Source organism: Rhynchophorus ferrugineus, unplaced genomic scaffold, assembly GCF_030347505.1.
Source record: "Rhynchophorus ferrugineus isolate W39M unplaced genomic scaffold, kcgeb_rfMv2 rfM1, whole genome shotgun sequence".
In the NCBI taxonomy this organism is placed as follows: Eukaryota; Metazoa; Arthropoda; class Insecta; order Coleoptera; family Curculionidae; genus Rhynchophorus; species Rhynchophorus ferrugineus.
The window spans coordinates 41,902,694-41,974,782 of NW_027472580.1; the positions used below are offsets into that span (position 1 = coordinate 41,902,694).

General features: G+C 32.1%; 2 long non-coding RNA genes across 3 annotated transcripts; both read left to right on the forward strand.

The window, feature by feature from the left end:
- The first annotated feature begins 14,687 nt into the window (after positions 1 to 14,687).
- LOC143194795 (uncharacterized) lies at positions 14,688 to 15,127 on the forward strand. The gene is made up of 2 exons (XR_013005380.1): positions 14,688 to 14,766; positions 14,949 to 15,127. It is a non-coding gene; the product is annotated as an uncharacterized LOC143194795 (long non-coding RNA).
- A 25,633-nt stretch (positions 15,128 to 40,760) lies between these two features.
- LOC143197450 (uncharacterized) lies at positions 40,761 to 52,382 on the forward strand. 2 transcript variants are annotated; one of them, XR_013006007.1, is made up of 3 exons: positions 40,761 to 41,060; positions 51,928 to 51,990; positions 52,045 to 52,382. It is a non-coding gene; the product is annotated as an uncharacterized LOC143197450 (long non-coding RNA). The 2 variants fall into 2 exon arrangements; XR_013006005.1 differs by lacking the exon at positions 51,928 to 51,990.
- Positions 52,383 to 72,089: the final 19,707 nt, after the last annotated feature.

Genomic DNA, 72,089 nt, shown 5'->3' on the forward strand with positions numbered 1-72,089 from the left:
CAAAGTGAGAAACAAAATCATTAATCAACCATCAAGTCTCGTAACAATCGCATAAACAATTTAGACACGAGAACAAGTAAACGTTTATTATATTTTATACTAGATGACGCGGTGTAGTTCGTATCACCAACATCCATTTTGCAAATTTCGATTGTCGATGAAATAAAACTCCTCGTGTGCTCAATGGTAGGTGTTAATCAAGCCTGACGACCATATTATGGGTGTCAGGTGTTATTCGATCCAATGCTATTTTGAACATTTCACTGATTTGAACAATATTTTGTTCGCTTTACTTTTTGATTACTGGATTACGCATACAATATATTTGTAAGGATTGTTTCCTCTCACAAGAGATGTTCCCTCCTCACTGATTCTCGACACAGCATTGGATGGAAATATACGAGAAGTACTTGAAAAGAGACATTGTATCCAATATGATTCTTATTTGACTTTCTGACCTGATCCTCGTTCTATCATTGATTATGACCTTGACATGTGATTAGAATAGGTGCAGAAGTTCAATTTCTTGAGATCAACATCATCATCTAATCTGAATTTGACAAATACGAACATACATCATTCGAAGGCTTATTTTGTCAATTTTTCTAAATGGCTCCGAGACTTGTATGCGTTTTGATATATCTAATGCCTTTCATAGGTAAATTCCACATGTTTAAAGTCGTATTAAAAATAAAGCCATTAATTAATATGCGACAATCAGTTGACAATTAATGTACTAAAACATATGGTAGAATACAAAAGGTAGAATATCATTCTTCACGAACTTCTATAGTAAAGTCAATTTTCATATAAATTATATACCTTAGAGCTTCAAAATACATACATGAACATCGTAGGTAGCGCTTTGAAAAACAGAAAACTAATAACAGGTCAATTGTCCCCTGCCTAACATATAGATGGCCCTATTAGGATTAAATTCATATGTTTTTAATTAGCCTTTTAATTTCCTAACCCTCGAAGGATGCGTGTATTAATTTGACAGCCGTCGGATCATTAGTTTGCGAATTATAGAATTTTGAGGGAAGCACCTTTTGTTATTGCGAATAAAAAGGATAAAAAGGAATTTCGCGTGCTGATAAAATATTGCTTTTGAAGGGAAAAAATATAGTTGAAGCAAAAATTTGGCTTGATGCCGAGTTTCCGGATACTACCCAGGAAAATCAACCATCAAGGATAGGTATGCTAAGCTTAGACGTGGTGAAATGAGCACCGAAGACGGTGAACGCAGTGGATGCCCAAAACAGGTTATTACCGACGAAAACATTTAAAAAATCCACAAAATGATTTTGAATGACCGTAAATTGAAATTGAATGAAATAGCAGACACTCTAGATATATCAACTGAACGTGTACATCATATCACTCACTAATATTAGGGTATATGAAAGCCATGTGCAAAGTGGGTGCCGCGCGAGCTCACTTTTGACCAAATACAACGAGTTGATGATTTGGAGCAATATTTGAAGATGATTCTGCGTAATAAACCCGAGTTTTTGCGTCGATATGTGACAATGAATGAAACATTGCTCCATCATTTCACTCCGTAGACCAATCGACAGTCATCTGAGTGGAGTGCAGACGATGAACTGGCTCCAAAGTGTGGAAAAGCGCAACAGTCGGCTGGCAAGGTTATTGCGTCTCTATTTTGGGGTGCGTATGGAATAATTTTCATTGGCTACCTTGAGAAAGGAAAGACCATGAACAGTGACTATTTAATAGCATTATTGGACCGTTTGAAGGACGAAATCGTCGAAAAACGGCTGCATTTGAAGAAATAGGGAGTGCTGCTTCAACAAGACAATGCACCGTTTCACAAGTCATTGAAAACGATGGCAAGAATCTATGAATTGGACTTAGAATTGCTTCCTCAACCACCGTATTTTCCAGATCTCGCCCCCAGCGACTATTTCCTGTTCTCAGATCTCAAAAGAATGTTCGCCGGGAAGAAAATTTCGTCGAATGAAGAGGTGACCGTTGAAACTAAGACCTATTTTGAAGCAAAGGACACATCGTACTACAAGAATACTATCGAAAAGTTGGAGAGTCGCTATAATCAGTGTATCACCCTGAAGGGAATTATTGTGAATAAGAAAAACTTATTTTGCCAAAAATAGTTTTGTTTTACTCTGCTAGGCCGGGAACTTTTCAATTAACCTGTTACTAATACTGGCTAAAGCTATAAAAGTTGCGACTGATCGTTAAAAGTAGTAAAATTTGGTAAATTATGCCCGCCTCCAATAGCCGCGTATTGATTGATAAGTTGGCATTACCTCAGAGAGCTGCAAAAGTGCTGTTATATACCAACGTATAAGGCAGGCTCGAAGATATTGCACAAGAATACAAAGCCATATTAGGTGAACAAAGTTGAGAAATCGAAAAGGAAATTCAAGGAAGGGGAAAGTGGAACGCAACAATTGAAGTCTTAACAAACATTTCGTTATTTCGGCAAATTTTGTAATATATTATAGTTCGCACTACAGTTGGATTAAGTAGTAAAAACTTGTATTTATATTTAATGTACACAGTAGAGACACCTAAACCACTAAGAAGTTAAAATTGGCCTAAAAGAACTGACTTTGTTTGTGGTAAATGAAATGTTAAATATAAACTCCTTATTCTACAATAATATGTGATTATTTCACCCTTACACATAAAACTTGGTTTAATATAAATTTTGTCAAGGCCATGGACGTGGATAAAAATGATATTTTTGTATTTGAAAACTGTTTTCTCTAAATTAAGTGATGTTAAATTAAAAGGAGGTAATTTTGTTGGCGAACAAATAAGAAAACTTATAAAAACCAATTAATTAAAAAATAACTTTCCTTGCATTCCCATTTTAATACCCCCCCCCCCAAATCTTGCATTACAAGATTATCATTATGAGTGACGAACAAGGTGAACGCTTTAACCAGAATATAAAGAGGCTAGAAGAGCGTTATCAAATAAGATAAAATGCGGAAATGTCAGCAGATTACTGATGGTTTGTAATGAAAGAGTATTCTACTATTCAAAAGAGGAAAAGTTAATATTTCGTCATTTTCTTTCACAATATATGCCTCACTTTTCCATTGACTACTTAAAGCTGAGCTATTTTTATTCATTGTCTATTTCTAAATATATGTTACTATTTTTTAATAAGCTTAACAATACAAGGAAACAAATACGAAGAGACGATTTATAAAAAAATTCGGTTTAAAATTTTAATTTTGTCTTGTGTCCTAGTGTCTATCGTAACAGTAGTAGTATCGTAGCAGGACCTTCCTGTCGCCTTTACCACTGCGCCCACCTAGTCGGTTTGTGTATATTTATTTATAGTACTTTAATTTATCATAACTTTAAAATGTTACGCTTACAAAAATCCGTTTAAGTGTTTGTGTTCAGCAATTACAATTTGACAAAAAAAAATCGCTTTTATTTATTGTAGTAGAACAAAAATATTTTTTTTTATTAAACCTTAATCAAAACCACCAATTATATACAGGTTAACAAAATTAAGTCAAGAAATTGGTAATTTTTTCTGCCTGTTATAACAAACTTTTAATAACAAACACGTTATCGAGAAGAATTCCATTATTTTCATTCGAAAATATTACAAATCCATCATCGTCTTTTATTAAAAGGCCACTAATGAATATTTCCAGCTTCTTTGTGCGGTTATATTAACGGCGGATCTCTCGGGCAGATTTTCCGGCACCAACAATATAATTTGTTCATTTCAGATAACGGTCGTTTAAATGTCACTTGTTTATTTCCTGAGCCCCCCTTTTATATTTCGGACATCGTCGTTTTCGTCGGCCGGAAATGAGGGTGGATGGTACGCAGGTAATAAAGTGGCGGAATGTAGACAGCTCCGAATAGTCTTTATATTCTAAGGTTGTTAGTTGGATGAGAAGGGGGCGATAAATTATCAAAGATAAAAACGGGGATGAAAAGGAGGCACGAAACCGACCGTATAATCGTTATTCCTACTTTGGGGAAGAGCCTTTTAAAACAGCTTATTAAAACGAATTCAGAAAATCAGACCGAAAAAAAAATACGTCAGATTTTATTCTCAGACAAAATGCCGTAATGTTTCTACATGATGATCCGGTAAATAATACTAAGGAATATCTGCCAAGGCGAATGTAATTTGGTCGGAAGTAATTATTTTTCTTTTAGCACGAATATCTTATTAATCCCTTTACTATTTCATTTGTTATATTTGTAGAGATTTGTGAGGTTTACTAACTGCCGAATAATCAGCGTAGAGAATCATCTGTCTGATTACTGGGGTAACTAATATGGATAGTTTCTTTCATATTTTAGGGTTTTGTCTTTAAACAAATTGACTTTTCTCATCCTGTCCACTACGGCTAGTCGATATTTCTTCTGGACTTATGATTTGGTTTGCCATTTTACAAGATATCTTGGCATTTTTTTTCCTACTTTTAAACCGACTTTGAAACAGGACAACAGGAGGATTTTTGTTCGGCTGTATATATGTATTTTTTAATGTTTGTTCGCCGATTTGTCGGTCAATTGTGGACTGATTTTCAAAATTGTTTTTTTATTCAAAAGAGTGCACTTCCGAGGTGGTCCCATTGGAACTTAATCAGGATCTGTTGGGGGAAGGGGGGAAATCGGGGGAAATGCTCAAATTTCGAAGGCACGTACAATGTTTTCATATATTGTTTATCTATAATAATCCGATATTTGTATAAAACGTTATTGAGCTGATGTGGAGTAAAGTCGGAAGTCGTTCAGTGTAAATGCCGTTAGGTTTGCTTTATAAGCACAAACTATAGCATAGATGACGTCGTAAAAATATTGTATACAACTTCTTCTATGGGGTAATGGTTAAACTATTTAGCTCCCAAATGGAGGTCGCGCGTTCGATTCCCAGGGAGGATAATAACTTTTTCTTGTTGTTTAGTTAAAATATTTGTCAAACCACCTAGACTAGGCAGCAGGTCTGGGGGCCTGAAGCGCTTTTTAATTCAATCGGTGTTTCTTTATTACTATTTTTCCTCATTCGGGCTGCACTTTTACTTGGCCTATCTATTGTAATATTAAATAATATAACTGTGTAATTTATCAAGTAAATATCTAACATTGAAGAGAGAAAAAAAGCCCAAACTATGTAAAATTAATAATATAGTTTTGTGACATATACAAAAACTTTAATTACCAACAAAACGAATCTAAATTAATACAACTATATGTGGTCTGCACCGAATTCAAATCCAAAATTTCTGAAAGCTGTAGTGATAAGAGGTTATAACTCTAAGCTATAAATTGTTGTAGTTGTATAATTAATTAACTGTGGTTTTCAGATGTACTATAATCTTAAAATAAATTATATTTGATACCATTTTTCACTAATTATATTCAGATTAGAAATGTATTGTATGTCAAAACCGAACTGGACTAAAACTTGTAGTTGATCCGGCAACATTGCGACGTTTTAACCACACAAATTTAAATGACATATGTACAAAATAATTTTGAATAAGGAATCGAGTATTTAGACATGACACTCCCGATGTTTTTCGTGTTGTTTGGTTGTCTGTATGTATGAGACAATAGTCATGAACTTGCAAGAGTGAATATTAAATTCTTAAAAAATGAGTTTTGTTACGTCTGAGAAAACTTTATTTTAGTTTTCAAAATATATGATATGTTATTTTCACAAAATAATTTCTTATATAACACAAAATATATACGTTATATAAGTATACAATACTATAAAAACTATTTACCTACACTACTTATTATTTAAACTTATCATGCTGCAATCTTATATATAAAAATGAATCGCAAAATGTGTTGGTAAGCGCATAACTCAACAACGCCTGGACCAATTTGGCCAAATCATTTTTTAAAATGTTCGTTGAAGTTCAAGGATGGTTTTTACGGCGAGAAAAATTAGAATTATTGCTGGAAAAACCCTAAAAATAGCCCTTTTCTTTTTCCCATACAAATGATTTGTAACTAAAACGTAGTCAATTTGAGCTTTATTGCTATGGTATAAAGTTCATATTAAATTACAAGCACTCACTGTTGTCTAAGCAATGTAGGTGTGTTCCTAACGTCAAAGATCATATCTATCAAAACAATGTGCGTGTGTGCGTTGGAGCACAGAATACATAGTTGGAGGAGTTTAATGTCGCGTTCCGAAACTCGCGTTTCTTTTGTATTAGTTTCGGCACGCGAGATAAAATGCATCAGTTTCCACGTCATTACATCAGTCAAACAAAAATTGCGTTACCAACAGTGTTTTATTATTTTTAATATCCAAATTTTAAATAAATAAAACAATTCGTACGGCTTAAAAGGATTTGAGTTCAAGTCATATCAAATTTAAAAAAAAAGTTGTCTGTTACAGATGACTTTTGACAGATGACAGATGAATTGTCAACTGATACACGAAACAAATTCGTATATCGTGTTTTGTGCAGAGTGTTTAGTTAGCTAGTGTTTGTTTAGTTCTTGATTAGTGAAAAAATAATTTATATTTGATATGCCTCCTATAAGACGAAGCAATTTAGATAGAAGAACCAGAAATGCTATAAACCAAGCTAATTACCGATCTAATCGTACTGCACAAGAACGTGACGACGGAAATGAACGTGAAAGAATTCGGATATCACAAACGCGTGAAGCGCGAGCGCGACATTCAACTAATAATCGCGCAAGTTTGAATCGAGCTGCTTTCAGTTACGATGTGTCAATTGACTACAGTAACTACCAATGTGTTGTTATTGGTTCTATGAACTTGGTTTGCTCACACTGTAAGGCATTAAAATACAAAAACGAAGCCAATGGATTGTGTTGCGCAAATGGTAAAGTGAAATTGATACCATTGGATCCACCACCAGAACCATTGTACTCATTGGTTTCAGGAATAGGAACAGATTCTATACACTTTTTGACACATATCCAACAATATAACAATTGCTTTCAAATGACTTCATTTGGGGCAACAAATGTAGTTCGGGAAAATTTTATGCCAACTTTCAAGGTATGTATTATAGCAGTTACTCATAATTATTTTAGCGAACAAAATTTTCTGTCACCAAAGTTAAGATGTGTTACTAATCTTCAATTTCTTAATCATTACGAAATATATCACTTAGTCATCATATTATATGGTGATTCAGTTTCAGTGACACTTTTATTATATTTTATATTTGATAGATATTAATTAAAACTAAATATATACTTTTTAAGATCAAATATTATTTAAGTTTGATCACTGACAATCCATTAATTTATACAACACCATAATATTTTTTTTTATTTACAGATACAAGGGCAAATATATCACAGAGCAGGTTCACTGTTACCAGTGTCAGACAGCGACAACAAATTCCTGCAAACTAATTTTATGGGCAATTTACCACAAGAAATTGATCGGCGTTGTGCACATAACAATTTAGTAAAGAGGTCTATTGTAGAACAATTACAAACTTTATTTCATCAACACAATCAATTGATTATATTGTTTAAAACTGCCCTGGATCTGATGCCATCCGATAATCACAAAATTGTAATCAGAGCTGATAAAACACCTGCAGGTCAACATACAAGACGTTTTAATGCACCAACTATTGATGAAGTTGCTATCGTTGTAGTTGGAGAAAATTTGGAATCCCGTGATATTGTTTTACATCGTCGGAATGATCAATTACAACGTATAAAGGAAACACACTGCTCATATGATGCACTGCAATATCCCATTATATTTTGGCAAGGTGAAGATGGCTACGATTTATCAATAAAAATGATAAATCCCATTACAGGTAACTAAAATATTAGTTTAGCTATGGCGATAATATCTCAGTCACTATATTATGTATTTGAATGTTATTAAAACAAAATCTGTTTACAGGTTCTGAAACCAACAAAAAAGTCAGTTCAATGAACTATTATTCATACCGCCTAATGATTCGGGAAAATGAATATAATCACATATTGAAATGTCGGCGATTATATCATAAATATGTTGTTGACATGTATGTTAAAATTGAAACGGAGAGATTAACATTCATCAGGTTGAATCAAACCAAACTCCGATCTGAAGAGTATATTCACCTTCGAGATGCGATTAATACTGATGGAAATGCACAGAATGTCGGTCGGATGACTCTTCTTCCAGCAACATACATCGGAAGCCCTCGGCATATGCACGAATATGCTCAAGATGCCATGTCGTATGTTCGTCATTATGGTACAGCAGATTTGTTCATCACATTTACATGCAATCCGCAATGGATAGAAATTAGGCAGGAGTTATTCCCTGGGCAATCACCCATTGATCGTCATGATATTACAGCCAGAGTCTTTAGACAAAAGTTGAAATCTTTAATGAATTTCATCGTAAAACATAATGTGTTTGGTGAGACACGCTGCTGGATGTATTCTGTGGAGTGGCAGAAACGAGGATTGCCACATGCACACATTTTGATTTGGTTGGTTGAAAAGATAAGGCCAAATGAAGTTGATGCAGTGATATCAGCTGAAATCCCTAATGTACAAGTAGATCCTGGATTGCATGAGGTAGTTATCAAAAACATGATACATGGTCCCTGTGGAACTCTTAATCAAAATTCACCGTGTATGATGGATGGTAAATGTTCAAAACGATATCCACGGACATTAATATCGGAAACAATTACTGGTAATGACGGTTATCCATTGTATCGTCGCAGATCGACAGCAGACAATGGAAAATCAACAATTGTCAAATTAAATTAACAAGATATTGAAATAGATAATCGTTGAATTGTTCCATATTCACCCATTTTATCAAAGACATTCAAAGCACACATCAACGTTGAATCTTGACATTCAGTGAAATCGATTAAATACATTTGCAAATATGTAACCAAAGGAAGTGATATGGCTGTGATTGGAATTGGTGCAGAGAATTCTAATGATGAAGTTACCCAATACCAAATGGGCCGCTATGTCAGCAGTAATGAAACAGTTTGGCGAATATTTTCTTTTCCTATTCATGAGAGACACCCTTCTGTTGTTCACTTAGCTGTGCATTTAGAAAATGGACAAAGAGTGTATTTTACAGCACAGAACGCAGTACAAAGAGCTGCTCAGCCACCATCTACTACATTAACCAGTTTTTTGAGACATGCCAAAACGATGATTTCGCACAAACATTGCTATATTCTGAAATGCCAAAATATTATACCTGGAATCAATCCTCAAGGAGATTTATACGACGGAAACAAGGAAAACCAGTTCCAGGATATACAGATGTATATTCCACCGATGCGATTGGCCGGATTTATTCAGTACATCCAAGCAATGATGAATGTTTTTATTTACGACTGCTATTAGTCAATGTACGTGGCCCAACATCATTCCAACAGTTACGAACTGTTGATGGTGAATTGTGTGGATCCTACAGAGAAGCCTGTCAACGTTTGCAATTGCTTGAAAATGACGCTCATTGGGATCAAACTCTCAATGATGCTGTAATATCATCACACGCTCATCAAATACGAACATTGTTTTCTATAATCATATCTACATGCTTCCCATCAAACCCAATTGATTTGTGGATGAAGTACAAAGATTATATGTGTGATGATATTTTGTATCAAATACGGAATAGAATGGGAAATCCAAATATACAAATCAGTGAAGAAATTTATAATGAAGCATTGATTTCAATTGAGGACATGTGCTTGATAATGTCAAACAAACTATTAATTCAATTAGGCCTGACCGCGCCCAATCGTCCAATGCATGACGCTTTTAACCAAGAGTTGCATCGAGAAAGACTGTATGATCTCAACGCTTTGAACGAATTAATTCAAACAAATCTTCCACTGTTAAATGAACAACAGAAGTATGTATTTGAAACTCTTATGAAAGTAGCAAATGATGAAACTGGAGGGATTTACTTCTTAGATGCACCTGGTGGTACAGGAAAAACTTTTTTGATTTCATTAATATTAGCAACAATTCGCTCACAAAATAAAATTGCACTTGCACTCGCTTCGTCGGGAATCGCAGCAACTTTGCTTGAAGGTGGTCGAACAGTCCATTCAGCACTAAAATTGCCATTAAATATGCAAAGCAATGAAACTCCAACCTGCAACGTTTCGAAGAACTCTGCAATGGCAAAGGTTTTGCAGCAATGTAAATTGATTGTTTGGGATGAATGCACGATGGCACATAAAAAATCTTTGGAGGCTTTAGACAGAACCTTAAAAGATCTACGTAGCAATAATAACCGATTTGGTGGTGCAATGATTTTATTAGCAGGAGATTTTCGTCAAACATTGCCAGTGATTCCACAATCAACGCCAGCTGATGAACTCAATGCATGTCTAAAGTCCTCCAATTTGTGGAAACATGTCAAAGTACTTCATTTAAGCAAGAATATGCGTGTCGAGTTGCAAAATGACCAATCTGGAAACATATTCTCTAAACAACTCATTGACATTGGTAATGGCAAATTTCCTATAGACATGTTGACTGGCTGCATTAACTTTCCTCAAAGTTTTTGTCAACTAACTCGATCAAAAGATGAACTTATTCAGAAGGTGTTTCCAGATGTTTCTCAAAATTACAGAAACCATGATTGGTTGAGCGAACGAGCTATACTGGCTGCAAAAAACATAGATGTAAATGAATTAAATTTCAAAATTCAAGAACAAATTACAGGCGAATTGAGGATATATAAATCAGTTGATTTGGCTACTAATCAAGATGATGTAGTCAACTATCCACCGGAATTTTTAAACTCGCTGGATTTGCCAGGATTGCCATCTCACAATCTTCAATTAAAGGTTGGATCGGTGGTTATAATGTTGCGAAATATCAACCAACCGCGTCTTTGCAACGGTACACGGTTAGCGATAAAAAAATTACTAAACAATGTGATAGAAGCAACTATACTCAAAGGAAAGTATAAAGGAGAAGATGTTCTCATACCGCGCATCCCAATGATTCCGACTGATGTGCCATTTGAGTTTAAACGACTACAGTTTCCAGTGCGGCTTGCTTTTGCTATGACTATAAACAAGTCCCAGGGGCAATCATTAAGTGTTTGTGGTATTAATCTAGAAAACCCATGTTTCTCACATGGTCAATTGTATGTTGCCTGTTCCCGTGTTGGAAAACCATCATATTTGTTTATCTATGCGCCAGGTAATCAAACAAAAAACATCGTATACCACAAAGCACTACAATGATAATAATAATAATAATTATGATTCACATGATTAACAATAAAGCGATTACTTACTTTTCAATCCTTATATATGTTTTATTTAATTATTTTTTATTCACAACGCCCTATCACTAGGGTAATGGTTCTGTTCAGGAGAATTTTTTAAAATACGTAGGCACAAAAACTGCCACATTACAAATCTTTTTGACAGGACGAAGTCTGTCGGGTCAGCTAGTTAAGTATAAATATGTTCCCATTTATATTTACCACCATAACCGTAATCTATTAATAATAAACTGAATTACTATGATAATATTAAAAGCCTTATACCTAATAGTTCATATGCCGGCCATAATTTAATACCACTTATTTATGACCAACATAAATAATATAAATAGAGTTGACTTGATACTAAAATTAGATATAATAGAATTACGCTTAATTAAGTAATCATAATTATCCGAAATTACTCAAATATAGGTCCAATAATCGATTATAAATATAAAATATATTTATATTTTAATTGTTCTGAGATATAGTAGAAGATAGGGCAATAACTGTGACTGAGTTTAATATTCACTATCTTCTAGCCATGGAAAACAGTAACAATAAACCTGTAATATCCGCGAAAGCGTCAAAATTGCTTACCTAGACGCAAAAAAATGTCTCACCTCGTCAATGTCTGGATAGTTTAAAGTAAACATTATTTCTGTATACTGGGCAACTAATACAGTAAGTTTTATAATATCTGTCTCTAAAGATTTAAAAAGCTGTATTACAGAAATTTAAACTTCAAAGAAACGAAAGTGAACTGACTGTGGGGGAAACTTCTACTAAATGTGAAGCAGAAAATTTCTGAAGAACTCATGTGGAGTGATAATTCTGGTTTTTGAGAAGAGGAACACAATAGTCGTTAGGTACAATAAATCCACTGTACCAGATGGCGAGCAAAAGTTTTACATCAAAAGATGAACGAATTTATCGACTAGGTTATGAACTATTCGGAAAATTTTCCACATTTATCATGCAAGATATCATAATCTTAAAACTAGAAACGGTGGAAATACGCAGGATCCGGCAAGCTATCGCCAAATTATATGTCTTCCGACGCTCGTTTGTAGCATTCATTACAGAAAAGATATATAATCACTGTGAAGAATAAGAACATCACGATACAATAGATAGACTGCATTGGAATACTGCGGTGGGCAGCAGGTCGAATATGACAATTTGGGCTGTTATTGGTGGGCAGTCTCATAATAAACAACGTAACTTATAGATGGCCTATATCGATTATATGAAGTCGTTTGGGTCGATCTCTCGACTGGCTTACTCATGGCATACTTTTTTGTCATCTCGTTTTAAGCTGTTGTGGTAACCTATACAGACCACATGAAAAGACATCTATGGGTCATGGGTCTGTTTGACAGGGTTTTTCTTTTGCCCGGTATCCCAGACTTCGGGGTATACGAGATACTCTAAACAGTATTACTAAAGAGAGGGTTCAAGGAAAGATAAGGTTAAAAAAATGTATCTGTATTAACTTAAACCTGTACCTAATCTTAGACTAATAACTAACAATAATCAACTTAATATTGAATACTGATATCTAACACTAAAATAATCAACCGGTTAGACCGAAATAGACTGTCTATAAGAATCAATATTAACATAACCTCAATAACCACATAACTTTCAGTTTCTCCCTGACTCCAGTCTGGCCGCTACATCCTTACATAGTCATAGGGCCACTCAAGGACTGGCGGTCATATAGCGGCTCATGCTAAAAAAGTCCTCGCACTAAACCCAGTCGACAACAGTGTCATAAATACACTCATTAAAAAAAACACTAAAAAAATTACATTTACTGAGAGTTTTCTAACTACAAGAAATATCCCTTTCTAAGCCTATTCTAAAATCCCCTCAATAACTGTACCCTCCTTTTGGAATAATCGCCAATCGACAGACAGCCAATCAAAGCCGCGTCTTCTTAGAATATAAACCAAACGCTTCAAGATTTACCTGTGAGATTGAGATTGTACGCATTTCCGATTATATTCTTTGAATTTCACGATGTATAGGGCACGATCATAAAACGAGAGCTATAATTGTGAGGTCAAAAATTCGCGTTCAAAAATAGTGCCTTACAAGCAACTGTCGCGTGTTACTCTTGGTTCTAATCTTAATTCGGGGATATATATGTATATAATTACAATGTTTAATAAGATTTTTGAAACGTAATATTTACCGCTTTTATATTATTTATATAAAACAAACGAAGGCAATTATTGTTTAAGGTTAAAGGAAAATTTGCGTCATATCCCCACGGCCATGAAACTATCAAAGTTCAAAATATAACCCCATTGAAAATCATGACGAGGCTATGCAAGGTATAAGTTTATAGGTTACAGAACTATTATAACATTAAAAGGTCGAATATAATAATATCAGAACTATATGGGATATATAAATTAATTGAAGTAATATATATCAGTACTAGCATACGTGTATATTATACGTGTGCTGTTCAAACATTATTTTTCATACTGTTTCAATTTTAATTGTTATTTGAGCATATTTGTAGCGATATCATGGCAATGCATTAACGGTTGATCAGGAAGCACCAAAATTGATTCCAATTTGGCTTGCATGTAAATGTGACTAACAGATCTGGTCGAACATATATGTTACAGGCAGAAAAGTCATGGGGTCTACCAGAATATAATTAAGGAAGAATATTCTCAACTATATCGATGTTGTCGATATCACTTGCATATTGATGTGTATGTATTTGTATTCTTGTGATAATGTATTGATGAAATAGCTGGCAGCATGGGATCTCGATTGATAAGCATGGATCATCAATCCCTAAGTCCATCGCGCTAACTTTCCTGTTAATTTTAAATTAAAAATAAAAATAAAACAATGCATATGTTATCAATGCCATTTTTGATGTTCAAAATATCAATGAATATTGTAAAATCGCACGGTCCCTCTGTTAATATAATTGTTATCCTGCCAATATTGAAGAACCTCTTCGATTGCTCCCGTATTAAACTGCTTATGGAGTCTTTTTTCTTTTCTCAACATAAGTGTTCTTCTGTAGTTTTATTTAATCGACATATGCGTCGACCAAAATTCTTGTTCGTCTTTGGACATTTGAGGTTACAATTAAAATAAATACATTGAGAATAAATATATTTATTTCAATATATTACGACGTATTTGCAATTTTATTTTTATTATTGATTATATTACTGAAACTTAGCATACATTGTTTAATGTAACACATGTTATGTCCCATGAAAGGCTAAGTTAGAACATCTGTTTGAAAATCTGCGCGGTCGGAGCTTTAGATGATCACTGCAGCTTAATCTGTCGAAGACAGCATGTTTCGCCTTTAATGTTACGCAATAACTAACAAAATAACCAACAATTTTACAACTGCCATTATTGCAGCCGTGGCCATAAAAACGTCATTACAACAAATATATGTCGGTTTGAATAAAACATATTTGAAAACGTACTTGGAGCCTTACCGCAAACACCTGCCGAGTTTAATTGTAACTATAAACCATTTTAAAATTCTCATAAACACAAGTTAGAAATATTGCTTAATAAGATAAAAAAAAGGAGGCGTTCAACGATATATGTCAGTATATTATAATGGGGATATAATCTACAACTACAACAAGAATTAGAATCTAGCTACTTTTTGTTACATTCATAAAGCACATATTTGTAGGCTCCAATGACAGTCCAGTAACCAACAAATGAAAATATCCGGTCTTGCCCAGTCTGGTTACTGGCGTGACTACGATGCCTTGACGATATTCGAACCCACAACAATCGTAGCAGTAGGGAAACGGTCTTGTCGCCTTAAACTGATATAATATCTGATTATAATAGTTTTTAAGATATAAATGTTTTTTCATACCCGTTTTCCAATAATAATACATTTTCAATAGTTTTTTAATAGTTTTAAAATAATTAATAGCCTTAATTAATAACTTAATATAATAAGGTATTTTGTTCAATAATATTTTGTATATATTTATTTAATATATTAGAGGTAGAAGTTGCACTGCAGTGAACTGGCTAAAAAACATTTAAAATTATATATTTTCACCAAAGGGATCGATAAAGCCTTATGAAGTAATTTCATAACAGTTAACCAATTCTCGATAAGTTTGTAATTTTGTCAGCTAATACAGCAGACCTAAAATACACGTTATTTCATTTTCATTACTGAATTATGCCACTAAATTATGCCAACATTGTCGGTTCCCAGCGAGAGCGAAAGCCCCTCAAGTTAGTATTCACCTAACAAACGTCGGAAATTATGGGTAGCTGAAATTTTGGCTGTAGCCCAATAATAATGAACTCGATAGCTCTCATGATGCTAAGGGCCTATTCGGGACAACAATTATTGTGTTTCTCCGTCTTTTACATTAGCACGATAAAAAGAATAAGCCAAACAACGATCCGGATATAGCGTGAGCTGAATTCAATATCTTAAAGTAGATAGTTGAGTGGAAGCGTTGGGGAGTGTTATTTGTAGCATGAGTGTTTATTTAATTTTAATTAACAAATTTTCTACATTTATGTTTATATATAGGGTATTTTTTATACATATAAGATTAAATTGTCTTAAAACAGATACTATAACAGGTCATTTGAAAAGTCCTCGGCCTACAATAGTAAAACACATTTTTTTGACAAAATCAGTATTTTTTATTCAACATAATTCCCCTTAAGGGTGATACACCAATTATAGCGACCTTCCAACTTTTCCAGATCTGGACAATACGGTGGATGACAAAGCAATTCGAAGCCTAATTCATGGATTTTTGCCATCGTTTTCACTGACTTGTGACACAGTCTTGGTGAAGCAGCTCTTTCTTTTTTTTCAAATGTTTTTCAGCTGTTCAATTTCTTCAGCCGTTTTTCAATGATCTCGTACTTCAAACAGTCCAATAACGCCATGTAATAGTCGCTGTTCATGGTCCTTCCCTTTTCAAGGTAGTCGATGAAAATTATTCAATGTGCCTCCTAAAATACAGACGCCATAATCTTGCTAGCCGACTGTTGAGTTTTCCCACGCTTTGAAGCGGGTTCATCGTGTGCAGTCCACTCGGATAACTGTCGATTGAACTTCGGAGTGAAATGATAGAGCCATGTTTCATCCATTGTCACATATCGACACTGCTCGGACTCATCAATTCGTCGTTGTTTTTGGTCAAAAATAAGCTCGCGCGGCACACCGCTTTCTCATACCCAAATATTCCTGAATGATATGATGTACACGTTCAGTTGATATCTTTAGAGTGTCTTCTATTTCATTCAGTTTCAATTTGCGGCCATACAAAATCATTTTGTGGATTTTAAAATATTTTCGTCTGTAACAACCTCTTTTGGGCGTCCACTGCGTTCACCGTCTCGGTGCTAATTTGACCACGTCTAAACTTGGCATACTAATAAAGCCAAGTTTTTGCTTCAACTGTATTTTTTCCCGTCAAAATGCAACATTTTATTAACACGCGATATTCCTTTTTATTCATTTTTTTTTCACAATAACAAAAGTTGCTTCACTCAAAATGCTATAATTCACAAACTAATGATCTGACAGCTGTCAAATTTATACACGCATCTTTTGAAGTTTAGGGCTAACTAACAGCATATGGATTTAATTCTGGTAGCGCCCTCTATGTGTCAGGCCGAGGACATTTTAATTGACCTGTTATCATGAAATTGATACTACATTAAAGAAACAATTTGCGAATAAAAATAACATTAAAATTATAAAAATAACCAAATGATTTGAAAAAATTTGCTTTACTTTAAAACCAGTATTTCGATGTGCCGTCAATTTTTTCTGTCGCTGTTATAAAAAAATCTAAGTTTTATTTGAATTAGAACTCATTCAACATGTTCACTGTCAATGTCTCTCAGAAAGTGGTGTAACTGATATGAGAACTCCTCTCACTCATTCACCATTCAGGCAGTTTTAAAATAGATGGCCGATAGTCAACATATCACTCCTAAATATACCACCACGGACTGGTCATTACGGTACATGGTCGTTATTCTGTCTGGTTTGCTTATAGTTGTTATTAAGATTGTTTTTAGTATCGATTGTACCTTCGTCCGCTAGTTTAACTTTGATGATCTTCGAATGATGTCGCTCTATGGAATGGCTTTCCAAGTTTAGGTCATTTCAGACTCCAATAGTCTACGGCTAAGAAGCTGTGCTACTGCAATGCCCCTTTGGTGGCCGTTCACCGTGAATTGCAGGATTATTTTTAAATTCTAGTAGATTATGTTAATTCACAGCAATTTTACTCCGCTTTTACTGGCCTTACACATTGAACTGCGATTCATGTGGTAGGATTCCACAGACTAGGGTTTGTTTTTTAGAGCTTGAATATTTTTAATCTGTAATATTTTATGGCTAGTAGTCGTTGAGCACTTTGAATTCACCTTTTGTCACCTTACCGTTCCAACTGCGATGCGCATGCCTGGACTTCACTTATTACACCAAGAAACGCTTAAGTAAGCGAGGAAGGGTTGTCAACCCTACGTTAACCTGTCTTCTTTCATTGATAATTAATTTTATTCCGATTAAATAAATGAATTAAAAACATAGCAGCCTGGAATCATCGGAATCTTACAGAGGGTCAGTTTATTTTAGGAAAGGATTAAACAAAAACACTCTTATTTTACTTAAATTTTAACTGACAAACTCATTACGGATTCATATCATTATACATAAAATATGTAATAGTCTACAGAAGTTAGTAAAAAAACGTTGTTTTTTACTTATCTTGTACTAATTGCTGCTAATTGGAAGAAAATCACAATTATCAGTACATAAAATTAATAAATATTAATAAATTGCTATTAAATAAACAAATACTGAAACCTATATGGACATATGGAATTCAATTATGGGGATGTTCTGTAAAGAGTAACATAAACAAAATATAAATTTTTCAGAACAAAGTCCTGAGAAGTATGTGGGCGCACCCAAATATTGCAGGACTGACTACCTACATCGAGACCTTCGGATACCCACAGTCAGCCAAGAAATTAAGAGAATTGTAAGGGGTCATGAGGAAACACTCCATTGCCATGAGAATATTGAAGTACTGCATCTTTTGGATACCACCAGAGCAGGACACAGACTAGAAGAATCAAACCTTCTTTTCTTGGGTAGTCTGGTGTAGTGAGGTGCATATAATAAAAAATACAGCAGTAACATGTATAAACATTATTTCACCAGAGACTGAGATAGGGCCGATGGGTACTCCTAGTTGTAGGTTAGTCGGAAACGACTAGTAACAATGTGATAATTATATAATAATAAAAAAACTATTTCTTAAATTTAAATGACCGAAAATTATTTATTTTTGAATTTAAAGTGATTGTTTAGTCACACTAACCTAAAACTGGATTAAACAAGAATGGCTAATTACAAAAAGAAAACAAATATCTATTAGTTTTGGCGACTAGTGCATAAATCCTACGGAGATCATTTGACTAACTAAATCAATGTACCAGATTTGTCTGGTGGACCTCTGACACTGTTATCAGTCAACACGTTTTTTTGGCTTTTTTAACATTTACTATTCTTGATTCTTGCTGAAAAATGCTTGTTGATGCTGAAAATATCTCTTGACAACGAAGTAGTTAATTTTCTTGAAAGTGTTGAAAGCGATTTAAATGACACAATTCATTTGTTCAATTGAATATCACAATTTTTAAGAATTACAGCTTTGAAAAAAATATATCATTGTAACAACAGGACCTCGCTTAAAATGTCATCACTTGTCAGCAGTGTGTGGTGTTTTTAATATAGTGTATGGCAATACGGTGATGACTAAATAGTCACGAGACCCCTTAAACTCCCTCCGCACAACTTAAATTATTTTCTCCCTGTCTACTTGACTTAGGGTTAGGCTGTTGTTCAATCAAATTCACCCTACTATTAATACTATATTGTTTAAAACAGAAACAAAGTTTTGAGGTTAGCTTTGTGTTCTGCATTATCTGCGTACATTTTCTATGCAGCCGCCTTGGTGGTGCAGTAGTGAAGGCAATAGGATGGTCCTCCTACTGTTGCGAGAGCCGCGAGTTCAAATCCTGCTGGGGCATGGTCGTAAATTTATGTTTGTGATTGTTTAATATTTGTGATTATTCTAGGCAAGAGTATAAAATCCGACAAGGAAAATGATCCCAGTCACGTCGGTAACCAAGCTGGGTAAGACCGGATGTCTTCTGGGATGATTTCTAAGTTGGTCACTCGCCAATCCGTAGGCTAAATGCTGAGGACCATGGTTCGGAGCCCACGTTAAATAGTAGGTCCAGTCCAGATAAACCCATAATTGGTAATAGGAGAATTTAAAATATTTAAAAAAAATACCTGTGCAATGTTTAAACTATTAGGAATACCGGTAAGAAAACACAAAGAATGAAGAGTAAAACCAGTTGTATTCAAAAGCATACACGGCAATGTACAGTATGCTTCTAAAACAAAAAGAGACATAACTTGCATATCCAATTTCATACTTTAATTAAATTAACCAACCGAATAATTATTAAAAGAAATAAAAACACAATGTGTTAACTCCAACTTCTATAAATTTTATATATGTTATATTTTTGTTCTATGTCTTTCTTAGCTTAAACCTATACCCTTCGGCATACGTAGTTGGTCCACATAAAATATAGAACATCATTAAAGTATAGTTTAACTTAGCAGACATAGCGTATATATTAATCCAATTCAGCCAATTATTTCATATATAACTAACAAGAAAACTTTGGTATAATACGTTATGCTCACTAATAAAGAACGAGCTAAATATATATGTTCGGCGTAATTTTTTTTATATAGAAACATCGGGAGATGAGGCAAAAGTGTAATTAGTTAATAGGCAGACAGGCATATAATAAAAAACATTAATAGAGCAATTATATATCTATATAAGTGAGTTACCCAGCTTTTTCGAACTCCCTTTTTGAATGATGGTTGATGTTCCAAAGAGGCTATAAGTTGTACATACATTTTATTAGTAAGTTTTAGTTATATTATAACAAACGAGGTGTTTGAGTATTTTTGTGAAATGATTTGTTGATTACTGTTCTAGTCAATTAAAGATACAAAGTTAGTTAAAAAATTTGTATTGTTTACTGAGCAATGTTCAAAAACAAAAAATCAAATTTACTTATAGGAAATGTGCATCTGGAACAAAATATATTAAGATTGGAGTGAATATACAGTATTCAAGAGACAGGCTGGGTAAGACCGGATGTCTTCTGGGATGATTTCTAAGTTGGTCACTCGTCAGTCGGTAGGCTACTGCAGAGAACCTTGGTTCGGAGCCCATGTTAAATAGTAGGTCCACTCCAGATCAACCCATAGTTGGTAATAGGAGAATTTAAAATATTTAAAAAAAATATCTATGCAATGTTTAAACTATTAGGAATACCGGTAAAAAAACACAAAGAAAGAAAAGTAAAACCAGATTTATTCAAAGGCATATACGACAATGTACAATATGCTTCTAAAACAAAAAGAGGCATATCCAATTTCGTACTTTAATTAAATTAACCAACCGAATAATTAGTAAAAGAAATAAAAACAGAATGTGTTACCTATGAATTTTATATATGTTATATTTTTTGTTCTATGTCTTTCTTAGCTTAAACCTATACCTTCGGCATACGTAGTTGGTCCACATAAAATATAGAACATCATTAAAGTATAGTTTAACTTAGCAGACATAGCGTAGATATTAATCCAATTCAGCTAATTATTTCGTATATAACTGATAAGAAAACTTTGGTATAATACGTTATACCCACTAATAAAGAACGAGCTAAATATATATGTTCAGCGTAATGTTTTTTATATAGAAACATCGGGAAATGAGGCAAAAGTGTAATTATATGTGTCACAGAAGTGAAATGTGCATCTGCAGCAAAATATATTAAGATTGAACCAGAAGAATACAGTGATTTAAAGACTTTAAAGTACCAAATAAGCAAAAGAAAGCCTCTTACTTTCTGTTCTTTGCTGCTAGTCAGGCGCTTTATCCACTAAGCGTTAACATAAATTAAAAATTTAGAGTAATTAGAACAGATTTTGAGAACTATAAAATTATTTCAATAAAATAAGTATCTTTAAGCTAGTCACAGACCTAATATCTATATAATTGTTTGTATAAAAGTTGTGTTAATATTTCAGAATATCCTAAACTTGTAGGGTAACTTTTAAACCCAGGGCGTAAAATAATATTTAATAAACAACAGAAAATAATTTAACATCTTAAATAAATTAAAACAGAGATTCATATTAAAATATATAAAAACTATTTACTGCATCTTACATAATGGCATCTAAATGTAGTTAATTATGATGGCAGATGATAATACTGATAAATTCTAGTAACAATAAATAAATGGATCGACAAATACTGATAACGAATGCTATTAATAATCTCAATAAAACACGGTGCCAATGGTAGCTAATACCAATGATAGAATAATCAGGATTATTAACATCAATCATATTCCATATTAGTCAATTACTTTGACGGACAATCATAATAAAACAGACAATAATGGTAACTGATGGCAATGATAAACTATGCTAGGATGAATATGTGTGCACGAAACTTGAGATATTGCTAGGACTAAGCTAAAAAATCAAATAAATAAATAAGCATTACTCTGTTGCTATTATGCACTCACTTCTTCAGATCCAGCTATTATGAAGATGCAATGCATACAAGGGAAAAATACAAAGGTCATGCGCTAAATACGCTGCCACCAAGAGTCACCATAAACTATTTTCGGTGGCGTTTATGCCTTATCCCTAGATCGTAACTACACAACAGTAACACTGGCCTTTTTGACGTTGTTTTCTGGTCTATAAAATATTTATAAATTATATTTACAGTTATACCCATAAAACTATTACGCTTGACTTACCATATATTAAGAATTATGGGGAATATATTTAGGAATTATTATTCGAAGAAATAATAAAATAGAGGACGATTAAAATATATATTAATTAAAAAGAAAAAGGTAGTGACATTCAGTTTTCAGAAATTAACTTTTATGAAATGTAAGCTACCATTCGACGTATATGTGTTTCAGATGTGATATATCTGGAAAATACAGCCCTCGAAGAAAAATCAACAAATTTGCCACTCACGGTAATTACTTTTGTTGCTAAATATAAGCAAAGGCGACAAATTCTACTATTAAAAGCAATCTCGCCTACTTCCCTTACATTATCGCTTAAACCTTAAAAAATATAAACGACAGCGACAACTCATTCTTACAAACTTAAAAATAATGTAAGCGTGAACTTTGAAGTATTTTACTGAATTATGTATTGAAAGATAACATACTTAAATAAATTATACCAACTTAAACATCTGTTACATAATTTAATAAGCCATATTTAGTACTAGCCGAAATCAGATCTCTCCAATGTATGTAGGAAAGGGATAGATAGGCAAGGGTGCGTCTAATCTAACGTACCTTTACCCATTTTATACATTCCCTTAATGAATCATATGAAGAGACAAATTGGACAACACTGTCGAAAGGAAAAAAATAGCCACTATATCAAACGACGTTAATAAGAAGGTCCTAAAATTAATGGGCGTAGTTCTCAAGCAATGCAAAGGTCTCAGTAAATACATTTTGTAGCATAACATTTATATTTTAGATTATATTAATTTATTGTAATTAAATTTGGTTTCAATCTAGCCACAATTAAATTAAATAATTTAAATAAGATACACTTTTGCGATCAATTATTTCACCAAACCATTTGTATATAAAAAAATAAAGCAAACATATTTTAAAATATAATTTATTTTAATATTAGTACATCTAATACATAAGAGTTAAACTACAATTAATTAAATAGCCGCAATAGTTTGTAGGTTAGAGTTATCTTTTTATATTTACCCTGAACTCTTTTCTAATCTACTTATGGTATGCCCTGGAGGATTAATCTGCTTAATTAATAATTGTACATCCAAGTAACGTATTTTATTATCATTCAAGAATATATTTACCTTTTTATGTTTAGTTCTTGTTTCCTTCATTGCTGTGTTTTCTTGTCAAATCATTCTAATATCACTGTATTTCTCATTGGTTTCTTCCATTACAACCCGTGTACATTTTTCCTGATAAAACTAGAATTAATCACTGCAATCTCCCTAATGCAATTGCCATATCTACAAATCATATATATTCTACCATATATATTCTGAATAATTACACATATATGTATGCATATAGAACTTTCACACTCTACAATATGATTTTCTACAGTTATTATTATACATATACTAACCTTTAGTTGTTTAAGCTCTCAATAACCCTGTATTGGTATTGTCAGCCTCAAATCATAGTCCCACATCCAGAAAGTTTCATTCACTCACTATCATATTCTGAGCCAGTCCATTTATATTTACCAAGTGATAATTTGAAATACTTCACTTTTTAACATCATATATTCGAAATCTGATTTGTGTTTTGCAAGCTAATCCTTAATTACAGCCTTTGCCGAATATTTGTTGGCATCTTTTTGTTGGATTCCTGTTTCTGGCATAAAGAAGAAGAGACAAATGTAAGCTACCATTCGACGTTATTTTATCGACGAATTTGAAAAACATGTCTGATATTTGCACTGGAGCTCTTCGTGGGTTATCTTTATACTATTTAAATAATATGTTACCTAACAGCGAACGTAGTCATGACTTTTATCCCTCAAAGAACGATTTATTGATAGGTTTTCTACGTATACTTATCAAAAAAGTACTTATCTTTAAAGTAATTAATATCTCCAACAAAAACATCAGCAGCTTTATATTTAATACTATTAATAATTACCTCTATATCGCATTTTACTGGAAAGAATGAACCTCGGTCCTGGTCGAAGTTATTGACTAGAGACGTAATCTATTTCTGACTGACCATTTATTCCAAACAAAGCAGCGATTTAAAATTTACACAACAAGCGAATTACCATCTTTTGCCGGTTTATAACCTCTAATTATCACTAAAATTTTAAATTTAGCAGATATTTGACAGCAGAAAGACTTTTGTAGGCTTTGGAAAGAATTCGGATACATGTTCGAATGTATCAGATAGCAGTAAATCTCCTTTTAACTGGAGTACAATAGGATGTAAAATATTGTCTGGAATTAAAACAAATTTACAAATTGCAATAGGCAATACATTATACATCTTGATGACGTGAGTTTCCTGCTATTTTGGATATTATAATGGATATACTTGTTAGCAAAAATATAAATTGAGACATGTACTAAATTTAAGGCTGGCAATCAAAGGTAATTTTTTGAACATTTGATAAGTTTTGTAGACCGTCACCTGAAATAAATGGAGCCATATTGGCATCACGATACCAACCTAGAAAACATTACAACAAATGAAGAGCAAATAATTCAAAATTTTTCAATTTGTGATTTGGAGGCAAATAATAAATTATATTAAATAATGCCTGGGACTAATAGATAGAGTAGTACTAGTAAAGAGGATGATGACTTTGTTGTTTCTGAGTACAGGGACATAAACCATAATAAATAACCATGATAAACCATATATATAATAATTGGAGTTACGAGTTAGTCAGCTTCTATATTAAACATTAAAAACAAAAAGCTTACCATTCTTGAGTCCTATCCTATTATAACAATAGTGCTCATGCAACGTAGTAACACAAATATGTGCCCATCAGGACCTGCAAAACCTTTAGCACGTTTTCTTCAATCCCCAATAAGTGGATGTGTGTTTTGTGTTCATGAAAATAAATTCTCCTTTTAGTTATTAATAAGCTATAGTTCGTTCACTTAAACTGTGTACTCAGGTCATCTAAATTAATGACGTCAAAATTTGGCATTGTTACCGCGTTAACTCTGGGTTTTAGTTCATTTTGGCTTTGAAATAATAACATTCTAATCTAAATAAAATAATAAAACAAAATTATTATCAAATATAATTTCTTAAGGCTTAAAACAACTATTAATTATACCGTTATAACAATTTTTAGGTAAAAGTTGTATATTTTTATATTTACATTGAACCCTTTTACTGACTACTTATGAAGTAGAATTATGCATCAAGCAACCCTTGAAGGTCTAACGTACCTAATTCACTATTACACATTCAAGAAAAGTATTTTCATTTCATTAGGGGGCATATATTCATATCTTCTACAATGATACAGAAAATAAATATATATGAACATAAATTTTTCACATTCTACTATTTAATTATATACACACCTTTAGTTGTTTCCAGTCTCATCGTCTTGTCTTGAAAATTGTGCATTGAATCATAATCCCATACGTGGAAAGATTTATTTAAGAGAATAACTAGACTGCTAATTTCCAATCTATCTAACATTTGGTCATGATTGCATCGTTTGTTAATTTCTTCTTCAACGCATTCATTCGAACAAGATGTTATTAACCATTCCTGTTCCTAATACTAAAAGCAATATATCTGCAAGGAATTATTAATAAATATTATGATTAATAAAACCTAATCAATTGTTATTATTTGCCTTTTCACATTAACTTTTGCTGTATTAACACTATTTTTATAGTTATTTTGTAATGAGTAATCATTGGGTATATTGGTCCCATTCTGATATATCCATGTCTCATCTAAATACACAAATTGAAATAAAAGCCTTCCGTTATTTTATTATATGGTTTTAAAAATTTTATTCTTATATAAGCAATGTCTGGAGGCTCCCTTTAACCTCTTCATAGGTTATTTTTGCATCATTTAAATCCTATATTATCCAACACTGTTTGAGGGGATAATCTACATCACTTAAATAAATGAATACCTCTAATCTTATATACAGGCAATATATAAAATATCTTAAGGACGTTAGTTCATTCTCATTTTGAAAAAACTATAGGGTGGGTTAGTTCTATTCTATTCACATACGCAAACATCTGGCTGTATTTTGTATTCTAAATAAAAGTAGTTAAGATGATATTGTATTTTGTTACTCATATTTTTAACATCTGACTGTATTTTCTACTTCGTATTTTAAGTAAATTCAAAGTCGTGTTTGGTAATCAGTATTTTATTTAAAGTTTAGGGTAAATGATGTGGCTCGGTGAATGGAGGTAAAACGAAATGAAACAGTGGTGTTTACATTATGTGACCGTTATTTATTGGCTATATAAAAAATGTGAAAAATACAAATGATAAAACAGATGGCAGCGGTGTTACCTGGAGACGAGGCTTGGGCAGTCAATGGTGGCACGTCTAAACCAAACGAGGGTTGAGCACTGAATTAATCGCAATACCCTTCAATAACATCCCAGATAAACGTCTCGGGGTGCCGCCAGCTATTCGTTATCGGGTTCTAGTTGGCGCTGCTGGCATCCCGCCCGTGTTCAACATCTGGGTTATATTTCTGGGTATTTTGTAGACCGTTATTCCACGATGTAAAATTCGACATGCCTCAAGGTCGCTACAAAAGCATTGCATGTATCTAGCCCCACTATGAAAAGACGATATAAATATATGAATATATAAAACTGACTTACATTGCTCCTGATCTGATCGGTTAAATTAGATTTGTGTTTATACAAGATGTGAGGATGACTCGACTTTTGATTCATTTTTTCGGGTTTGGCAATTTCAAATAAAGTGATTAGCGATAATGGCAGTTAAAAGATATTTGCAGGTTTAGGTGAAATTCCGTTGTCGACACGCATGAAACAGATTAAACAGATATATTGCCACACTTCGTGTACCTGTATAGATCGTGTTAGCGTGGAAACCATATCGTAAAATTTTATAGTCTCACATATTTTATCGCCTTTCCCGCGTGGAGACCATCGTGTCGCATGTAGTTCCGACTCGAAATTTAGTTTTATGAGACTGGATGTTAATTTCTCGATTTTTCCTATTATTTTGGACGGACATGTTAGCAGATGTTGTACATAACAACTCAATTGTTTATAATTTACGTGACAAGAGTTTATAACATACAGATGATGGTCATAATAATATGAACGCCTTACATATACCGGATATTTATTTGTTAATAAAGAGTTGACCCACCGTTTTATATTAACAGCTGCAGTTCTTTGCATAACAGATTTGTAGAGAATTTGAATAGTTTCCAACTGAATGTTGTCCACTTCTTGTACCAAAACATCTGCCAATTGTTTCTGTGATGCTGGAAATTTAAATATACTCCTCACTCCTCTCCCAAACTTTATATAACGGTTCAATTATGTTTAAGTCTAACTATTTTACTGCTCGGGGAAGTTGTTCTATAGTACTCTGATGTACGTCAAACCATACTGAATAAAATACATTTTGGTCTGTTTATGAGCGCATTATCTATAGCCAGCTATACTTTAGTCATAATAAGAACTTCATATTTGAGGATGTTGAGGTATTCATTTGCATTATCCGGCTAGTGAGTTGAATGAGATGACCTGCTAAGCACTACAATATTTCCGCCTAAATAATATGGGAAACTACTCCACACCAGACTGTAGAAATTGGGGCTTCTGCCCTGATTGTAGACTTTTCATGCATAAACCAGACTGTTTTTAGAAACCATGAAAATCATGATTCATCGGACAATACCACATTCTTGCAATGATCAAATATTTAGGTTTTATGATCGTTGCACTATTTTTTTCGCGGCGTAACTGTAGCTTCAATTCTAAAGGTTTTTGCAATCACAATTTTCCCATGCATGTTAACATTAGTTAACATATGTCGGGTTTACCATGTTTTCTGAATATTCAAAAGGAACTACAAGACTGGACATATAAACTGAGAAACACACACGTGTCGCATTATTTAGATGAAAGCAATATTGGGAACATGCAACAAGATGTACTATATTGCCTGGCGATTATATTATTTTGTCTATTCCCTCTCTATTGACGATATACTTGGTTTCGCACGCAGGATCATCTGAACCTCTATCTTAAAATATAATCTTATACTTTTTTCCAAATAATTCGCAGATTACTACTACATCAAAATTAAGGTTTTCATTATCATAAATACTTATTCTAATATACTTACATCCGAAATTACAATTACGAGTATACTAATGCAACCTATTTGTATTTTCTACCATTATATCAAAGTATCCCTTTGTATATATTGAAATAGAAACATAATTGACATGACCCAGCATAAACATGCAAGAGATACTTTGATATATGAGAAAATATGGGTGTGGCTTTTTTCTATAGTTCTCAAATTTAAATAAGGATAATTATACATATGTTATATAGCACGGCTGATACCGTATAATGACACCATTTTTTATATTTTGTAAATAATGTAATTTTAAACTAATAAGATTTAGTTACAGCTTGGAAGCCGCGGTGATTAAGACGACTCAAGTGTCTTGCTACTGCTGCTATAATCGTGGATTCGAATCCCGCCGGGGTATGGTTCTTGATATATGTTTGCTGTTGTTTCTAATTGTGGGTATCCATAGGCAAAAGAGGAAAAACAATAAGGCACACCATCCCAGTTACGCCAGTACGACCGGGTATACTTAGGGATGGTCTACGTTAGTGACTCGCCACTCAGTAGGTTTAATTCCAATGACCTTATTTTGGAGTTCACATTAAGAGTAGATCTAGAACGCTTAATTGGCAAATATTATACTAAAATATAACAAAAAATTATTAATTTACTATATGGAAACAGAAAATATTTTATTGACCACGAAATAGTTTTCGTACTTGATAATAGCTTTCGATATTACTATATATGTTTCATCTACTCTTTGGGTATTATATAGTTTTTGTGGTTTAGTTCTATACCCTAGACAGCATATAAATTATCCTTTATTATAGAGCCGTGTTATATCAAACTTCTCTAGTTAGCTATAAGTGAAACAATTTGTAGAATTAGATTGATATATACATTAGGTCTAGTAAGTTTATCTACAAAATCTAGTATTAAAAGAAATTTATAACGGCAATAATAATAATATACAATTATTTAATATATTAGCATAATATAATATAAAACACAATTTTTTAAATATTTTAGATACAGGAAAGAGGTAAAATTATATTCCTTATGTACTCATAATAATAAGGCCTTGAATCATATTAGTTTGTTAAACTGTTACAACTCTTCGTACAATAGAATCACAAGGATGGCGAAACGGTTTTTTATTGCCAATTGCTTTAGTCATGTTGGAAATATTCTTCACTGTCGCTTAAAAGTGGCATGGCACATCAAGTATATTATAGCGTCGATATTCTAATTTCGTTCAAAACTTAATGTTTTTGGTTATGTATTTTTATCAATAAGCTACCTACATTAAAAAATTTAACATTGATTATTTTAAAATATTTACTCGCAGTGATATGAAATGGAGGCCAAATTAAAATAGAATCCCATCCATGCTGATCTGTAGAAGGTAGAATATAAAGAGAACGGACTTGCCTAGGGGATATTATTTATCTTCTTATCCAGTCGCGCAATTGTAGAAATGAATATATGGTTTAATTTGAAGGTATTTGAACTTTGAGCTAATATAAAGCATAAAGCTTCCTGCTTCCGACCTAATAGTATACCAAGTTTATAAATATCCCAAACATCTCTAGGTTAGCTGTGGTATTAACGATGGTTACTATGTATCGTTACGCTTGAAATATGCTATATTATTATTTACATTGTATATTATCATTGACCTGGTATTGCTCAAACAAGAAAAAAAGTTTTTGGAGTAGTGAAATCTTCGGAATATTAAAAATTATTGAATAATATAAGATATATAAAGTGTTTCATGTTGTAATAATTAGAAGAAGCACACTTTATATACTGCACATTTATTCATTATAATTACATATTTTAGGTGTTTAATTTGTTATATTGTTTTAATTGAATTTTTCTTTATATGTTCTAGTTTTTTTCTAAGGACTTCAAAGAATCATAATGTCCTTGGCCTAAACTCTGTTCTTTTGGTTCAGATATTTAAATTTACATATTATTGTGTTTCAATAAAACCTTTCTATCACTGTGCTCTTCTATATATTTCATCAAAGTAGTTCAAATATGGCATCTGATGATACTTTTTGTTTATGCTGATTTTAAGAATACACAGAAAACCGAACAAGAAAAAAATCATGTTAAAATAACTATACTTCAAGGTCACAGCTACATTCAAAATCATTCTTCCAAAATGTCTATTATGGTACACCATTTGAGTATCGTTTGATCAAATATCTGCAAAAACTGTAATATTTTAGTTTAAAAAACCTGTCGACGTTTCTCTTGGGCAACTTTGGTATTACTTTTACACATTTTGTGCCGTGTTTATGGAGTCTCGAATTTGACTATGAAACGTTAGAGTCACTGCGTATTGTGTAAAATTGATGCAACGGTGAACATGAGTTATGTAATTTGAAAGTGAGAATTTCTTACTCTGGCTAGCTTATTGCTGCCAAATAGATAAACACCAAGTTTTGAATTCCATTAGAATATCAAGTTTTTAATATATTTGATATGCTATGACGACTTTATCTTTATCTCCAACATCACTGAAGCAATTGGCAAATGTTTCTATAAGGAAATTAGAGAGCAATGCATTAGAAACTATTTCATTGACCTACGAATCTGTAAGAGTTGCAACTGTTTAACAAGATAATTTGTTTCATAACCTTATTAATATATACATCAATATTATTGTATATATTATTTTACCTAAATCCTGTCTCTAAAACATAACCAATCCGCAATATACATTATTGAAAAATTTGTGTTTTATAGTTTAATATGCTAATATATGTTTTTGAAATGGCACTGAATAATAAATAACAAACAAAAACAACAGGTAAAATAAGTGTCATCAAAAGAATGTCGTCTCGTTTCATTCGAAAATCCTTACATACTCAATTGAACTATAAGTTACCAAACTTAAAGTGTAAGCTGTGAAATAGCTACGCGTCATATAGTTTTCACGAAGGTAGGATTGCTAACTTCCAATATGACCTAGGATATTGCATGACATATATAAGTATATTATGTCATTTATAACTAGATAATCATTTCCATTAGTACTAAAATATCTATTTTAGGTAGCCTCGTTTAATTGAAACCATAATAATTTTTTCCTCGAAAGAAAAATACGGACGGGTATTTGCGGTTAAACCGTAACCACTTAATAATACGGCAAGTGCTCATCGAAAATCGTCTACGAGGACCTACAGCTTAAGCTTCCCCAGCTTAAACTTTGTTTAATTAAAACTCGAACAGGAAGCGTTCTATAGCGTTTATTGGTCCAATTAATTTTCACTATTGTGGTGGCTGCAGATTTAAAAGTATGAAATAGACATCTGTAAATTTTATTGAACTTATAAACATTATAATATAAGCTGTATTTTAATTACTATTGTTGCTTCCTGTAATAATAAAAAAATACATAATTTGTTTTCCCTACAAATATTGTAAAATATAGCTTAGTATTACCATACTTTTCTTAATCTTTAAATCATAACTGCCATAACTTTAATAATTCCAACAATATGGGAATATCCACAAGTAATACACAATCTTAAACAACACTGCTTAAAATTAAATAAAATAATTTAAGAATGTGTTAAATCGCTCATTTTTCGTGTTAATATAGTTAATAAAACATAAGGATTTCCAGTTTAAAATTGCTCTGTCAGTACACTGCCTACAGTGCTTCCATATTTATGTCACAACGTAGAATTACACGCCCGTATTCGATTTACATTATCTACGGTATTAGAATTGGAGCTGGTAAAGTCGAGCCTAAAATAATTTTTTATATATTTTGTTTCACCGATTTGACGACTATTCTTGGTTACTTGATTTAGGCGTATTTCATTTTATGGGGATTTTTTATTCGTAAGGATATAATAAAAAAATTTAGGTCTAAAATCATTATTCCCGTCACGCCTTCCCGTACTCCCGTTTTCTTCAAAAAGGGAGACAAAATTTTCGCTAAGCCGATTAATTTATAGTTGCTATACGAATACTATTGTAAAGTATATTTTATATGGGTTTTTTATATAATTTATTTATTTTTACTATCCACATTTTTAGATATAAACTAAATATATAACTTTTGGCTATACATTTGTATATTAAATATTATCTATTACAGTGATGTCTTAAATACAGCAGCATTTGCGGATTGAAGTGCATCCGACATTAGTAACCAGTGATTCCATTGATGAAAGATTCCATTTGGTTGCAAAGTTTAATATAGTTTGTCAAATATATTTATACAAAAGTTGTACATATAGTCGCACAAGAGCTTCTCCCCACCATTACCAGCACTCATAATAATTAATAAACAACCATAGTTAAAAAAATACAACTTAGTAAAAAAAACAACAAACCAGTTGAAGAGAAATAAAACAATTTTGCTTTCAAAGAATTTCAGTGAAGCTGGGAAGTTTTCAGCAGTTGCATTATATAATCAAGTTTTAACAATACCAAATGGAGTTATCGAACGATTTTGTAACTTTTACGGTTTGTACTTTCATGGTTACGTCCGACTTACCCCTCAGTATCCTGTCCTGTTCGGCGAACATTTTAAAGTTAGAAAAGTTGGTCAAATGTTTGAAGTTTACCTAAGAATTTATTTTCGCTCTATTTAGATACTATTTTGAAGCAAATATATTTGGCATCACTGAAATGAACTAGAGAAAACAAATACAATACACAGTATATTACAATAATTACAAGACAATATATTTACAAATAAAAACAAAATACAAAATATTATAATACAAAATAATATAATACAAATAATATAAATACAAAATAATTACAAACACAATATATTACAATAATAGAGCAGATTGGATTGCTCTTTTGTAACTACATAGTCTATTTTTAAACGCTAATAAATTGAAATAATTAAAAAACTGTGTTCATAATTTTATATCTAGTTTAGCCAGACAATATCTAGTCTAGAAGGTCAATAGGTGGTATTCGCAGATATGCTCAATCAAAATTCGTATTAAATACTTTGAGAACTAGTTAGCTTCTATTTGATGGTCTAACAATGAAACAGAAGGTGATTTTACCTTCCTAACTGGTCAATTGAGGTGTCCCCGGCATGACATATAGATGGCGCTGCTAGAATAAAATCCATATATTTTTTAGATAGCCCCAACCCTCAAAAGACGCGTATATAAATTTGACAGCTGTCGGATCATTAGCTTGTGAATTATAATATTTTGAGTGAAGCAACGTTTGTTATTGTGAAAAAAATTGATAAAAATATTACTTTTTGAAGGAAAAAAGTACATTTGAAGCAAAAACTTGGCATAATGCCGAGTTTGCGGACACTGCCACAGGAAAATCAACCATCTTGGTATGTTAAGTTTAGACGTGGTGAAATGAGCACCGAAGACAGTAAACGCAGTAACGATCAAAGGAGGTTGTTACCGACGAAAACACTAAAAAAATCCACAAAATGGTTTTGAATGACCGTAAATTGAAATTGAATGAAATAGCAGACACTCTAAAGATACCAACTGAACGTGTACATTATATCATTCACAAATATTTGGGTATGAGTAAACTCTGTGTAAAGTAGTTGCCGCGCGATCTCACTTTTGATCAAAAACAGCGACGGTTTGATGATTCGGAGCAACGTTTGAAGATGATCAAGCGTAATAAACCCGAGTTTTTGCGTCGACATATGACAATAGATGGAACACGGCTCCATCATTTCACTCCCATGAATTGGGCTTCAAATTGTTTCTTCATCCACCGTATTCTTCCGATGGGCCCCCCAGCGAATATTTCCTGTTCTCAGATTTCAAAAAGATGCTCGCTGGGAAGAAATTTTCGTCGAATGAAGAGGTGATCGCCGAAACTGTATTTTACTATGGTATACCGAGGACTTATCAATTGACCTGTTAATTTATTGGCATAATTACTAATTTTGAGAAACTATTGTAAAATATTTCCAACTGTTATAAATGTCATATCCGCAAAAATAAACAATTTGGAAGAAATAAATAGGGTTCGAAATATATGCATATAAATGTATTTTAATGTGTTTCAAAATAATCCAAAATGTGTGTATGAAGCAAATATTTGATAGTATTCAAGAATTTATATGGTTACAGGTGTGACTGATACGTTATTTTATAAATCCATATTTTATAAAAGTACTTGATAAGGTATGCAATTGCCTATGATCTTATAGTTTTACAAAGTTATTATTAAAATAAAACTTTAAAACTATGATTTAAGCATTTCATTTAGGCAATTGTTACACGGTATTTAGATAAAATAGTAAAAGTTTAACAAAAAAAAACAGTACTTCCACCTCCAAATGTATATAGTTTGTATGTTTTTATTTCTGTTGTAGTTATTAGATTTGTATAAAAGCATTCTTTTAGTAGCCCAGTAAAATATATTTACATCTGTACACAAAAGGTGTTATAGTAATAGCAGTTTTAGTTAACTGAATTTTGAAAATTCTTAGCAATTTTGGAACACTTGGTCTCAAAAATACTATTCTGAAAGTCCCACGAAGTTGGCGCCTATGAGCCTGCACTGTAATCAATTTTCGTGTTATACTAATAATATTTCTTGCTTCATGACTTAACTATTCTTCAGTTGTTATTACTATTTCATACATTATTATTTAATTATAGGCAACGCCTGCTTAGAAGTTTTGATATTTTGATATTCAGCTGATAAATAGTCACCATTTAGTGCAAATAATGCAGTAGGTTCCTTTCGATCCACCAGATAATTTGGGAAAAATATGAGCTAATTGCCGTGATTGCCTGGTTTAAAATGTTTCCTTGTATTTCTTACTGCTGATAGCAAAAAAACATTAACATTGGTAAATAAATCCAATAAAAATAGGCAAAAGTTAGTTAGGTTAGGAAACAGCAACTGACGTTTATATGTTATGTGTTATGATGGAATTGTATAATTTAGAAATGTAATGTCCTTTTTTATATGTTAAGGGTCAAATTTATTAACATAGCCTATAACTAATACATAACATAGAAAACACAAGGTAGCAAAAATGATGTCGCATCGGCTCGTTATCGTGTGGTCCGGATAATGATGGTGCAGATACCGGAGCTAGACGAAGCATGTAAGAAGTTAGACCTGGTATAAGATCTCCAGTTTTGAATCAACCTCCAACTCAATTATTCTCTCAGACACGCCAGTCAATCACTTCCATGATAGTGTTCGACAGAAACATAGCCGGCAACCACAAAGCACACCACCCTTCATGAGGCAGCCTCTGAGCTAATCAAGCGGGAGCTGATATCGACCGATTCACCTCGGAGGTAGGTCTCGGACTGATAATCCCAGCAGAACCGACACACTACCACAGTCTGCACTCGCTTCCATCAACAATTGATTTATTCAGAATCCAAAACACACAAAACCACTTGGAGGTACGAGTTTTCGATGAAATGGACTCCGATCATAGCCATCACTCTGACGGTGGGAGACTCCTGGATGATCGAAACCCCGTACGGAAAACAAACCCGAAAAACCGACTGGAAACTATTTCAAGAGATCCTATTGAAAACAGGAAACATCCCCAAAATTAAAAACCGTAATGGCATTCAAAATGCTCACAAACAGGCCACAGGCACAATTCCACCAAGATGGAACTTATTTCTCTTCAATCAAAGATTGACGCGCCCGCAGTTATCTGGGGAATTTCCAAAATCTTAGCGAGGAAAGTTAAATAATACATTCCCCCACTGAAATCTAAAGAGTCAGGTAATTTCGCAGTCTCGAACAGCGAAAAAGCCGAGCTCCTAATAAAATTGTTCGAAATACAAATGGAATGCCTACATTTTAAAAAAGGAAGGAAGCCATTCGAAACAAAAAAACATTAGGGAGGTCAATAATTTAGGAAAAATCTCCAAAATCATCTAGTTTCACCAAAGGTGCTACAAAAACAAGGTGCTAACAAAAGCATTCGAAAAACTTTTTCACGACGGTCTAATACACAAAGCCATCGAAGCAAATTTACCCGAAGATCTGATAATTTTACTGCGTTCCTATTTGTCGGACAAATAATTTCAAGTAAAGATTGGTAATACATTCTCCAGTCCTAATTCAGTCAAAGTAGGAGTCCCCCAAGGTTACCAATTAGCCCCAGCATTATTCAACCTCTTTATGTCAGACATTCTAATTTAGAAAGATGTTGAAACCACCTAATACGCAGGTGACACGAAATCTGTGTTCCCCAGTTCTCGTTCTGTAGATGTTGCTCAGAAAAAAGTTCAAATTCAGTTAAATGCCACGGTCCAATGGTTAAATTTCTGGAGGTTGCAACTCAATTCCTAAAATACCAAGTCATAATGTTTCACAGTCAGGGAGACATCCGCTTGGTAGGCGCGGAAAGTGGAAAAAGTCTCAATACAGTGACGACGAAAAGCCTACATATCTCGGTTCTGACCTCATCTTCAACCGTAGATTCCAATGGCCGACACAGATAAATAAAGCAATCTCTAAAGGCTAGGGTGTCGACACAGTGCTTAACCTTCTCATCTGCAGAAAAAGTAAATTGTCTCCGATGATGGACTCTGAACGCGCCATGGTTTGTCAGATATACCCAAATTCATCAGGAAACTGACACACCAGTAACAAGACGGTTCGTTTTCTCTTTATACAAGAAATCTCATGCAAATGTTCATGTTCCCAATCCGATAACCCCGAAGACAATCCATCAAAAGGGGCTATCTAAGCCGCTTAAGGTTCTCATACCCCAAATAAAGTGCTTTCACGGGCACTCATCTCTTCTAAATTGAGTTAACATCAGCAAGAAAACCTTTACAGTTAGTAAATCAGGCCAAAAATAATTATAATATAAAATAGAAGATTATTGTGGCCTTATTGTATAATTAAGGTTTTAATATATAAGAGCCATAAATCTCAAGAAAGCATGAGCCCGTTGAATATCGGAACATTTCTAAGTATCCATAACGCACGTGTTCCGTCCGAAGCTCCTATATGCAAGAGTATTTCCCTCCCCGAAATTCTGAAGGAATCGGGATGCAGAAAAATCTGTCTCAACCCAACCTTCTCACCAAGAACACGAAAGTGGAACAGCGATAAAACACGATGCATTCGCAGTGAAGTATCATGGATAAAGAATAAGATAGAATTGCCAACAGAACAAGAATGAATTAAAGTCAAAAATAAGCATCAGTTAAGGAACAGTCGCAATCAAGGATCAGTCAACAGCAAATCAAGAAGACGGGCGATTTTCGTCAGATACCAACAAGCAAAAACAGTATTTCCCTTCACAGAAAGAATCACAATACAAGCTCACATCAAACAGAACGATAGGTTTCAATTCATTTCATAATTTTCTTTCCTATACATATCGTTTTATGTAATTTCTATTTAACTTCTTTTACTTTACATATTTATTATACTATTCGTTTAAATAAAAAAACTCGTATTTACGCATCAAAATTATAAAAATAAGAGAAAATATAGATTGTGTTCTATTTACAACATTGTTTTTTTTTCTCCTTAACACTCAACATGATGTTTTACTTAATATAGCGAATTTTTCAAATTTACTGTTTTTATTTCTACTAAAATATTAGTAATTAAACATGTAAATTAAGAGCAAATATTATTTAACATTATTGATCTACCTATTATTTAATTTTTATATTTTTTCATATTGTTTTCAAACTGTAGGCAGAAAAATAAAAGAAAGATGGAAACTAATTAGATGAGGCTACTGCGTTCGATAACTCCTAAGAACTGCGAGGACGAAGCTTCATTTCGACCGTGGGGAACAGCTGATAGTAAAAAGGAAACGAACGATAAGTGTCACTTTTATTAAGAGCGAAATGAATTAAGAGCCATATTTCTCCGGCAAGACCTTGCTCAATATCGAGAAAAATGGATTGATTCTGGCTTTTATTATCTTTCATAACGTGTACTGGCCCATATTGGATTTACGGCTTTCAAAAGCAACAATTATTACGGTTATTAAGTGTGGCCATTGGTGTCAGAAGGGGACATTTTCGTTGCACAGTTCGACGTACCGTCGTGGCTTAGTTATTAAGTACTCGGGGATAATCAATAAAGATGGGAGAATGTGCGGAATCACCAAACGATTCCAAGTGTCAAATTTAATTGTCGATAAAATTAATTTGTAGAAGATATCGGTAATGCCTATTTATATTGAGTTATTTCCACTAACTGTAGAAGATGTATAGTTTTGTGAATATATAAAGCTAATAGTTTTCATTTAAACCATACAACTCCGATTTAGTAGATCGTCGAATAAAGTACGTATGGAAATAAAACTAGATGTTAATGGTTTTTATTAAATAAATTATTATTTCCATAAATAGTTTATAAGGGTTTTTGTAATTCAAAACTTTATTATGAAAAATCGGTATAATATATTTTATTCCATCGATCTTTCAGGCAATTTACGGATTCCACCTCAAAAAACCATCTTTATTTTGAGGCTATCCATTAATCAACAACATTTTTGGTACCTTCTTAAGTAGTGAAACGCTGCTCGGATAGATAAGGAATCATATGCCGCCACAAGTAGTAATCAGAAGGAGCAAGGTATGGACGATACGGTTGGTGGGAAAGCAAACATTCCCATTTTAATATTTTTAGGTACATTTTCACCAGTTTTGCAACATAAAGTAGTTTTTAGTATTCCGGCCGGTTTTCGAGCAGTGCTCTGCTCAAACAGTCAATTTCATCAAAAAATATATTTAGATTCCCGTCTTCAATTTCTTTGGCTATCCAAAACGCACTTTGTCTTCGGTGTTAAAATAGTCACTCTTAAAAGGCCGAAACATATACACCTTGAAATCGATGCAGAATGGTTGACATAAGTTTCACACAGCATTCGATAGCTTTCAGTTGCTTTTCTCCTCAAACTGAAACAAAGATGTGAAACAGGGCGCAAATACGATTTACTCAGTAGAAATTTAGATATTTTCAACGCACTGAAAAATATTTCGTTCACAGTTCGACAAAATGAGAAATACTTTAAAAGGACAACAAATTTATCCAATCCGACTTAATAAACAGTAACACCATCTGTTGTAATTTATTTAAAATGCATTCATAGGTAGCTAATATACGTTAGATTATAAGCTTACACAAATCGCAAGATGACAAGTCACATCGAAGTCAAATAAAGAGTCAAAATAAAATTGTTTAAGAGGTCGCCAATCCTACTAAAAAAGTATTTGTGTAAATTACACTCTATTCCGCATCTGAGCAAGCCTTAAGGCCTAATATACTAATTTTAACGATTCTGAAATTTTTATATATTTTTTGTAATTATCCCATTCATGATTGACTCCACACACAGTAATTTTTTAATGTTTATTCAAACGTGTAATTTATCTAAATAATGGATCTATTTACTATTCCTTATCAAATTTTGACCTAAGAAATCTTCTTCCTTTTGCTTGAATAAATACGAATTTTCCTCTACGCTCTTTCTACAACTAATTTATGTCGATTTTGGGCCAATGGATTGTCTGGAATTGTCAATATATCGATCATTTGATGTTTTTTTTTAGTTAAATTTACATTGCTTTGCAGTCTTATACTAATAATATTACATTGTAAAAAATATAGCTAAAAGGATATTTGACTAAATCCATAGTAGCTTCTAAACTAGTGGTAACAATGATATGAATAAATAACATAAATATTTTACTTAAATCTTTGTTTTAAACAGGAAGTGTTATTTAGTAAATATGTATTGCCTGATGAAAACAAAAAAATACACAAAATGTATACAATTAAATAAAATCTTATGGTATAAACCAATATTATATAATATTATATATTAAACAGCCCAATAACCGTTCATCACTTGCAGAGCTAACCAGTCATGAAATACAGAAGGCATGAAAAATATTGTCTAAACATCGTAGGATACTTCTGGTCATAACATCGAGATATATTAAATTAGATCGGGACTTAGGAGCACTAAAAAGTAACTTGTTTATTTTTGTAGCCAGGCCAGTACAAAAATCATCTTACCTTATGAACCGGAATTTAAAAAATTATTTAATGTATCTAATATCAATAGATTATATAATTTCCTTGCTAGACCTACAACTTGTTATACCTATAAATCTTAAAGACTGCGACTGCCTTACATTAACACTGATATACCTTTCTTCACTTAATTTTTTCACTGAATCAGTGATGTGTCTGCAATATTAGTTATGAGGTGTCATACCTTGCACTCTCTTCTAGTCAACATTTTCAAGACACTGTGAGATAATTTTTAAAATCTAATATATAACACACCAAAAGTATGTTTAGGACAAGAACAGTATGCTAAAAATATACATCTACGTTTCAATTAAGGCGACAAGAAATTTAATCACACCTCATGCAAATACACATATTTTAAGTAAAAACGAACAAAATATTTTGATTACATTAATGAGTCTCCTGTTAGTAATGTACGAATATAAATAACCGAACATACAACAACAGTTATTGGCGTCAAAACAAAAGAGTCACGAGGCACGCCATAGACAAGTCAAGTTGTAGTAACATTTCAATATACGCTTTGGGGAATTGTATATTAATATTGGCAGGTTTGCCAGCCTCAAATTCCAGACTGGATTCATTGGTCGACTGTGGGAAAGGAAACAGTAAATAATATCTGCTTCCCTCAGAAAATCGATACACATATACATTATCAAAATTAAACTAAATGATCTCTAAATATGGGATATATTTTAAATATTGCAAATTGCTAAACATGGTTAATAGTTTGTCGGTAAGTTATGCTTGCTATGCTTAAGTTATGCTAATAATTTTATATAGAGAATCACCCTAAACAAAATAAATAATCCATTTTTTTACATGGAATTGAGATACCTATATTAAACATAATTCTGAATAATTAGTAAAAATGATTTTTAAGCAAATTATTTCAGAACAATAGTAAAAATTGCAGCTAATGAGTATAGCTGGTCCTTTTAATAATGTGGTCAACTATCTGTATGTACCAAATAAACTTATATAGGTAATTGTTAAAATTATTTTAAGCAAATATAAAATAACTCATACCTCGCTTTACCGCCTAGATACATTCCAGGAAACTTGGCCGTGAAAAGCCGTATAAGGAATCAATTATTTTAATACAAATTCATATAAATGCAATGGGATCGGTTCCAAATTTGTTAAATACGTAACATGATTTATCTTTCAAAATGCATTTTATATTTTTACTTCATTTAAATCAAAAATACATACATAACATAAGTAAGGAAGTACATACAATTGTACATAAAATAATAACAGACTGTAAAAGCAACAATAATCTATAAAAAAAATGAATACAACTTCATGTCACATAAAATATGTGTATGTATACATACATATTTCTTTTAAATGGCTTTAATCTGAAGACGATGAAGAAATGGTAACCTACAGATCACTGTCGTCATCATTTTTCGCTGGTAAGGATGGGCCTGGCCTAACAAAATTCTCTAACATTGTTTGTCTTAAATTCTTATCTATTTCGTTCTTCAGTAATTTATAACAGCTAATGGCTGAATTAATTTCTCGAGAAACTTTAGCGTTACGTTCGACATTAAAATCCTTTTCAAAGAGGATGTTTAATACTTGTTGAGGTTTATAACCACCTCTTTCAATAATTCCCTTTAAAATGTTGATATATCAACTTTCACTATCGTCTACTTCAACTTTCAAGTTCAAATTATGCAAATTAAATCTATTTTTAAATTTTCCAAGCCATCCTTGGATTGCTTAGAATGTTACATCTTCGGCAGATTCATCCGAATTTCCATTCTTCAAATTTTCGCAAAAACTTTTTCTTGGATATTCATTTGACCTATTGGCATTCTCCGGCTGTTGGCCTCAATCCGTCTTATCAATAGTTTTTCCATTTTTTTTCGATAATACAGTTTCTTTGGCATATTAATATCGAGATATTTAAAGGTGTAGTAGATTGTAAATATGTTTTAATGTATTCTTTTTATCGCGAATAGTTTGAATGGTAGATTTCGCAGGTCCCATTGCCTTGCAAATTTCAACAATTTTCTCTCCGACTTCTATACGACGTAATACTTTTAGTTTAATTCCTAGCGTGACTGATTTTGTGCAGCTCTTTGTATCAGTCTCTGAAGTGGATCGTCGTTCCGGTGGTATTTTGTCTAAAAAATAATGAAATTATAAAATAAAATTAATACACAAAAACATACATATACATATGTACTTACGTACCAAAGATGTACCTAATTGTTTCCAATTTTTGCAGTTTTGTAAGTAAGTTTTTGTAGTAATTGTTTCCGATGTGTAACAGCCGCATTATAAGCACACACTGAATAACGCTCGTAAACAATAGGAAATAGAAAAGAAGTGCATCGAGATTGATAACATGTAGATATATCGACAAAAAATGTTCCGTAATAGTGAATCAATTTAGGACGTAAATCGAAAACGTGCCTTAATTGAAGAGGGCCGTTATAGCGAAATGACGTATGAAGAGCGGCCGTGTAGCGAGATATAAGTGTAATTGGAAATTACCACTTCTTGTTGGTATAATATAATTCCTTGGTTTAGTTTGTTGCTGGCTAATATTACTATGATGATAATACTAATTTATAACTTAGCGAAGATATAATACAGTATAAACAGTATAAGACAAATATCTGGCACAAATCCAATGCCAGACATACTTAGTATTTATTGATTTGGAAAAGAGATTTAAAAGATTAGGAAAGAAATACCATGGGTTGTATTAAATAGAAAAAGAGAGATATTAGAAGAATGTTAAATGATAGTGAATAAAATCAAAACGAAACTTATGGAGATGGGAGAGCCCGAAGTAATAATTATCCAGAGAAAGAAAAGGTAAAGGAAGCCAGCGGAAGGAAATGAAAACCATAATTTGGTAAAACTTAAATTTATACTTCGCTATAGATAGAAAATTGATTCATAAAAGGGAAATATCTAGCAAAACTAAAATGGTATGGTATAAAAAGTATATAAATCAGTTTATCACTAATATCAAGCGAGGCGTGGGTATTGTCAAGCAGGTATAAAAGTAAGTTACAAGCAGTAGAAATGAAACACCTCTGGAGAGACAAGGGCGCAAAAAAGCTGAGCAGAATGATATGAAAATGAATATTAAAAGACCTCGATATTGAATTAGTGGAAGAATTACATCGAAATTAGACAACTCAGTTGGTGGAAACGCAATTCTAGTCCAGCCGCTAAAACTAATATGGGAATCGAATATAAATAGCGAATTTGGCATGAATGTATCAGAGAAAGACATCAGAAGAGAAGAAAAACCCTGGCCTAAGCAAAAAGACTAAGCAGAAACCAAAAAAATTTATAATATAATACACCTATAGAAGTTAGTAGAACAAAGTTATTCTTTGATTATATATTATCCACTGAGCCAAGTTAATTGCTTATGTTAAGAAAAAATAATGTTGGTTTGAAGGTTGTTACTTGTTTTTATATATCAGGAGGTCCGGGCATAATTTGTTAGTATGAAAATCATCATCAATAATAGCTTAATATCTGACACATACATAATATCAATATGATCATTTGGCAGTAAAAAATATTTGTTCATGCAGGATCTCGAATAATTTAAGAAATATTCAAAAGCTGTGTATAAAATTTACATAATACATTATGTCTATGAGCCCAAAACAAAATACAAAACAACAATCAGCTACGTGGGTTTTCTAAAACTAACAACATCCAAAAAGGCTATTTGCGGAATAATCACATTGCAGAATATTATTGCTTGTTCACAGAGTAGTTAGAAGAATATAGTCCGGTCAATCCTGAATAGAGCATAACTATTATTTTGTTACAAGCTCACATATTCACTGACAAGGGGTCGATTTAATGGATCATCCGCTGTACAGTCCTGACTTGACACCCAATGACATACAACGACCGAAGAACCAATTGATGCATTCATTACGGATATTTTCGAGTAAACTCAGTCAAAATGAAAAAATTATTAAGAAAATTGTTTCCAAGATATCACCAATATTTGGGTTTTTATTATCAAATCAACAATATAAATGGGAACCATCACATATGCTTATACAACGTGTGTCCTTGCCGTAACGTTATAAATTATTTTTAAATAAAAGCAAAGTAAATTAATTCACCGTTCTGAATAGCACAACAAAACAGTAACTTTTAGCGTATCCATATAATAGAGCAATATCCGATAATTCTATTTGTTTATATAACTTCCTAACTGAAAAAGTTGGAGTTCTATGATAGGAAAATGATGGACTATAGTGGTGTAGTAAATCGCTAATCTAAAAATGTATAATAAATTGTTAAATAAGGTAACATTTTATTAAAGCTAAAAAAGCACAACTATACACCAAATAGAATATATATAAATAGAATGAAAAATAATAAACCTCATTATGCTTAGTGCATGAATTATTACTAAACGACTACCCTGAGCCTTATTGATTAACTGCTCAAGCATATTCCAGAAGATCTCCGCACAAATCGGTATATTTTTTTCATTTTAATAAACATGCTGGTAGTTCAGTTTACTAATTTTACAACTGATAAAGCTAGCCTCAGAAAACTATTATAATAATAGGATTTCATCTGAGGTGAGTTAAATTATTTTTCAACACTACTCAAAGTTATGTCAGCGGTTCATAGATCGAAATGGAAACGCAGATATTTTGCAAATTATGTAATGGCCATCACAACTGCGAAACAGGACCACTCTCTATTTATAAATAGTTTGAAACTTGGTAGATTGCACAATCGGTTCTAATCGAGCTCAGTACAATTGTGGGAATACTTGCAAAGTGAATGGAAGACGCTTCACTCGGAATACTTAACCAAGTAAATCAAGAGAATGAGTAAAATCTGTGAACAAATACTTCAATGTAATGGTGGCAATTTTAATGAGGTCTAAATTTTATGAAAAATGCATTCAATTTATTTTATTTGTCATAAATATATTTAATTTTAATTAAATGTTAGTCTAGGATTTAATTAAGAATTGGGTGTAATAAATCACAGCTTATCTATTTTATTTGTCTTTTTTTTTATTGATTATTTTACCTATTTATTTAACTTATTGTTTCTTAACTTTAATATATCTCCGAATAGTAGTGCATATATATATATATATATATATATATATATATATATATATATATATATATTTATATATATATATATTTATATATATATATATATATATATATATATATATATATATTTATATATATATATATATTTATATATATATATATATTTATATATATATATATATATATATATATATATATTTATATATATATATTTATATATATATATATATATATATATATATATATATTTATATATATATATATTTATATATATATATATATATATATATATATATATATATCAATAACATCTCAGATAAAAGTCTCGGGGTTGCCAGCTATTCGTTATCGGGTTCTAGTTGGCGCTGCTTCCAATTGAATTGGTAAGGGGTGGGGCACAAAAATATAACAATAAATATGCAGGTCAAGAATGATATGCAAGTAAGAATTGTCTAGATATGACGAAAGAAACATTGTCTACTTTAGAGTAACCTGATATGGTTCGGTGAATGTAGGTAAAACGAAAAGAAACACTGCTGTTTACATTCTGTGACCGTTATTCATTGAAGTAATATAAAAATGTAAAAATACAAATGATAAAACGGATTGCAGCGGTGTTACCTGGTGACGAGGCTTGGGCAGTTGATGGTGGCACGTCTAAACCAAACGATGGTCGAGTACTGAATGAATGGAAATACCCTTCAATAACATCCCAGATAAACGTGTCGGGGTTGCCAGCTATTCGTTATCGGGTTCTAGTTGGCGCTGCTGGCATCCCGCCCGTGTTCAACATCTGGGATAATATTTCTGGGTATTTTGTAGACCGTTATTCCACGATGTAAAATTCGACATGCCTCAAGGTCGCTACATCTACAATAACACATTTGGTTTCAATGAGTTTCATGAGACATACTGAAGAAGAAATTGATAAATGGTGAAATCGTATTCGTGAAATCGTTGACTTGAATAGTGTCTCAGAAAGCGAGAGTGACTCAATGAAACTTTTGATGGTGAATAAGGTGATGAGAGTGGGAAACAACTAAAGTTAAGTATCTAATTAATATAAGATAGTTGTGTGCATGGATATGTGTTTAATTATTCATAAATACATGAGCATGTATTTAAAATGCTGAGACATGGAATAAAAGTGTCATATCAAAATGACTTGGACACGGAAACACTGCAATGAAGGAAATAAGAACTAAACGTACTAAAATATTTTGTTTTATATGTTACAAGATTACATTATTATTTGTGTATTGTTTGGGCTCGTCGTCGACTTCAAAGTGATCACTAAGTAGTAGTTAAAATAATATTGTAAATAGATAAATAGGTTTAGGTAAGCATTAAGCTAAATTGTGTGTATATAGTCGAATATAAAATACGTGTAGTAGATAGGTTAAATAAGGGTTTTGTTTATTTTTATTTATTTATTACAACAGTTATTACGTATACCTTTTATTTTAAAACCCTTTTATTTGCGTTAGAAACCTAAGATTGCCTACTTTATAATTTTTAGTGAAATACTTATTTATTTTTTGAAGTAGGCTGAATTTTTTTATTAAATATATTTTAGTTCTCTCTTTTAGTGTTAGATATTTGCTTAATAAATTACGCAGTTATTTTATTAAGTATTACAATAGGTAGGCCAAATAAAGGTGCATAACGTATGAGGAAAAATGGGAATGAAGAACCAATAATTGAAAGTAAGGAACGCTTCAGGCACCGGGGGTTCACCACTTAATCTAGGCCTTTTGACAAATGTTCTACCCAAACTACAACAACAACGAAAAGTTATTGCCCCCGTCGGGAACCAAACCAAACTGAACGGCTTTTGAGCTGAACGACTTCCGTTCTTCCGTTACATCAGTTCAGCAATAATATTAAACCCACATATCTGATTACATTAGTTAAAAAAGTGTGTAAAAATTTTGTACGTGCCTTTGAAATTTGGGGGTTTCCTTTGATTTCTCCCCTATCCCCATCAGACCCTTATTTGGTTCCAATGGGACCACTTCCGAAATGCAGTCTTTCGAATGAAAAAAGAATTTTGAAGATCGGTCGATAATTGACGGAGAAATCGGCGAACATACATCAAAAAAAATATACAGCTGAACATAGAAATATTTTTTTGAAGTCGGTTAAAAAGGTAAATATGCTCTCTAATTAGAGTAAAATGCATTACTTAAGATATATAATTTTTAATTAAATGAATTAGGCCTTCAGGGTATATAACTAACAAATCACCAACGCTTCTGGAACTTATAGATGGGGTAGAATTTAATTTAATATAAATATAATATAAAACAACCCTAACCAAAATAAAATATGAACAAACAATTGTGAATTTTTAATTATCTGTCGTTTAAGTCATCCACTAATATATGCCTTAGATGTACTACATATTAAAATAAATTATATTTGACAATATTTTTTGCTTGATTAATTTATTTAAATTAGAAATTTGTTATATGTCAAAGCCAAAATGAACTAAAACTCAAGGTCGATGTGGCAACATTGCGACGTTTTGACGTCATAGATCCAGTTGACGTGGGTTCTATATTTTATTGAACGGGCTATACATGATTTCATGTAGTTTATTGATGAAAATTATAGTAATCAACCCGAGAACTTTTTATTCAACGTGTTATAAAATATATTATGATTACTTAAAAGAAATTCTATACTAGAGAACATTTTAAAACAACTTCAACTACATAAAGCTCGAACAACACTCTACACAAACACTCGACGTAATTGTTTTATAATTTTCAGTAATATATTTTTAATTGTGATGGCAAATTTGCATATTAGACATAAGACAGCTTTGCATGTCGACCACTTTTTTCATTCATTTTAAACTTCTCGTTGAAAGTCATTATTTCACCATAAGCAAACTGTCGTTACGGTTTGTGTTTCGCATTTAAAACTTTAACGTTTACGTTCGTGATAGTTTTTTTAGTTAACTTATATATCAAGAGGTTTTTTTTATTTAATTTTCCAATTTATCACATGCACTCGTTTAAAATTATTCCGTAGATAACTGCGCTTGGCGATATGACACTAAAAAAGCGAATCAGAAAATATGACTGTAGATCAAGGCCCAGAGTTTATCTAAGGTCGCGACACGTATTCTAATTTAGCTAAATTTTCTATTAGGTAAAAATACCAAGTATCAATGTTAGCAACTGTTAAACAATTTAGCCTAACTATTAAATGCCATGGTTTTGGGACCTCCCTGTTCCAAATTAACAGTTTCAAATTAACATTATTGAGTTACTCAGTATATACAGATGCTACTCAAGGAACACTCTAGATTGCATTTTCGACATTCTTCGCTTTAAACGATTGATTTCAAGTAACCCTTCAAAGATTTTCAGAAACCTTGGATGATACAGTCCATCAAAACTATCGGTTTGGTTTCAGCGATTTATGAGTAGTTATTTCAATTATTAATAGCAATTGGTACAAACTGGCTTCTGGACCTCAAACTCTTGAAGAATTTTCAGGCAGCTATATTCAGATGCTTACACGTTATTGCGACGCAATTATATTCGAATTATCTATTAGCATATACTGAATGTTAAATTGAAAAAACAATTTACAAATGAATTAACAATTACAAATAACAAACAATTAAGTAAATAAAATTTATTTTCTCTCTGGTTTACGTAAATTAATGTGCAGAGGGGGTTTGTTTATTTAAACAATTAGAATATAATGTATAAAGAATTAGTTCGTATGGTGAAGAGAATTATGAAATTGACTAACTAAATCAGTTGCATAGTTTTGGTAAGTCTTTCTTTAACCTCGATTTCGTTCTCGAACCCAATTTTCAAATGAAAAAACTAACTGGTGAGAAATATACTATTCTATTAGATGTCAGAACGTCACTGTCAAAAATCGTCCGTTTTTTTATGTATTGTTGGTTGTTTGGCTTATACTCAGCGTCCCTCGATTCGAAGGGTATATTTTGTTGTATCGCTGAAGCTTTCTTCCTTCGTGTTCTTGTTGGTAACTGAGAAAGCAGCGCGCCCTCCTGCAGTTTAATGGCTATGGTCACGATAGAGGGACATTCAACAGGTCTTAGTTGATACATGCTTCGTGTAATGCCTGGTTGTCTATCTGGACCACTCAAGGACGATCAGATTCGTATATGCTTTTCGCTAGCTATGCATTTTATATTTCGCTCGACGACTTTTCTACTATATCCTTTATCAGACATTCGATAAAATACGATATTATATATACAAACTAACACATATATATATATTTTGTTTTTGTATATATATATATATATATACAATATATATATATATATATATATATATATATATATATATATATATATATATATATATATATATATATATATATATATATATATATATATATATATATATATATACATGCCTCAAGGTCGCTACATCTACAATAACACATTTGGTTTCAATGAGTTTCATGAGACATACTGAAGAAGAAATTGATAAATGGTGAAATCGTATTCGTGAAATCGTTGACTTGAATAGTGTCTCAGAAAGCGAGAGTGACTCAATGAAACTTTTGATGGTGAATAAGGTGATGAGAGTGGGAAACAACTAAAGTTAAGTATCTAATTAATATAAGATAGTTGTGTGCATGGATATGTGTTTAATTATTCATAAATACATGAGCATGTATTTAAAATGCTGAGACATGGAATAAAAGTGTCATATCAAAATGACTTGGACACGGAAACACTGCAATGAAGGAAATAAGAACTAAACGTACTAAAATATTTTGTTTTATATGTTACAAGATTACATTATTATTTGTGTATTGTTTGGGCTCGTCGTCGACTTCAAAGTGATCACTAAGTAGTAGTTAAAATAATATTGTAAATAGATAAATAGGTTTAGGTAAGCATTAAGCTAAATTGTGTGTATATAGTCGAATATAAAATACGTGTAGTAGATAGGTTAAATAAGGGTTTTGTTTATTTTTATTTATTTATTACAACAGTTATTACGTATACCTTTTATTTTACACAATATATATATATATATATATATATATATATATATATATATATATATATATATATATATATATATATATATATACAATATATATATATATATATATATATATATATATATATATACAATATATATATATATATATATATATGCAAAAAAACCGTTACACCTAATAGATAATTCCAATGTAATTGCATCGCAACACACATTATGAGAAAGACTCAAAAGAGACAAAGATGGCTACCACACGAGTGAACTGAAAATTCCATTTAGAACCGTTTTGTTAAAACATCGCGGTTTCCTGTATTGTATTATTATGGTATTATCGTATTGTGATTGACGGTGAAAAGTTCTGGCGGACCCAGAGTACTCACCTAACATAACGCCTGCTGAACGTTACAGGTTAATTTCGATGTAATATGGCTTGACTGGCCTACAGTTTCGAAGTACTGAGCAAGCTCGAAAATAAATGAATGGATTATTGTTAAATCAACGTCAATCGTTTAACTCGGTGTCGCCATGTTGCCAAAATGATGGGAAAAAGTTTTTTAATATATATTGATATATTAATATATATTGCACCTAATTTACCCATCCAATGCCCTATTTCTTAAGATGTTATAAATTAGGTGACGGTTGAATGAAGTCCCCTATGAATTCTTGACATTCCTCCATCCATAGCAATTCGTACTTTAATTATTGCAGTGATATTTTCAGCTGTGAAAGAAATCATTTTTTATATCAAGCTAGTCCAATATGTTTTAATGTAGTAATAATATGATTTTTTTCTTTATCGTTTTTACATAATTATTATAGAAGAGACATTTCGATTCCTATCAATTCCACAATAACAAACAAAATTATCCCATAGAAGAAATAATATTCGATTATATTAAATAAAAAACAAAAAAATATTCCTCCTTAAAGGTTAAACTGCTAAAAACTACATAATTTTGCAAACATTTATCGAAATTATTATCTTAAATCGTTTAAATATCACTTATTACAAACCGCACCTACTTAGGAGATACATTTAATATTTCTTGTAAAATAAGTTTTTCCCCTAAAATCGTCGATCTTTTCCTGCTTCTGTCATCTATTCATGGGGAGAAGTGGCTATCGAGCAAGGCAGAGTGCATTTACACAATTCGAACGCAACATTACAATAAGCGCACAACGTCATAAACTAAATATAATGTTATTTGTCGTTCTTTTCGTCGGTATTATTGTTGAAATATTTTAAGAACTGTTCGCTGACTGAATAGAGGTCCGGAATTTTGGATCTCGAGCACGTTTCGCTCTAATAATGGAACGCTTTGTGGATTGAAAAACTTATTTTCTGGAGTGGAATAGAGCAGCGGGCTACTTTAGCGGAACAAAGTGAATTTTTCTGTCTGATAGTGAGCATATTACGTCAACATCTACGGGTTGTTTCGCCTCTTTAATATTTTATTTTGCTTAGATCAAAGCTCCCTGATATACACTGATTTCCTTTTAGGCACTGTGCAGAATACGATAGAAATAATATCGGTTATTTCGTTCACCCACTGGTGTGTTTCAAGTAATAGTAATGTATTCATGATATTAATTAATTGTTAATATGAATTTACTATAGATTTGTAGCGACCTTGAGGCATGTCGAATTTTACATCGTGGAATAACGGTCTACAAAATACCCAGAAATAAAATACCAGATGTTGAAGACGGGCGGGGTGTCAGCAGCGCCAACTAGAACCCGATAACGAATAGCTGGCGGCAACCCCGAGACGTTTGTCTGGGATGTGATTGAAGGGTATTGCGATTCATTCAGTGCTCAACCCTCGTTTGGTTTAGACGTGCCACCATCGACTGCCCAAGCCTCGTCTTCAGGTAACACCGCTGCCATCCGTTTTATCTAGTTGTATCTTTCACATTTTTTTATATAGCCAATAAATAACGGTCACATAATGTAAACACCACTGTTTCATTTCGTTTTACCTCCATTCAACGAGCCACATCATTTACCCTAAAGATTCTTAATCGTGGTTCTATAATATGTTAAAAACGAATTTCTGTATCGTAATAGGTTTCAATATGAAAGAATATTTTAAAGCCAACATCTCTGATTAAAAATAATTCATTGCTGATGTTTTTCGAAATAATTCTTAAAGTATATTTAATTCTGTCGAGTCCTAGATTTCTACATTCTATTAAAACTATTTGGGGTATTTTTTTTTAAATTTAGGAATATCATATTTGGCAGCTGGGCTTCTAGGCTTCATACCGCCTTTCTCCAAGGTAATAGTTATTTTCATGGCAAAATTTAATACTTTTCAGATTAAGGGTAGAGAGATACTTCTGAGGAAACCGTTACAAATTAAAGAATTTACTTTCTATTTAGTTAATTTAATATTAGTTTGTCATATTATTTATAAATATTTTTCTCTCATTATGATTTAAAAATATAAGTCCATATGCTTATTTCGTTGTTGCCTACTACATACTGTCGATAACAATAGACATCCAAATTTGCGTCCCTAAACATTAAAATATCTTCATAAGAACATGCAGCAAAAATGGGAATGGATCTTGCAAAAATGTTTATTTAGAGCCATACTTTTACCAAAAAATCTTTATATGGACTGGTGCATTAGATAATATGTGTTGCGATGTCAAACTTATCAGATTTTATACTTTAGCTTATGGTTAATCTGAAACATATATTTACAATCATGTCCGGGTGGGATTTAAACTCGTGAGTATCACAATATTTAGAAGTTCTTTCAGTTTCTTTAACCACTGCGACTAACATGCTGGGTGCACTACCAGTATTAATTACTTTTGGGATGTTTTTCGAAAGCTCCAATTTAACCACTTATTTCACCTGCTTGTCTGTAAAAACCCTTTTAAGGTTTTATGTTGAACAAGCTTTTAAATCACTGAGCTGTTAATCGGTTATTTGTTATTAAATCAGTTTCGGTGGTTAATAATTAATCATTTTGCCTAAGGATTATTTGGATGAACGTTAAATATATTTAGAAGTTTCATTTATTCTAATTGAAGCACAGACTATTCCTTAACCGGGTTTACACCGGTTTATGATTTTTTTACTATGCATTTATATTATTATCGGTTTTTGAGAGAATAGAAAAATAAATATATATAGAAATGGAAGAGATTGAGAAAGAGAAAATATGGGACCAAAGGTAAAGAAGTTAACATGCGTCTTTCCAAAGGTACTCTGACATATCTCAAATGAAACGTCATTAAGTGATCTATATTACAATAGCTTATATTAAGCTGTATTCATTAATAAATGTTATATACTGCGATAAATAAAGATAATGAAATTAGTCTGAGTATGTCAAAAGTACTCTACCATATCACAAATTAAACGTCATTAGGTGATCTATATTACATCAGATCACATTAAGCTGTGTTCATTAAGCTTGGTTTTCTTGAAAAAGGACAACATTAAGAACATTTTCTATTGGCACTACCAAGCTTGTGTTACACGAAGAATGAGCAGAAACACTAGTTGAAAATAATTCAAATCATATCAAAGTAGTGCAACTAGACTATCAGTTCCGCTATGACACAATTATGATTCCTGCGGATTGGCAATATCATGTAAAGAGATGACTTGGTTATTTCTTCTATACATAGTGGTTATACATAGTTTTCTTTAAACTTCCGGCTCAAATGCATATGTTGAGTTCGACAGCATGCATTTTTGTTTCGCTTATATGGCAACGAATCCAATTTTAATTTCCACTAACTGAGCGATGCCAAAACCCTTATGATTACTGCTGTTGGAAAAATTAATAGCATCAGAAAAACGGTGCTTAACGTCTGTACAATTTAATTCACTTGGTAGCCAATGGCCTTAAATTATAATGGTCTTGAACAAAAATAAAAAGCCATTAAAAGGAAATTGCTTCCCACAATTGACGTTTACTAAGCTTAGAACTAATTATGTTTACTTAATTATATATATTTCATACAAGGTCTAATTCACATATCAAGCAAATTATAAAATATTTGTAAAATGGCCACTTTCAATTTGTATCTCTAATAAATAAATAAAGACTTGATAAACTAGCGAAATATGTTCAGAGCATATGAACCATATATGATATAGATTATTTGCCAATTTCTTAAAATTCTGCGTGGGGTTTATAGAAGATAAGTCCTCTAAACAAAATATATTTCAATATGTAACAGGTCAATTGAAAAGTCCCCGGTCTGGCATATAGATGGCGCTACTGGAATTAAATACATATGCTTTTTAGTTAGCCCTCAAACGATGTGTGTATAAATTTGATAGCCGTCGGATCATTAGTTTTTGAATTATAGCATTTTGAGTTAAGCTACTTTTGTTATTGTTAAAAAAATGGATAAAAAATAATTTCGCGTGTTGATAAAATATTGCTTTTTGAAGGGAAAAAACAGAGTTGAAACAAAAACTTGGCTTGATGCCGAGTTTCCGGCAACTGCCCAAGGGAAATCAACCATCAAGGATTGGTTTAGATGCTAAGTTTAGATGTGGTGAAATGAGCACCTGAGACGGCATCCATTGCGGATCTCCAAAAGAGGTTGTTACCGATGAAAACATTAAAAAAATCCACAAAATGATTTTGAATAACTGTAAATTGAAAGTGAATGAAATAGCAGACAGTCCGAGTGGACTGCACACGAACAGTCGACTGGCAAGGTTATGGCGTCTGTATTTTGGGATGCGCATGGAATAATTTTCATTGACAACCTTGAAAAAGGAAGTACCATCAACAGCGACTATTACATAGCGTTATTGGACCCTTTGAATCGAAACGACGAAATAGCTAATAAACGGCTGCATTTGAAAAAAAGAATGTGCTGAGTCACAAGTCAGAGAAAGCGATGGCAAAAATCCATGAATTGGGCTCCAAATCTGACCCCCAGCAACTATTTCCTGTTCTCAGATCTCAAAAGAATGCTCGCTGGGAAAAAATGTTCGTCGAATAAAGAGATGATCGCCGAAACTGAGGCCTATTCTGAAACAAAGGACAAATCGTACTACAAAAATGGTATCGCTATTCTTTCAGCTGGTTTTTAAACAAATTAAGCAATACTTACTGAATAACGACATATACCAATACCAATTTTAATTTAAGAAATATAATATAGACCAAAAATATGCATGTGGTATATGCATAATTAGAGGAAATTTAAAAAATATTTAATCATGTAAGAGGCACTTTCAAGATGGCATGCTTAAAAAATTTTAAACAAAATGTACGCTTTACGAAACATATTGATATAAACATATACCAGAAATCGAAAAAAAAAAAGAAAAAAATCGTATATCCCTAATCATATCTCGTAGAGGCAGATAAATTGATCAAATTTCCGGCCTGATTGGAAATAGTCAACTAAATAACGAAACACTGGCCTGATATAATGTGCAAAGGTTTACTTAATTTCGAACAGAATTTGACGGAAATTGGTGGGGTGAATCGGTCTCGGATCGGCCACTTCTTCGTAGCAAAAGGCCCCGGGACACGAGATAGCTCGGGCATCGTGGTCGTAGGCACCAGTAAATGGGATATTAGATGGAAAAAAGACCGAACCTGAAAGCTATTTTTGCCGGCACGGAATTACAGCTGAATTATGAGCTGAAACATTTGCTGGGTTTTTATTATGGTTATTTATTGTCATACTTATACCATCTCGTTATTTATAGTACATATTTTGTTTCATTATAAAAAAAATTGTGCCGCAAGTAACATATGTGATTGTAATATGTACAAAATAGAAGTATTGGCCGCGAAGAAAATTATAGATATTTCATAAAATTGTATATTTCAATATTTCTAAAAACACACACATATATACATACTAAAAATTCCATACTCTCATTTATAACTATCGATATTTCTTTGAAATAAATTGTTAGCGTTAATATAACAAATCGTATTGATTACGTCATCTCAAATTACTTTATTTGATATATCAGTGACAGGATGATTATGTTAACCCAAAGCCCCATTAGTGCCGAATTAGTGTTTATGTTATTGGAGATTTGCGATAAATCCAGGGAACCACATGTACCCCGTTGATCTGAAAGACCGGAGTAATAAAAATGATCTAAGGGATCATTATCGTTCCACGCCTTGTCCAGAGTACTTCTCCAGTTTCTAACGAAGAGTCGAAAAATATCAGAAATATCGAAAAATATCAGACTAAAAAATATTGATATATCGATATATCAGACAAAAAAGCATCGGCGAGAAATATCGACTTTTTCTCGGCATGTCTAGTACAAAGAATGCTTAATATTGAGCTTAATTTTAAATACGAACAGAAAAAATAGAAATTTATGGACCAACATATTAAAATACTTGAAAGCTTTTTGATTTCAACCAACGTATTCTCTATCACATATTTTTATAAAAAAATCAGTACTAACTATTTTTCTACAAATACCTCAAAATTGTTTCTAATTCTTTACATTACTGAACGTGAAGAATCCGAAGAGATCATGTTGTATGTCTAATAATAACTATATTGATATCGCGAATACTAACTAATCAATATAGTAACTTTATAACTTAATATAGTAACTTAGTAGTAACGTATCAGTAGCGCCTGGCTCTTAGTAATTCATTAACTATGGGACGGTATTGTATGGCTATGCATTGTGTGTACAATATTTTTTTTAAAACAGTGGTAGGAGGCAAAATATTCGAGGTGTTCCCCAATAATGCCCCTCTCGTTGAAAAATAACATCTGAATTACCAAAGTCATTTCAGGCTTTACAAAATATTTTTACATGTCTTGGAATTTCGCCTTCTAATAATACTTTAGCGCCTTGTTATCTTGTTGCTATATTGACGTAAAAACAGCAAAAAGCTGCACATATTCGGAAAATTATTCTAACAATTATTTTTTAAATAATTTGTGGAAGCTCAAATTATTTTTCTAATTGAAAACCTATAAAAAAGAGTTAAAGCTAATAAGTATTTTGGCTAAATCTCACATCGAGACAAATAAGATTTTCCCCATATGTTAATCTGATCTACTACAGGCGCATGTTTCTTTCAAAATGGATGTTTCAAAAATTAATTCCATATTGTTTTGTACAAAAATATCCACCAACAATAGAATTTTGGTAGTTATGACAATACATTTTCAACTGTATCAATTATATAATTAGAAATGTTAGATTTATACAATTCTTCATCATCAGTACCTAGCAAAAATAGTCTAACTTAAAAAACTAATCTTTAAGCCTGACATAATGTTTCCTTAGTCATTATTCTGAATAGTTTGTCACTAATTGAGAGACTTTGGTATATCCATATATTCAGATTGATTTGATTTTTATTACCTTTAATACTACTTCTTTTATAAAAATATAGCTTTATATTATTTATTTATTTCTTCATTCCACTTATTCTTTTTGTGTCTTCGAATTCAAATGTTTTAAACCAATATATTAGGTTAGAGTGTTACATTTCTTTTGGGACATTTGGTAATCCACACGAATAAAGCTTCATTGAACGAACAGAATTTATAAATATAACCTAGAAATACTAAATAATAAAATATTACATATTGGTTTATCACCATTTATTTACTCTAAGTTTTCAAGTCATCTGAAGAAATTATACTCATGGATTTCAATCAGATGAATGCGAATGACGTCATTTGTAATCGACGCTAAAATTTAAAAGTTCTTGTCAAATTTGATTTCAACAATTTTGTAACTGAATATTTAAAAATACAAAATATAATGAACTTTATAATACCATAATAGCAATTAACTGAAATAATAATAAATATATATAATTGATAAAATATTGCATAAAAGTGCGATAATATTGAATAATATTGATAATGATGCTAGACATAACCAAAACTAAACGGTGAGGTCTTTTTATTCTTGTTTACTGAGATTTAATGGCGAGATCAAGGTTTTTTGGTTAAGCCGATTTCCTGCAGAGATGCTTAATTTATTTTAAATCGTTTCAATACTAATGTAAAAGTATTTGGTTTTTTAATGGAAATGCATGCAGTATACTGGAATCTTCATCAAGAAAAAATAGTAAAGATGTTTATAATAAATATCTTGATCTTACATTCTGTAATGTAAAAAACACACGTTATTTAGTAAAAAATATATAAAGTAGTACCAATAATAATGTGGGAAACTATTATTAATTATATTTCTCAATAATATATTTTTTCAATAATCGGCTTTAATTTTAATTTGTATCAAATAATATATAACAGGTATTGTATATTTAATTTCCATTTAACAAATTTGATGTTTTGTTAAGTATTTCCCAAATATATTGTATTATTTCCAAAAATGTAATTAAACATAATTTATAAATGGCAATCCGCTAATAATTGAAGATTATTATAAAAAATAATAGGCATACACGTTTTTAGCTCTTTTCTATACCTATATTATTATTGTTTAAAATAAAGGCTTTTTACATGACTTGTTAAAATATAGAGGTTAAAATGTAAAAAGTAGGAAATTAATATGGTTACCATAAATGAGTCGCTACAAAATCTTAATTAATATATTGAACCTATTTCGAAATTATTCAAAATCGATGACTACATATTTTAGGTTATTTTTCGTGAAGGAGTATATTTACAGGATATTTCTGATCCTTACCAACAACATGAGCAATAAAAATATTCAAGCGGGTGTCTCATAAAGTTTAAAGAAAATCTCCACCAAATAATATCGTATGTATTATGGGAATCTTAGAGAAAATACTGATAAAAACATGTTATACATCAAGTGATTAGATAAGACGGTAGACAGAACATAATAATATCCATCGTTAGGCAATGTACCAACTATTTTACACGTAGATTTTTGAAACCTAAATACTTTATAACTCCCTCTACATTAATCGCATCAAAGTTGCAATATACAGTAAACATAACTTTTTAAGACAATAATTAACATTAAATCATTTTAACATTTTTAAACATAATAACATACTTTTCAATCGACCAGCCTACGCATATCATTGTATTTGAAGGCAAGCATTCACGTAATAAATTTAACCTCTCGTAATTGATTTCCTTTGGTTGTTTTTTAAGACAAACAATAAAATGAAATAATTGACAGATTCAAATAAATCTTTGGTTATGTTCTCTATTGGTCATATATTAAAATAATGGTGTTACAGCGACATTTTGCTGCAATTATTATGTGCTGTCATTTGAATTTATAGTATATTCAAAGTACTTTTAGTAATACGTCATGGATAATTGTGACGTCGAAACATTACAATTTTGCCGCATCAACTCTGAGTTTTAGTTCAGTTTGGCTTTAACATACAGGAACATTCTAATCTAAATAAAATAATTGAACAAAATGTTATCAAATTTAATTTATTTTAACATTATAGTAAATATAATACATATATTATCGAAGAACTTAATTTTACGAATCACCTATGATTCGGGACGAGACGGAAATAATGCACCACTTATGGCCTTGGAACAAAAGGGAAACTTTATTTTGATCCCTGGTCATTTATACCCACTAGATACAACTCACAGCGCCCTCTATTAACTTTCCTTCCTATTTTCTATACTGGTCTTGTACCGAGACAAGTCATATATCTAACACTTAAAACTTAACACTTATATTAGCCTATCTATATATTTTCTAAACGGTATATCTTTATTTATTTCTTCAATATCATCCATATTGAAGTTGACTTCCTTTGGCCAAATTGATCTGCTTAGATGCGATATTGAAACCTTTAAGTTATAACTAGATTATTTTCCACTTTTGCTGGTGTTAATATTAATTTCAATTGGTGTAACAATTTTCTACGTAGAATTCCTCAAGGAGTCGTTATATTATGTGTTTTTGATGAATGTTAATCTCTTCTACCTCCGCTTTTTCGATTCCAATAAACTGTTTAACTTCATAGAGACTGTCCATTAAATCCACTATTTATTCTTCGTGTCCTTTTAATAATGAGCCATCAATGAAAATAACGGAATAAAACATTAAACGATGAACATTATCTTATTCCGTGTTCCAATCTTTAGGAGAATTTCTCAATCCATACAATGCTCAATTTAATTTATAGTATCTTGGTTCAGAATTAAATCCTCCGATTTCCTGATATTGGTATCTAGATCTATCTTTCTATTTATAATATGATCCAGCGTCAATTTGATTTTTCTTCCACCTTATATCTAGTTGTGTTGAATTGATATTTATATCAAATTCTAATGCTTTCTAACTAAAAGAAAAGCTTCATTGGGTTCAATAGCTTTTCATTCTACCTGTAATTCTATTGGACCCTTTGTTTCTAGTTTTCAATACATTGATTACAATGTTTCCTTTTATCCTACTGACAATTCTGTTAGACATGGTAATGTTACTAGTTTACTATTGCTTCTCTGATCCTTGATCCACTTGATCCTGAACACTTAATTACTCCATTACTCTATACTACATTGATTACAATATTTGCTTCCTTCTTACTGATAACTCAAGATCACATGTTTCTCGTTTTCTGGTGTTCCTTCTGATGGTCATTGAACTTTGAGTGCTCCGAAATTAATTTCCGTCTGTTGCATATAGCCATCTTGTTACTTCCACTTTAATTGGTGTAACATAATTATATATATATTATACCGAACTAAAAATTTTACCTAATCTCCAGTCCCCTGCACTCTCCTTCGTCAGCTTACTACTTCTCATTTAGATCAAGAATTCTGGTCCCATAACCTTTTACGAATCACTTATGATTCGGGACGAGACGCAATTAATACACCACTTATGGCTTTGGAACAAAAGAGAAACTTTATTTTGATCCCTGGTAATTTATACCCACTCGATACAAGTCACAGCGCCCTCTATTAACTTTCCTACCTCTTTTCTATACTGGCTCTTGTATCGAGATAAGTCATATATTTAACACTTTTAAAACTACAATAAAAAACACAAGTATAATAGTTTGTTGGTGGGATTTGTTTTGTTTACATTAAACTGTTTTACACACCACCCCTCAGGTAGAGTTACTAGGCGCGTCTTTTTATGTAGTGGTACCTCTCTGAAGGCCTAATCCACATAATTAACAATTGTGTATATGAGAAACATATTTTACTTTCATTCGAGAGCATATTTACCTTTATACATTTAGTTCTTGTTTCCTTCGATGGTGTGTTTACTTGTTAAGTAATCTTGGTATCACTGTATATTTTCTTCCTTCTGCTACTATCTCTGCAAAACATTCTTCCTAAAATCAATCACTGAATTCTGTCTGATGCATTTACAACATCTACAAAACAGTTAGTATTAATTCCTTATACCCATACGTTCTAACCTAATGCTCATATTTAATTTTGAACAATTACAATCATATCTGTTCACGCAAAAATCTAAGACCTTATAATACCATTTTCATACGACTATATTCAATTAGTTATATGTATACCTTTAGCTATTTCCACACTTATCTCTCAGTCTCAAGAATTTCCAGCATTGGACAGCACTATCACATATCCTGAAAGTTTTCTTCAGTCAGTTTCACTTTCCGACTCACCGTCCAATTCAGTCACTAAGCTGTTAATTCCTAATCTGTCTAAAACATGTTCTCGATTCCATCATTTATCAATTACTTCCTCTGTATGTCTTATCTAGTTTATTCCAACCGAAGGTATTATGGTTGACAATGTTTCCTTCCACATATCCAAACAGTTTTTGATGGAATATCCTTCTCGACAAGCAATATATCTGCAATTAATAATTAATAGATATAATGACTAAGAAAATCTAATCCTATATTATTTAACTTTTACTTTTTTCCATCTATTTTTGTTGTCTTTACCCTTTTTTGTGGCAAGACAGTTTGCCAAGAGTGCCACAATGAACCATTTTGAAATATTCCAGTTCTATCGAGATACACAAATTCAAATTGTTTATATTCCTTGGTCTTGTTTTAAGATTTTAAAAATTCTATTTAGGAATTTTTTTATTAAGATATTAGGAATTTTAAAATTATTCTTTGAATTATTTTTAAGGTAATGTCTGTAAGTTCCATTAAGCCTCTCCGAGGGTTATCTTTACACTATTTAAACCCTATACCCTGTAAGAGTGTATGAAAGGATATATTACATCCCTCAAAAAGCTGCATGTCCCGAATTGTTTTATGTATACTTTCCAGATAGACAATTTTCTTTAAAATAATTTTATTAAATTGTATTTATATCGATAAAATAGTTACTTGTATATTTCGTATATTTGGTCTCGAATAGAGCCAATATCAAGATGGTCAAGATTCATCACCCACTTTGTATATAGACGGGTTTTCTTGGGTGAATCTAACGTATTATCCTTCATTTTGTAAGCCATGACATTCACAGTACCCACACTAATATTTAGCGCGGCAGCAACCCGCTAAGAAACATTTAATATAATTTAATAAAATTGTAGGGACTTATATTATTTAATATCATCAATAATTACCTCTAACGGAATTTACCGCAAAAAGGGGGCCTCTATTATCTCGTTTCTATTCGAAATAACCTATTAAAGCCGCAATCAAATTGTAATCCTGAATATTTATTGTTTCCTGCATTTTTACAATTGTGATTTGATATATTACGTAGTGATTTGAAATTTATCAAAATAATCAAAGGGCTAAAATAATATTTACCTATATTATATAAATTACCTACACTATAAAATAATATTACTATTAATAAATAATTACAACTAATATTTTGAATAATTTTGCGTACATCTGACAACCGGACAGCGATCAGCTGTCACAAGTATGCAAAATTCTTGAAAGCAATAGAGATAAGAGGTTTTAACTTTTACCTATAAATTATTGTAGCTGTATATTTAACTGTAGTATTTTGATATATTATAGTGTTAAAATAAATTATATTTAATTACAACATTACAATGTTTTGACGTCAAAAATATCCATAAAGTATTACTAAAAAACTTTGAATAGACTATATTATTTAATGTAGATTATGTAAGATATAAGGTGTTATGGAATATATGTTTACTTTCCCTATAAAAACGTATATACAAAATTACCAAAAAATAATAATAACGATGAAAATTTAAATATATTTGGAAAACTAAAATTGGTCAATAGAGATACCGCATTACTAAAACAGAAGAGAAACCTGAACCGTATAAATGTCAACATAATCTACTCACCGAATGACAAAAAAAGTTACTTTGTTACCAGAAAAGTAGCCCACCGACTCATTCCCCTCCAGAATATACGTTTTCCAATCCACAAAGCATTGCATTATTAGTGTGAAACGTGACCGAAATCCAAAATTCCGATCGTTCTTTCAGTCTTGAAATATTTCGGCAATAATACCACTGAAAAGAATGAGGAATAACATTATATTCAGTCTTTGACATTATGTAGCTATTGTCATGTTGAAAAGGGCTGCGTTTTATATATTTGTTACGTTTGGTCGTTAAAAGCTTCCTGTAAATTTTACAAAAGGATCAATAAGAGAATTGCAGGAAGAAACTGCCATAATATTTCATTTTCATAACCGGTAACCATTCAAAATAATAAAAATGTAACATTGCAGATAACATGTTTAATTACTCTGGTCGACAACATAGTACTTTTATGTTCATGAACAATAAGGGATAATTTAAAGTAATTTTTTATATACGAGCCTTGGCTTAAAAGTAACAAACAGTTTATTAGTACTGTATATTTTGACTAGGAGAAAATGATAAGATCTTCTAGTGCTTTATCTAGACTTTCTTATACCTGAAAGTTGGTCTACGGCACCACTCTGATTATTATTTAGGAGAAGCTGAGGATTGGAATAATTATCAGCTTGATTTGTTGCTTGCTTCATATTTGTACAGATCGCTAAAGTTCCTAGTTTCCAAGAAAAGTTTATTTTTAATTATTATAAGGTAGTATTGTCTAGTTATGATTGTGTAGTATTCAACAAAAATTTTCTATATATAAGGATGTTTTATGATAGTTTGAATCACTGAGCTTCGTTAAACTATTTAATATTGAGAAAATACTTAATACTGTAAACAATTTCATGCTCGCAGATCTGAGAAAAATGCAGAATTTTTGATGAATCATGTAACGAACCGTCTTTTAAATATGATAACAATAATTCTGAATTGAAAATTTACAAATAATCTCCAAAAAGCAATATAATAAGCTACATTAAAATATCAGAGGAAAACGTGGGCTTTATTATTGAACAATTGAAGGATATTCTAAAATATGCTCTATGGGTACAATGGTTTCAATTGTAGCATATATAAGTTCCCGCGAGTTCCTGTACTCTTTTGCGCATTACACATGCTTGAATTGTGCCTTTCCCATATTTCTGCGTTATTTATCTGCTCTGGCCAGTTACATATAATAAAAGAAATAAAATCTTAATTGAACTGTTATATTATCAATTTATTTCACACACTACACTTCCTCTTACCTACATCTTATATTCATATTATTTTAAAAACCCTTGAGATTTAATTTACAGCTTTTGTTAATCTTTTCAAATATCTGTAATATCAGAAATTTATAAATATAAACGTATACAAATATGACCATCTTCATTCTTACCTTTGCACTGCAGTTCTCAAATAAGTTATTTCTTCATATTATTTGACATAAACATCTCTTTGTTCCATAGAAATATTTAAGGAATAATTCATAACTTAATGATCTAATGGAAGAATAATGTATACACTAACCGAAAAAAGACCACTTAACGACTGCACTTGTAGTGGCACACGCGTGGCCACCGCGGCGGCCCCACCATATAGATGTTGACAGGAGCACGGAAATATTTGAGCATGTGCAATGCAAAAGAGTCCAGAAATTGGTGGGAACTCATTTATGCTTACAACGGCACGTCACAGATGAGAACTAATAACTCAAATTAAAATGCCAATGGCTACCAGCGCTACCATAAGGAGGGATACTAATTTATTTCAATATTAAATAATTTCAACCAGCTTAATTTTGTTTTTCAATTTAATTTAAAACAAATATATTTCTTGATCTCACTGAAATCACTAAATTAAATCTAATGCTCAACTTCGATGGGTTTGTAATAAACCGGATATCCTATCCATAAATAATGGATCCCAATATCCGATCTAAAACTACTATTTTATCAGAAATTGCAGAGCACTATTCGTTTACGGTTCATTTTCCTAGTTCTTAACATATTATCGAAAGCCTAATTAGTAATTCCAGCTCCACGACCTGATAATATTTGCAAAGTAAGTTAATACAAATCCAAACTATTTCGAAAAATTTGTCGCTCTCACCGACTCCAAGATAATCAATAATCACTAACTCACAGTACCTAAACTAGAAGATGAAGTAACTGACCAGAGATTTAAGAATTGTAATTTGTGAATTAATTTGAAGAATCATAATTAGGACATTAAATTATATTATAAATACTACTACATACAAAAATATAGGAGATACAATTTTTGAAATTATTCATCACAAATTCCTTAACATAATCTGGTCCAATTATGGTTTACTGATCACAAAAATGGTCCGTCTTCAACACATCATTTCTCAACCATTCTCTACGCTTACTATAACTTCATTAAACTTTTAACTTTTGAAACTAAAGTAAAGTACAAATAAAATGTTTCAGAAACATCTTAAAAATAAGTATCGATATATCGATATTTTTTCGGCATCCCTACTTTGAGGAAATCATTTTGAATTGATCGAAAGGACAAAAGCCAAACATGTTCTTAAAATACTATCTAGTCATACAATAACTGCTTTTTCCCTTCCCCTTCCTTAAGAATACCCCTTACTTCTTTTCCTCCCACCTCTGGCCCCTCCACCCGAAACATCACACATACTCCCTCTCATCCCACCAGATTGGCCCCCTAGTCCTATTGTCAAATATTCATATCCATACCGAACTTATCTCATCACCACAAAAGACTTTATGAGGTTAAAGGTGAATTTTTCTTCACTCTTCGCGTTCCCTTGCTTCGTCACCATGCCGTTGCTCTGAATCGACTAAGATTGGGCCACTGTCGTTTCTCACACGGTCACTTGAAGACTACGAGCCCACCTGAGTTTTGTCACCATGCCCTTATTTCATTCTACCACATACTGAACAACTGTCCACGGCTCACCCAGATTAGAGCTATATACGGGCTGAAAAATTTTGGAAATGCCTTAACAGAAAAAAGTTCAGACGTACACCTCGGATTTCTGCGATAAATCGATTTTCGTCATAGCATTTAGCCTATGATAAGTTAAGTGTCTCTGAAGAAATATAAACTGCAACTTCAGTATGGGATTTGATGTGTGCTATTTGAATAGAGACTCTACTTCGTTGTGGTTGTGTTTGTAGTCTTGTATTTGTGTCCATTGTAAAATTACTTTTTATATATAGCATTATATTTCAGAAATTTTACTATTTACTAATCACGGTATGATCTATATCGATCAAGTTATAAATTTAGCATTTTTAATGCATTTTTTAATTTGATTTAAAGAATTTAAAAACTTTTAACTGGAAATATCACGTTAAGCTTTTTCCACTTTAAATTATCAATTAAAATATAACGATAGGTTAAGCTAATGAACAACACATAGGAGCTTAAAAGCAACATAAACAAAATACCTGGATTCTATTAGTAGAAACAATAAACCGTTCGTATTATAGACATAAATAACAGAGCACGCAACAGTAGTAATTGGTGTCAAAACAAAAGAGTCACGAGGCGTGCCACAGACAAGTCACGTTGTAGGCACATTTCAATAAACGCAGCAGGAACTGTTATTGATATTGGCAGGCTTACCGACCTCAAATTCCGCACAGAACTCATTGTTTAGTGGTGGAACAAGATGTGGATATGTATATAAATTCAGGTTGGATATATGGTATACATCTAATTAACATTATAACATAATTTTGTTTTTATAATAACAATATTTGATTAAAATTTTCTATATAAAGTACTACTGTAAATATTTGGATTGTGGCTATTACATCAATTACTACAAAAATTCACTATTGTTGTTTCGTTAGTTCTTTTGCAAAAAGGTGATATTTTCATAGAATATAGTGATATAAAAATTTTGTATTCTCTTAGCATTCCAAAATCCCCCAATGGGCAAAAAGTTTTTCATGGTATTTAGATAATAAAATGAGAGTGAGAAAATCTAGATTAATCAGATCGAATGGTAGTAAATGTTTTAGCCTGCGAACTTCACTGACATCGCGCACATTTAATTGTTTGACGAGGGCATTCTTGTGTACTGACAATATTTCACAGTACTTTACACTGGCAGTTTGTGTCACATTCGTTATTGTTTCTAGGTAAATATCGCCTGAAATAATTTGTATATTATCTATATAATATGAGGCTTCAACGATGATACGCAGCATTTTATTTCAAAATTACAAAACTTACAAATGGACAGATTTATTCTGGAGATTTGATGAAATCAACAAAAACTATCCATTTCTAACGGAACAAACACGTCACTGATAGGTTAGTTGAATAATTTGAATGAATATTGGTTTTGAATGAAATATGAATCCGATTAAAATGAAAATAATGTATACGTGGATATAATCCATAAGAGTAAAATATTCTATGAAGTTATCATTAAATAATGCCTTAATACCTCTTCTAATGTCCCACTTTAAGGTCATTTCACAATAGAAATAATATTTAAATTTAAACATAATCTATTCAATAGAAGAGTGAACGTTCCATTAATATTTATGACGTCAAACATGTTGCCCTATTAACTATGACTATAATATAATAAACTCATAATATAAATAAAATAATTAAATAAAAATAATGTTAAAATAATAACATTGTTTGTTATATAAATATATTATTTGCGACATTATAGTACACCTAATGCATATATTATCGAAGTACATAAAGTTAATTTACACTAGTTTGAAAATTATAGTTCTTTTATTATATATTGCTTTTTCCACACCACCTATGGGGTAGAGTTCTAGGAGCGTTTTTTTATATAGTGTAATTCCCTAGAGGCCTAATCTATCTAATTAACAATTATATATCCGAGCAATGCATTATACTTTCGTTAAAGCATATTTTCACATTTAGTTGTTTTTTTTCTTTCGTTGCTGTGTTTCCTTGTCAAGTCATTTTTACAACATTGTATTTCTCCTTAGTTTCTTCTATTACTATCTCTGCACATTTTTTTTTCATTTCTTGCATTCACCCTAATGCATTTGTCATATTTGAAAAACAGTTAGTACTCATTATCACTTCATACATTCTAACCTAATTCTTATGTATACTATAAATGATTACACATATATATGCAAAGAGATCGAAACTACGATGAAAAAGAGATAACATCAAGGTGATCTTAATTCGTGTAATCATATGAAGACTTTCTTCCTTTTTGGTGAGTGTAACATTACATTGTTTTTAAATTTTTGCAATGCTGTTGCAACACGTTAACCTTCACCTTTATCTAGTCCATGTTCGTAGTAACTTATTAGAGACGCAATGTGTTCCCGACTATGACTATTGGTTGCCTTCGGTATTTTTAATCAGTGTAACACAAATATTAAGCAGCAAATTGAAATTTATGAAAACAAGCAAAGCTACAAAATAACTTTTGGCAGTTCATAAACATTAATTTTTATCACTGATATTTAGAATAGTGTTCAGATATTTGAGAACTAGACGAATTTCATAGCCTGATTGGATTTCATGTACGGCTGCATTTTTAAATAGAATAAAATAAGAGGAACAGACACGGTCTGATTATAAAGCGAATTTAAAAATTAGGATAGGCAATACATTCGACATCGTGATTGCGTGAGTTCGCTGTTATTTTGAATAGACTACAATTTGTATTTTGTGTTAAATATATTTTTTATATTGAAAAGCAATTGTTCTTGCGTTAAATATACATTTTCCGTAATATTTAAAATAAACTGTTATGGAAACATTCACGTCATTACGCTCTTAATATTAACTTGGGGATATTTTATGTCTCTCGATACGACGGCTAAAAATTCTCTACGAGTGTCTCCGGCATTAACTATATCAAAGCTATAAGCTGCAAAACACATAAAAATTCCTTTTTATTAAGCAAAATGAAAAACGCCTGCTAATTTAAGATTGCCCAGAGGTACTATTAAATTTTTATGGCGGTTTTTACACTAATGGAGTTGCCTTTTAATGAGTAGACTACAATTCAGAAATAGCAAGCGCGAAAAGATGACATTAACAATGCAAAATAAAGGATATTAACGCTTTATTTTTACCATTACTTCTTTTATACATAGAGCTCACATAAAGTTTAGGTAATATAACATTTCATATAGATGTTTAGTTACACTAAAAATATATATGCCGGTAAATTTAACGTCAACATATTTGAGCTTGTGAAATAAATCATAACTTTTTTCTTTTTTGCTGTATTTTAATTAAACTTAAAAACAAGTAGGAATGTCAACATAAAGCTTCCATTCATATAATTTTTACAGAATAGGAGAACTATTATGAAATAATAACACAAATTTACAATACTTCTTCTGAACTCAGATATCAATCAGTTCGTGTATGTATCACTGGGCTCTTATAACGGCTCTCGTATCACCTGACGACCATGCATTAAATATTATTTGTAACTTGTGCTAGGGAATTTGTGAAAATTTGTGGGTGTTACGCTTTTGGGTATTATATGGTGGGTAAATGTGGAGTGGAAAAGTTATGACAGATGCGCTTACGTATGTATATAGTAGTGTAGGAATGTTCGACTGGTCGGTCGGTCAGTCGAAGTGTGTGGCTGTCGATGTAATTGTTTGTCCGAACGCTCACTATTATTTTTGGAAGGAATTTGCATGAGAACTAAAAACACTGATTGAAGAAATATTGGTTTATTTCGATATTAAATGATACATGTGGTCGACGGGAGAATTGACAGAATATTAGGTTAAGGTAAAGGAAATACGGTAGCGCTGTGGAAGTGGTACTGTTACAAGGGGTTAGAGAAAAGAAAAGAGAGCGAGACATCGTCGTGGTGGTCTTTTATAGCCGGGAATCGCATGGTACCAATCCACCGGCGTTGAACCAACCTTTGAACTTGGTGTAGGTGAATGCGTGGTGGCCTAAAGGGTTGTAGCGGTCGCTACAGCACTCCCCCCTAGTGGAGGTGCCGTGAAACGTACTTCAATATGCTGCAGGTTCAGGAGTGCACTCTCAATTATGCAATGAATCGCCCAGGGACTACTTATGAGATGGAGATCCCAACCTGAGCGAGGAGTATTACGGGATCAGTTGCCATCGAAGTTGTAGCAGGACGTCGTTCGTCTTGGGGCGTTCCGATTTGTTTGAGGGTACCTATAAGTATGCTGCCTTGCGTGTCACGATTCGTGATGCAAGGGTGTTCATGTGTTGATGTTATGTATGATAGGCTTCTGTGGTTTTCGTCTATCAGCCTAGTCTCCTGGGATAACGTCGACCATGTAAAATTGATGGGTTCCATTCCTCGTGCTATCCTTCCATGCACGTGTCAAGCACCTGTCGAGTAGCTTATGTTGAGCTGGTTTACCTGTTAGTCACTTTGATCACGTCGGGGTCACCAATTTTAGGAATGTTCGTCGGGTCGGTCGGTCGGTCGGTACGTGTGTCTATTGATGCGATCGTTTATCGGAACACTCACTACTATTTTTGGAAGGAATACATGTGGTCGACGGGAGAATTAACAGAATATTAGGTTAAGGTAAAGGAAGTACGATAGCGCTGTGGAAGTGGTACTGTTACAAGGGGGTAGAGAAGAAAAAAGAGAGCGAGACGTCGTCGTGGTGGTCCTTTATAGCCGGGAAATGTATGGTACCAATCCACCGGCGTTGCCAACCTTTGAACTTGTTGTAGGCGAATGCGTCGTGGCCTAAAGAGTTGTAGCAGTGGTTACAGTAGGTTTACTGTAGTAAACACTGAAGTGCCATGATACCGAAATTGTTTCCTAATGCGTGCAGAAAAAACTGTACAATTGCTCACTTCATGATAATATATACATTTCATTTTCTGCGCCAACATTATGGCGAGATCAGAAACATCATGTAGATGGTTGCTGCTTTTGCTTTATGAATATAAATATCCTGACGAGTCATAAGTATCAAAACCAGTTCTACGTACCAATGCAAATAATTTGTCCAGGTACAAAGCACAAATACAAATAAACAGATTTTGGTTTTTCAGGTTCAAAATGATCATATGTTTTCCAATGTAATCTATTTTATAAAGATTTTTTTAAATTATTTGGGATAAATGACCTGTAACTAAAATAGAGCTCACTTTTATCTCCTCCACTATCGTCTTGGTCAGAGAGATCCAACCAGGTGTCTCAAAATAGATCACTGACTAAACATTACAAGCTCACTAATTACTAGTTAAAGTAAAGATCCGGTCCCGGTCTTCCTGCATCATTCTCTATGCCTTCCTATAATTTAGTGAAACTGAACTTAGTAAAACTACTTATTGTTCTTTATTTCTTTCCTTTTCGTCCTCCTTTAACGTAAGATAGCCATAAGGAAACTTACTTAATCAAGAAACGATTGTGCCATGGAAAGAAGTAACCGTAGTAAGAGAAACTATAATTTTAAATTATTTACTTACAATGTATC